The 72,089-nt window shown below is 42.7% G+C and overlaps 1 protein-coding gene and 3 pseudogenes across 1 annotated transcript; 2 read left to right on the top strand and 2 right to left on the bottom strand.

The window, feature by feature from the left end:
• Positions 1-10,556: 10,556 nt before the first annotated feature.
• Positions 10,557-11,284, bottom strand: LOC129399746 (non-histone chromosomal protein HMG-17-like; annotated as a pseudogene).
• A 9,945-nt stretch (positions 11,285-21,229) lies between these two features.
• On the top strand, positions 21,230-21,613 carry LOC101538083 (uncharacterized; annotated as a pseudogene).
• A 3,179-nt stretch (positions 21,614-24,792) lies between these two features.
• On the bottom strand, positions 24,793-29,591 carry LOC129399747 (single-stranded DNA-binding protein, mitochondrial-like; annotated as a pseudogene).
• Positions 29,592-46,731: 17,140 nt separating this feature from the next.
• On the top strand, positions 46,732-52,789 carry LOC101537543 (small ubiquitin-related modifier 1-like). The gene is given in 3 exon segments (XM_055121118.1): positions 46,732-46,737; positions 52,497-52,557; positions 52,560-52,789. Coding segments are annotated over 3 exon segments (297 nt in total).
• Positions 52,790-72,089: the final 19,300 nt, after the last annotated feature.

Below are 72,089 nucleotides of genomic sequence, written 5' to 3' on the forward strand. Positions count from 1 at the left end.
TGCAAAGCCAGTAGTAAGCGCTGAGCACTACTGGGTGTGACCCACTCACACCCAGTAGTGCAAAGCCAGTAGTAAGCGCTGAGCACTACTGGGTGTGACCCACTCACACCAAAATGTTTTCATAGGGTTGAATTGCTAATACAGGGAATAAAGCACTTGTCTTGCATGAAGCCAACCCTGGTTTGATCTCCAGCACCACATATGGCTCTCCTGAACACCTCGAGTAGTAACACCTGAACAGTGAACCAGTAGTAAGTCATGAACTTTTCCAAGTGTGGCCCCCATATGTCATTTTCAAATAATATGCAGATATCCGAAATATGTTTATGAGGATTATTCAAGATTCAGTAATTGAATCTGGCACAATAGTACAGTGGGTAGAACATTTGCCTTGCAAGTGGCCAACCCGGAATCAATCCCTGCATTTTGTATGGTCCCCTGAGTACCACCAGGAGTAATTCCTGAGTGCAAAGCCAAGAGTAATCCCTGAGCATCTCCAGTGTGACCCAAAAATAAAACAAAAAATGCTCTACCTTCTATTGACTTCCTATTATATTCTAGAAACTTTGCACAAGCCAATTCTTTTTTTTTGGGGGGTGGGGGAGGATTCATTTTCCTGAATCACAGAACCTCCTGTCGAGCATTTAAAAACAAGTACAGGTCCATCCTTTTATTCAGAAAAAACTTTAGGAATCCAAAACAGCTGTGCCCTTAACAGTCTCCCAAGACTTGTAAGAAGCTAACATGATTTCATATCAAAATCAATTTGTAACTTTTCATGGGAACATTAGTAAAAAGAGAAATGGAGGTTTGTACAGCATTTAATCAGTTCCAGATACTCGTTTAATACTTAACAAATCTTCCTTTACATTATTTTCACACTCTTATTATGAGATTAAAAATAGACCTTTCTTCTGGTATGTTTACAAAGAATGAGGAGTTTTAAAAGTTAAGGAGACAAAAAAATACATAAAAGGGAAAATGTTTAAAATTGGAGCAAATTAATCCTAAATATGCAGAAAATAAGCTTACAGACTGCACTACTGTAAGAATAAGAATCCAGGGGCTGGAGCAATAGCACAGCAGGTAGGGCGTTTGCCTTGCATGAGGCTGACCCAGGTTCGATTCCCAGCATTCCATATGGTCCTCTGAGCACTGCCAGGGGTAATTCCTGAGTGCAGAGCCAGGAGTAACCCCTGTGCATCATCGGGTGTGACCCAAAAAGCAAAAAAAAAGAATAAGAATCTAATTTAATTTGACATTTAAATTTCTATTTGTATATTTTTTCATTAACATGAGATTATCATATGACTCTTGTCTTTCATTTTGTTACTATAGAAAATCATATGGATATACAGATGTTGAACCATTTATAGATATTGAACTTGTATGTCTGTAGTAAATTCCATTCGAAGAGAATGTAGGATCCTTAAAACGCTGTTTAGTTCAGGTTTGCAAATTTGTTGAGGATTTCTAGTTATATGTTCATCAGGGATATTGATCTGCTTTTTGTTTTGCTTTGGTAGAGTTTGATTTTAGTATTATCCTGACTTCATAAATGAGTTTTAAATACTTGTTTTTGGAAGTATTTGAGAAGAATTGCTATTAATTGTTGGGAGAATTTTTTAGTGTAGCCACCTCACTTAAGGATTATTTGTTGAAATTTTTATTTATTGTACATTTTCCAGTAGTCTGTTACCCATTGTATTTGTGTGCTATCAATTGTAATATCTATTTTTAATTTTGAGTCCTTTTTTCCTGAAGTCTTTTGTATGAAGGAGGCCTACATCTGGCTGTGCTCAGGGCTTATTCCTGGCTCTGACTCAAGGATCACTCCTGATGAGAGTCCTGGTACCATCTGAGGTGCCAGAAATTTAACCAGGCAAGATACAGAACCAGCTATTCTATAGCTCCAACCTCTGATAAGCCTATTTTAAAGATTTTTTTTTTTGCTTTTCACACCCAGCGATGCATAGGGGTCACTCCTGGCTCTGCACACAGGAATTACCCCTGGCAGTGCTCAGGGGACCATATGGGATGCTGGGAATCGAACCCGGGTTGGCCCCAGGCAAGGCAAACACCCTACCCGCTGTGCTATCACTCCATCCCTATTTTAAAGACTTTTAAAGTCTTTTTTTGTTTGTTTATTTTTGGGTTTTGACTGGAGCAATAGCCAGTCACTTGCCCTTCTTTTGGGCTTTTTGGATCACACCCAGGGATGCACAGGGTTTACTCCTGACTTGCACTCAAGAATTACAATGGCAGTGCTCAGGGGACCATATGGGATGCTGGGGATCAAACCCTGTTCAGCCTTGTGCAAAGGAAACACCCTACCCACTGTACTATCGCTCCAGCCCCAAGGCACTTGCCTTGTATGCAGCCAACCTGGATTCGACCCTAGGTTTCCCATGTGAGCTACCAAGAGTGCTGCCTGGGCACAGAGGCAGGACTGAGCCACCAGGTATAGCCCAAGCGACCCATCTGCCCCTCAAAAGGCAAAGACATTGAATGATTCATTGAAAGTGCTGATCTGGTTCAGTTCTGGAAAAAGCAGTCATTTCTATGACAGATTGAAAGATACTTATATTTAAATTGTAAATTTGCGGTATGATCTTCACTTTGGAACAAAGTGACTCCTTACCGCAGGAGATTTACCTTACATTCACACACATGCAGTCAAATCAGTTCATGAAACTTATTCATTATGGCACAGTTCTAGAGAGCAGGTTGTGGGACATGCTTTCTGCCCACACTCAATAAAAAAAGCGTTGTTCAAGGAGTGTGGATTACTGCTCAATAGGCACAAGCCCTGCATACAGCAGGACCCCAAGATTTGAACCCAAGTTCAATCCAGGTGAAGTCAGTGAGTCCCAACGGGTGGCTTATGAGAGGCAGAGAGAAGAGAGAGAGAGAGAGAGAGAGAGAGAGAGAGAGAGAGAGAGAGAGAGAGACGGTCACTTTCTCCCAATTCACTTCTGCCACCCGGGACTGGCTGGGAAAACTAGGACTCAGTAGGGCGTGAGGATTTGCTCTTTACAGGAAAAGAGAGTCGGTCCTAGGCCTTACCCAGAGTTTATAGGCTCTTGTCTTCCTCGCAGGGAGGAATTTCAGGAGTAGAGGAGCAGTGAAGTAAAAACAGATTTTATTGGGAGGTTTTTTTGGAAGGGGAAGGAGGGAGAGAAAGTAACGCTCAAGGGAGAAGGCAGGCTTCTCCAAAAGTGGAGAAAGCCTCAGTACACATCTCAAGGGAGGAGATACAGGCGTGCACATGCGTGGGAGATGAGCTTGACCATGTGGGCACAACATATGTAATCCCTTCCTTTGTTCAAGGTGGCTTTTATGGGCTTTCTCCAAACTCCCCCCCCCCACACTTGTGGATTTCTAGCTAGGTAAGAGTTCGTTGCTAAGGGGGTTGCTAAGGGGGGTTGCCTTGATCTGGAGTTTCTCTGGCAGAGGTGCGGGTCATTCAGATGTCATAAATCTTCAGGTCCCTAATTGCAGGCTCTGTCTCTGCTGAAGTTTGTGTCGCTGTGGGGCCCAGCCTCCTCAGGGTCATCACAGAGAGCAGCCCAAGAATGACACCTCTGGCCCTGAGCAGGGAGCAGCCCTCCTCCCAGTTCCCCACACCAATGGCTGTGGCCCAAAAACAGAGAAAAATTAACAATTAAATCCAGCCCATTAAAAAGAACAGTGAGCCCTTTCGTTTTAGCTCATATTTAAAAATCATTAAATTATTCTCAAGTCCAAAAATAATTGTAAAGCAGACTTGAAAGCATTTGGCTTAAACGGTTGGAAATTCTAATCTCATACTGGCTTTCTTGTAATGACCTCTTTCGGGTACATTAAAGTATGTTAATATCTGATCTTCAGGAGACGGGAAAGTATGTGAAAGAAAAATAAGTGCTTTTTAAAATATCAAACCCCCAGGCCCTAAACACCAGGGTCAGAGGGTGACTCATGAGTACCCTCTTCTCCTTTTAACTGGTTACACCGAACGACCTCTCTGGCGTTGAAGTTTTAAATCTGCAAGTCTAGACATTACATCAAAGTTCAGATGTCCAATTCAGTGCAGCTGGACCCCAACCCCACAACTATACTGCTCAAAGCAGATGGGGGTTCAAGCTGCCTGATCTCCACATCCACTGTTTTTCTTCTTTTCTTTTCCTTGCTATTTCTATAAACCTCGGCAAAACTCCAAGGTACAGTGGAAAGTTCTGCATATCAGCCTCTCCCTGTTGGTCCCTAGCTAGTGCGGCCATATTGCTGCTGCTGCTTCTGCCCATCTCCAGCAGTTCCTAAGGCAGAGGGAAAGGGATGCAGGGAGAAACCACTGGGTCCAAAACACGGGGAGATAGGGAGATGGGGAAAGGCCTCGGAAAGAGAACCAAGGCTGGGGTGCGGGAGGTGGGGGTCACCGGACTGACTTCAATGACAACCCACCCTGCCCCCCTCCACCCCAGCCATTCCCAAAGTGGCACAGACGAGTGGCGAAACAATGCAGGAAAAAGGTGAGGGGCCCAGCTGGGCATCCCCGCAGGCTGGATGGGGTGACCTCGAGGAGAGATGTGCGCGAAAGAAAGCGAAGCGCACAGGGGCCTTGGGGAGAAAATTGACCAGCTGCAATGGCGACGCCTGATGCGAGCCGGTCCCCAGCACACCCCAGGCTCTTTGTTCGGGAGAAAATAGAAACTGCGACACTGGCCTCCTCCCTCGCGGGGCCCCGCCGAGAGCGCCTCTCCTCCCTGCCTCACGTGTCCCAGGCGCTGGCGCCCGCGACCTTGCAGCACGCTGAGCGCAATCTGAGCTCTGCTCCAAGGCCACGCGCCCCCGCACCGCCCGTGTGGAGGCGCCTCGCACGGAGGAGGGCTGGGTGGGGGGCACGGAGCAGGCCCTGCCAGCCAGACCGCAACTGCCGCCGCCTAATCACGGCTTCCAAGCGCCTGCATTCAGGTTCCCTTGGACGGGCTGAGCCGGCTGGGCCACGGGCCCCGCTTCCCCCAGCCTGAGCATGAGGCCCCACAAGGAATCTCGGCTCTGGGCCTCCTTCGTGCTGGGGGAAATCGGCCTGTCCCCGCGATCAGCAGACATTTTATTCACTTGGGGTGGGGGTAGGGTGGGCTTCAGCTCGAGACCCAGCCGGGCTGCCGCTCTAGCGCCCTCTACTCCCCGCCACGGCCCCAGTTAACTCCCTAATCCCCGGCGCCTTCGAACCACCTGCACAGAAGTGGGGCCTAGCCAAGGAGGCTCTCCAGAGTGGGCTGCAACCTGGAGGGGCGCCTGCGCAGCCGCAAGACAAAGCCAGGGATGGGGTGGGGGTGGGGGTAGGGGGGAGGCTGGCGGGAGCGGAGTGGAATGTAGGCCCCCTGGAGAGAATTCGGCGGCCACAGTGGCGCCTCCTCCCTCTCGCCCTTCTAGCTCCCTCCTCCACCGGATGCGGCGCCAGGAGACGCAGCTGCAGACGCATCTGGATCCGTTGCCCAGGTTACCGATGGCTAATTTTCCTGAGCCAACCACAGTGGACGCTAGCGACTCAGTCCGTGGGTGGCTGGGCTGTGCTGGGCGCTGAAGATGCTCGCATGGGGGAAGGGAAGCTCACTCTTAAGAGTTGGACGTGGGCGGTCAAATTCGTTGCTAAGCTCCATGCAGAATAAAGGGCAAAACCTCTCTCCCACTCCACAAAGCAATTACGCTTCAGTTTTCCAAACAAGACACTCCATCTCTGCACCAAGGCCACAGGATTGCACAACAGGGCGGGCCTTTCAAGGCAGATCAGGGCTCTCTTTTTCATTTCATTTCATTTGGTTGGGGCTACACCTGGCAGTGTTCAGGGGCTTTCTCCTGACTCTATGCTCAGGGATCGCTCCTGGTGGGCTCTGGGTACACTTTGTGGTGCTGCGATGCCGGGAGATTGAACCCAGGTGAGCCACAAGCAAGACAAGCACCTTAACCCCTGTACTCTTTTTTCACTTTACAGATGAGACCCAGGTCCTGTTACATGGCTCTTATGTGGCACAAGTTCTGTTCTTGGCCTAAGAAGCCTCAAGCATCATAAAAGAGACAAGAACTAAGCCTTCATTTTGCTCATCTTGCTGCTGCAAATGAGGATAGGTTCAGTCTTAATCACTCACTTTTGGGGTTAGTGAAACAAGCAGTAAAGATGTAAAACCCAGGCAGAAAAGACACTAGCTAGGGACTGGTGAGACAGTACAGCTGGTAAAGCACTTGCTTACATGCTGTCAATCTGAGTTGAATGCCCGGCACTGCATATATTGGCCATACGGTCCCCAGTGAACCCTGAGCACAGAGCCAGGAGTAAGTCCTGAGCACAACCAGTTGTGGCCCCAAACAACAACAACGAAACACTGGCTAAAAAGAAGACACAACTATAGTAATAAATTCAAGAAAACTGGCAGGACTGAAGACAGCAGGGCAAGAAGCCATTCTTACTCTGAATTGGATAGAAACAGTGATATAGGTTTGCTGAAAGTGGTAGAGAAATACTCTGAGTTTTTTTGCTTTTTGGGTCACACCTGGCATTGCACAGGAGTCACTCCTGGTTCATGCACTCAGTAATTACTCCTGGTGGTGCTCGGGGGACCATATCAGATGCTGGGAATCGAACTCGGGTTGGTCGCCTGCAAGGCAAACGCCCTACCCACTGTGCTATCGCTCCAGCCCCAGAGAACTACTCTCTTACAGTGGGAGTTATCCAGCCAGAATGGCGATTATAGCTCAGGAGTGGAAATTTCTATATTATCTATGGTTAAGTCAAGATCCTGCCAGAAAGATCTTGTGGCAATAACTCCAAAATCCATTTCTTATCTTGGTGAGCAACTCCTATATTTTAGAGGAGGCCAGACCACACTCAGGGGTGCTCAGGGCTTTCTTCTGGCTGTGAGATCACTCCTATCTCATAGATCACTCCTGTTGGTTGTTGAGAGCCTGTGGGTGCTCTACTAAGGATAAGCAAGCTCCTTAACCCCTGTACTATCTCTCCAATTGCCAACACTTATTCTTTAGAGTCCCATCCATAGGGGCCATATGGGGCCACAGTCTCCTCCTGGAAATGTGATTCCAATCAGCAAAATCATATATTTCAAATTTAGATTTTGGTTTTGGGCCACACTGGTACTCAGGGCTTACTCATGGCTCTGTGCTCAGGAATCACTCATTAGAAGGTCAAAGGGGACAACATGGGGTGCTGGGAATGAAACCCAAGTCATCTGTGTGCAAGGAGAGCACCTGATCTGCTGTTATCTCTCAGTCCCAGTTTAGATTTTTTTCTGGGGCTTTTTCATAGTTCAAGTATAAGTCATCATAATCCTGTTCTCTGTCAGTGGTTGACTATAGGCATGAACCCATTGGAGCCAATGAGAGTGGAAATTTCCTGGGAACTGGGGTAAAGTTTTCCTTTCATATTCTGACGTAGTTTCAAAACCTCCCCTCCTTCCTGTGCTCAAAGATGCAAAAGCCTGATGGAGTAAGCAGCTAGATACCAGCCATAAGGAAGCACTGAGTTAAGATAAAGCAGATATCAAGGAAGTCCTGGAAGGAGAAACGCAGATTTGGTGACACTTGTTTTTCTGTTTTGGAATCACATCAAGCTGTGCTCAGGGATTTACTCCTGCTCTGCACTCAGGGATCACTCCTGGTGGGCTTGGGGACCACATGGGGTAATAGAGATAGAATCTGGGTTGGCAGCATGCAAGTCAAGAGCCCTATTTGCTGTACTATCTCTCAACCCCTTTGGTGATACCTTTAAACCTCTGGATTAAACAGAGGTTTTTTTTTTTTTTTTGCTTTTTGGGTCACACCCAGCGATGCTCAGGGGTTACTCCTGGCTCTGCACTCAGGAATTACTCCTGGCGGTGCTTGGGGGACCATATGGGATGCTGGGGATCGAACCCGGGTCGGCCGCGCGCAAGGCAAAGCCCTACCCGCTGTGCTATCGCTCTGGCCCCTGGATTAAACAGCTTTTGAATCCAGGTCTATCAATGACTGGGTTAGCAGGATTGGGTTTTCTGCTCCTTGTAACCTAGTGTATCTATGGTCCAAAGGTTACTTTTGGGAGCAAAGACCCAAGCATCCAATGGACAGATGAATTAGGTAAGGGCTTATCCCAGTGTAAAGAGTTTACCTCACCTCAAGTGGTGGATCTAAAGGGAAATCCCGGGGAAGAAGGAGACATGTTACTTTATTGTGTATGACAGCATACAGTAAGATCTAGCTGTTGGTGCTTTGAGTAACAAGCCGTCTGCTCATTTTCTCAGCTGTGGCAGCTCCTAGGGTGGGCTGTTCCATAGAATTTTTGAACTTGGCTATGGCCCCAAATTCTTTTATTTCATGCTTTATTTTTTCATTTGACTGCAAAGTCTTTGAGAGCCGGGACTTTCAGACATCATTCTACAGGTCACAATGAGCAAAGTGAATAGACAATTAAAAAATGGGGATAAGACAGTCAGAGAGATAGTTCAGAAGATAATGTGCTTGCCCTGTATGCAGCCAACCCAGCTAGATACCCAGAATCACATATGATCCCCTAAGCACATGTGTAAAGCATGAATTCTTGGATCAGAGAGATATTACAGGGTTAAGGCACATATTATGTATGCAGCTGACTGTGATTTAATTCCCAGCAACACATATGGTCCCCTAAGCACTTCTAAGAATGATCCCTGTACACAGACCCAAGAGCACTGACAAGGCACTGGGCACTGACAGGTATCATTGTATCACTGTCATCCCACTGCTCATTGATTTGCTTGAGTGGGCACCAGTAACACTCCATTGTGAGACTTATTGTTACTATTTTTGGCATATAGAATACGCCACAGGTAGCTTGCCAGGCTCTGGTAATAATAATAATAGCAAAGAAATATTACTTTTCCTACCACAGAGACTGGCCCACATCCAAAAAACAAAGGCAACCAGTTTTGGCGCAGATGTGGGAGAAAGGGACTCTCCTTCACTGCTGGTGGGAATGCTGACTGGTTTGGCCCTTTTGAAAAACAATATGAATGATTCTCAAAAAATTAGAAATTGAGCTCACATTTGACCCAGAAATACCACTCCTGGGAATATATCCTGGAGAGGCAAAAAGGTGTAGTAGAACTGACATCAGCATTTGTATGTTCATTGCAGCACTGTTTACAATAGCCAAAATCTGGAAAAAACCAGAGTGCCCAAACACAGATGACTGGTTAAAGAAACTTTGGTACATCTACACAGTGGAATTCTATGCACCTGTTAGAAAAGATGAAGTCATGAACTTTGCACATAAGTGAATCAGCATGGAAAGTATCATGTTGAGTGAAATGAGTCAGAAAGAAATAAACAGACATAGAAAGATCACATGCATATGTGGAATATAAAGTAGCAGAATGGGACACTAACACCCAAGAATAGTAGAGATAAGAACCAAGAGGTCTGCCCCACAGCTTGGAAACTGGCCTCACATGCTGGCGGGAAAGGCAGCAGAGATAGAGAAGGGAACACCTAGTAGAGAATGTTGGGAGAACCCACTCGGGTTGAAAGCTGTGTACCAAAGGTAGACTATACACTGAACATGATGGCCACCAATACCTCAATTGCGAACTACAACATCCAACAGAGAGAAAACAAAAGAAAATGCCCTGCCACAGAGGCAGGGTGGGGTGGTGGGGGTTGGGGTGGTGGTGGTGGGAGGGATACTGGGAATATTGGTGGAGGAGAATGGGCACTGGTGGAGGGACGTAAACCAAATGCAAACATGAAAGTTCATAAGTTTGTAACTGTACCTCACGGTGATTCAAAAAGAAATACTACTATTCCTGAGTTTAAGCACACAGTGTTTATATAAGGGAAAAATATGTTTTCAGATACACACTTTAAAGTATTAAGGGGCACTGTTGATACAATCTACTCTCAAGTGGCTTAGAAAAATAATGTGTGGGTGTGTGCAGATAGAAAATAAAGATGATAAACGTAATATGGCAAAATGTTCTTCAACTAGTCCTTAAAATTTTCTGAAATTTTGAAAATGCAGAAAACAAACCTTTCAAAGTGGTCTGACAAGTATGCCCCCCCAAAAAAAGGTGTGGCCAGAGAGAGTGTGTGTAAGGGAGAGAGAAATAGAGAGAGAGTAAGGCACTTAACTTGCACACTCTCAACCAGGGTTCGATTCCAGGCACCTTCTCTGGTCCTCCAAACCCCACCAGGACTAATCCTTAAGTCAGGACCATAAGTAAGCCGTGAGCAGCACTGGATGTGATCTAAAAAAAACTCCAAAATTAAAATGAAATTCTGCACTTTTATAAAAGTTGATAAAAAAAGTATTTCAAGGTCAGAGCAATAATATAGCAAGTATGGTTCTTGCTCTACACACAGCTGAACTGGGTTCAATCCCTGGTATCACATATTATCTGCTCAATCCCTGTCAGGAGTGATCCCTGAGCACAGAGCCAAGAGTAAAACCTGAGCACTGTTGGGTCCTAAATTTTTAAAAACCATAAAAATAGTATTTCAAACTGAGTGACAAAAGACACACTTATTAAAAAAATGCACACATTTTACTTGGCCTATTGAGCACCTTCAGCTTTCTGTGCTGGGTCTGTTTTTAGCATCTCCATTTAAAAAAATTTATTAGTGTGTCACCGTGAGGTACAGTTACAAACTTATGAACTTTCATGCTTGCATTTCAGTCATACAGTGATCATTTACATCCCTCCACCAGTGCCCATTCTCCTTCACCAATGTTCCCAGTATCTCTCCCAACACTCCAGCTCCAACCTCCACCACCCCACCCTGCCTCTGCAGCAGGGCATTCCCTTTTGTTCACTTTGCTTTTGGGTGTTGGAGTTTGCAATAGAGGTTTTGAGTGCCCATCATGTTCATTCTATAGTCTACTTTCGGCACGCATCTTTCAACCCAAGTGGGTCATCCCAACTTCCTCTACTAAGTGTTCCCTTCTCAGCTGCCTTTTCCCCCAGCATGTGAGGCCAGTTTCCAAGCTGTGGGGCAGACCTCCTGGTTCTTATCTCTACTACTCTTGGGTGTTAGTCTCCCATTCTGTTACTTTATATTCCACAGATGGGCATCTCAATTTTTTGCAAGATTATTCCCATCATTGCCAGCCTAAGTTTCTTCCTTTTTCCCTTTCCAGAGGCCTTTTCATGGGTCTGGCTTTTCATGGCTCTGGCTTTGGACAAGAAAGGTTAATAGCTAACTTTGCAGATCTTCTATGTGGCTCATTCTTTGTCTGGGCTTTCTTTCCTTTAGCATTCCCTCCAGCCTTTTTCTTGGGCATGGTGGCTATAGTGGCCGAACAGAGATGCTGGACATGGGGGATTGGACTGAAGCTGCATACAGAACAATCAAGGGGTCATTCCCAACCTCTGATTCTTCATCGATTCGCCATACTCCCTCTTTTCGCTTGTTTGGGAGTCACATCTAGTGATGTGTGGAGGCTACTCCCTGCTTAGTTTGCTATTAGTGTTGCTGTGGGGAACTTGTGATTCCTAGGACAACACCTGAGGCTTCTGCATGCCCTTTGCATTATCTCCCAGGTCATAGAATAGTTTATTCAAGGCCATTGTCAATGTTTAATAGTATATGCTATATTCTGTTGTTGATTTAGAAGAGTAATTGGCATATCTCAAATACTATTTTTTTTTTTGCTTTTTGGGTCACACCCAGCAATGCTCAGGGACTACTCATGGCTTTGCACTCAGGAATTACTCTTGGTGGTGCTTGGGGACCATATGGGTTGCCAGGGATTGAACCCGGGTCAGCCACGTGCAAGGCAAATGCCCTACCCGCTGTACTATGGCTCTGGCCCCTCAAATACTAAATTTTTGTCAGAAATCTAGTTTGTGAATATTTTCTTTTACTCTGTAGGCTGCCATTTGTTTGTTTTTGAGCCATGTCTGCTGGTGTTCAAGACTTACTCCTGGCTCTGTGCTCAAGAATCACTTCTGGCAGTGCTCAGGGGACCATACTCAGTGATGGGGATCAAACACGGGGGGCCACATGTAAGATAAGTGCTGTACCTGCTATACTGTCTGGCTCCACAGCGTTGCCTTTTCACATACTTGATAGTGAATTTAGAGGCAGTAAAGTTTTTTATTTTATTGTACTCTAATTAGTCTCTTTATTCTTTGGTTGCTTGTGGTTTTGCTATCAAATTAAGAATTCATTACCCAGACCTTTTACAGTGCTGGTAAGAATGTAAAATGTTGCAGCCAATATGGAAAACATGCAACACCTCATAAAATTAAATATATGACCTAATAATTCCATTCCTGGGTATATACTAAAGAGAATTAAAAACATGTCGTTGACTGTAGCTGTGGGGCCTCAGCTTACAGCCCACTCTTCAGTGCAAGAAGATAAAATCTAGACACTAACATGCTCTATCTTTGCCCCAAGCACTGCCTGTGACCTCTGAGCTCAACACCCTCTGCCCACAGGATGCCTGAAATTCCAGAGCCTGAGACCACCATGCTGCCAGACAGTGGAGGAGGGGGTATCTTGGTTTGCCCAGTTTCAATAAAGTTGTTGATCAAGTACAAAAGACCATTTAGAAAAAAACTTGTGCCATCAGTGGTCATAACAGTGGTTATAACATTCATAATGACCCAAAATGAAAATATCCAAATGTTCAGCTGATAAGGACATAAAGCAAAATGAAGTGTGCCCATACAATTGTATACCATACATCCATAAAAGAGAATAAAGTACTAAAACATGAAAACAAATGAGCGAACCTTGAAAACATTGCATTGAGTGAAAGAAACCAAGCACAAAGGTCACCTTTTATATGGTCACATACATATGAAACATCATATAAGCAAATAGAGAAACTGCAAGTTGATTAGTGATTGATTACTGTAGTGGGGAAGGGTGTAAAAGCGTATGATAAAATGAAGTGTCCAGACTTTTTGATTAAATGACAGAAATGTTGTAAAATTGACTGGGATAATGGTCGTATATATTTAGTGATAGTAATAAAACATTTGAACTTTTAGCTTTTATTGGTTTTTTTTGGCTTTTTGGCTCACACCCGGCGATGCACAGGGGTTACTCCTGGCTCTGCACTCAGGAATTACCCCTGATAGTGCTCAGGGGACCATATGGGATGCTGGGAATAGAACCCGGGTCGGCCGCATGCAAGGCAAACGCCCTCCCCACTGTGCTATCGCTCCAGTCCCCAAGAACTTTTAGCTTTTAATGTATGAACTGTGAATTATATTTCAATAAAGCTGTTCAGGAAAAATAATAGCATTGCTATTAGCATTGGGAATTTGAGACTAAAATTAAGAAAATCTTGCATTTAAAATTGCATCAAGCAGGAAGGGCACTTGCCTTTCCCTTGGCCTACCTGGGTTCAATCCCTGACATCCCATATGGCCACTAAGCCTGCCAGAAGTGATCGCTGAGCACAAAGCCAGGAGTAATCTTTGAGCAATGCCAAGTGTGGCTCAAATACCAAAGAAAAAATGAAAAATGAAAATGAAAAATATTTAGGGATAGATCTAACTATAATAGTCTTGGGGATGGAGAGATACAGTGGGTAGGGTGTTTGCCTTGCATATGGCCACCCCGGGTTCAATCTCTGGTAGCCCATATGATCCCCCGAGCACCACCAGGAGTGATACCTGAGTGCAGAGCCAGGAGTAACCCCTGAGCTCTTCTGGATGTGCCCCTTCCTAAATCTAAGACTGTAATTTGAAGCGACTAGGGAGATAAGTCAAATGGCTGGAGCACATGCCTTGCATGCATGAGGCAGTGAATTTTATCTCTGGCACAATGTGCTCCATGCCCTCCACACACACCCCCAAGCAATACTGGGTATAGCCTGGTGGCATTTGAGTACCTCTGGGCCAGAGCTGTGACGCATCACTGGGTCCAAGTACTGAATAATCAGGCCTGTACAGTTGCATAGCCAGGCTAAGGGTCATTAGTAGTGGCCCTCAGATTTGTATACTGAAAAATTAAAAATACTGTTAAAAATTTAAAGACCTCATAGGTGATCTGAGATCGGGCACAAGACAAGGATGCCCACTCTCACCACTCCTCTTCAATATAGTACTGGAAGTACTTGCGATAGCTATTAGACAAGAAAAAGAGATTAAGGGCATCCAGATAGGAAGGGAAGAAATCAAACTCTCACTATTTGCAGACGACATGATACTATATCTAGAGAAGCCTAAAACCTCTACTAAGAAACTCTTAGAAGCAATAGACTTATACAGTAAAGTTGCAGGCTACAAAATCAATACCCAAAAATCCATGGCCTTCATATATGCAAACAATGAGGCAGAGGAAAGGGACATGAAAAAAGCAATCCCATTCACAATCGTGCCCCAGAAAATCAAGTACCTCGGAATCAGCTTAACCAAGGAAGTAAAAGACCTTTACAAAGAAAACTACAAAACGCTACTCCATGAAATCAAAGAGGACATGAGGAAATGGAAACATATACCCTGCTCGTGGATAGGGAGAATCAATGTTGTCAAAATGGCAATACTCCCTAAAGCATTATACAGATTCAATGCGATCCCTATAAGTATACCCATGACATTCTTCAAAGAAATGGATCAAGCAATCCTAAAATTCATATGGAATAACAAACGTCCAAGGATAGCTAAAACAATTCTTGGGAAAAAGATGATGGGAGGCATCACCCTCCCCAACCTCAATCTTTACTACAAAGCAGTAACAATTAAAACAGCATGGTACTGGAACAAAGGCAGAGCAGTAGACCAATGGAACAGGGTGGAATATCCCTACACACAACCCCAAATGTATGATCATCTAATCTTTGATAAGGGAGCAAGAGATGTGAAGTGGAGCAAGGAAAGCCTCTTTAACAAATGGTGCTGGCACAACTGGACAACCACATGCAAAAAAATGGGTTTAGACCTTGACCTGACACCATGCACAAAAGTCAGATCAAAATGGATTAAAGACCTCAACATTAGACCACAAACCATAAGGTACATTGAAGACAAGGTCGGCGAAACCCTCCACGATATTGAAGATAAAGGTATCTTCAAAGGTGACACGGAACTAAGCAATCTAGTAAAAACAGAGATAAACAAATGGGACTACATTAAACTAAAAAGCTTCTGCACCGCAAGAGATACAGTGACCAGAATCCAAAGACTATCCACAGAATGGGAAAGGATATTTACACAATACCCATCAGATAAGGGGTTGATATCAATGGTATATAAAGCACTGGTTGAACTCTACAAGAAGAAAACATCCAACCCCATCAAAAAATGGGGCGAAGAAATGAACAGAAACTTTACCAAGGAAGAAATACGAATGGCCAAAAGGCACATGAAAAAGTGCTCTGCATCACTAATCATCAGAGAGATGCAGATCAAAACAACCATGAGATACCACCTCACACCACAGAGACTGGCACACATCCAAAAGAACAAAAGCAACCGCTGTTGGAGAGGATGTGGGGAGAAAGGGACCCTTCTACACTGCTGGTGGGAATGCCGGCTAGTTCAGCCCTTTTGGAAAACAGTATGGACGATTCTCAGAAAACTAGAGGTTGAGCTCCCATTTGACCCAGCAATACCACTGCTGGGAATATATCCCAGAGAGTCAAAAAAGTACAATCGAAACAACATCTGCACATGTATGTTCATCGCAGCACTGTTTACAATAGCCAGAATCTGGAAAAAACCCGAATGCCCCAAAACGGATGACTGGTTGAGGAAACTTTGGTACATCTATACAATGGAATACTATGCAGCTGTTAGAAAAAAGGAAGTCAAGAATTTTGTAGTTAAGTGGATGGGCATGAAAAGTTTCATGCTGAGTGAAATGAGTCAGAAAGAGAGAGACAGACATAGAAAGACTGCACTCATCTATGGTATATAGAATATCAGAGTGGGAGACTAATACCCAAGAACTGTAGAAATAAGTACCAGGAGGTTGACCCCATGGCTTCGCGGCTGGCCTCACGTTCCGGGGAAAGGGCAACTCAGAGAAGCGATCACCAACTACATTGTAGTTGAAGGCCATGTGGGGGAAGGGAGTTGCGGGCCGAATGAGGGTTAGAGACTGAGCACAGCGGCCACTCAACACCTTTATTGCAAACCACAACAGCTAATTAGAGAGAGAGAACAGAAGGGAATGCCCTGCCACAGTGGCAGGGTGGGGTGGGGGGGAGATGGGAGTGGGGAGGGTGGGAGGGACGCCGGGTTTACGGGTGGTGGAGAATGGGCACTGGTGTAGGGATGGGTTCCCGAACTTTGTATGAGGGAAGTATAAGCACAAAAGTGTATAAATCTGTAACTGTACCCTCACGGTGATTCTCTAATTAAAAATAAATAAATTATTAAAAAAAATAAAAAAATAAAAAAATAAAAAAAATAAAAAATAAATAAAGACCTCATAGGTGAAAAGACTTTCCAAGTTCCAAGAACTATAAGTCCTAACATTAAGATACAATAGGTCTTAAATTGATTTACAAATTGAATGTAAGACCAGTAAAGAATAAAAAACCTGTTTTTTTTCAGAAATGGAAAAACTGATCATGAAATACTTATGGAAGGGCTGAAGTGATAGTATAGCAGGTAGGGCATTTGCCTTGCACGCAGGCAACCCGGGTTCGATTCCCAGCATCCCATATGGTCCCTCGAGCACCGCCAGTATTATCTTCTGAGTGCAGAGCCAGGAATAATCCCTGAGCATCACCAGGTGTGACCCTAAAAGCAAAAAAAAATGTTTATGGAACTGCAAAGGACCCTACATATCTAACATAAAACTTGAAAATGACTGGGCCAGAGAGACAGTACCTGGGTAAGGACCTCGCATGTGGTTGACCTTGGCCTCATGTTTGGCATAGCATATAGTCCCCTGAACACCGAGCCAGGAGTAAGCCCTGAGCACTGCCAGGTGTGGTTTAATTCCTCTTTCCTAATCCCACAAAGGAAGAACAATGTAGGAAGACTCACATTTCCCCATCTCATAACCTACTACAGGACCAGGGACATAGCACAGGGATTAAGCTCTTGCTTTGCATGCAACTGACCCTGGTTTGATCCCTAGCACTGTATGTGGCCACCTGAGCACTGTCAGGAGTAGTGTTTGAGCACAGGGACAGGAGTAAGCCCGGAGAACTGCTGGGTTTGACCTCAAGAGACTACTACTAATGTACAGTAGTTAAAATAATGTTGTCTTGGCTCGAGAGATAGAACAGTGGATAGGCTGCTTGCCTTGCAAGCAGCTGACTAGGGTTTGATTTCCAACACCCTTCATGATCCTGAGCCCCATCAAGTGATCCATGAGCACTGACTCAGGAGTAATCCCAGAGCACCACTGAGTGTGGCACAAACACAAAAACCAAATAAAATAATATGGTGTGGCCATATGGACAGAATATGTATATGTATTTATATCGATGCATAAGTATGCATATATATACCCATACACACATAGATGTAATATACAATGAGAGTTCAGAATTAATATTTGACAATTCAATAGAGAACTAGAATCTTCACATGAATTATCTTATACTATATACAAAAATTAACTCAGAATGGACCACAGACCTTATTTTAAGACCTAAAACTTGGAATGTTTTTAGAATAAAGCAGATATAGAAGTTTTGATTTTGAATTATTCAAGTTTCTCAAGTAAGACACTAAAAGCACAGTCCAAAAGAGGAAAAATAAAAGCCATACCATCAATATTAAAAATGATTGTTCCTCAAGATAAACTACTAATAAAGTGAAAAGATTACCCAGAAAAATGGATAAAATATTTACAAATCATATATTTAATAAGACCCTAGAATGCAGAATATAATAAAAACAACTTTCTAAATGCAATAAAAAAGTTTAAAATTGGGTAAGACATTTGAAGAGACATTCTCCCTAAATGGCTAATAAACACATGAATAGGTGTTAAATTCCATTTTAATGTAAATTAGAACTACAATGAGATGTCACTTCACACCAATTTCTTAAAATCAAATATATAATCATTGTCACAGTCTGTTCAGGTAACAAACAACTGACATTGATTTCTTACTTCTAAAGTTTGGGAAGTGCACGATTAAGTTGCCAGCTAATTTGTGTTCCTGGTAAGAGCTCTCTTTTTAATTTACAGACAGCTGCTCCCTGGCTGTATCACGTGGCAGAAAAGGAAAAAGATCTCTCTCCCATCCTTTGTTCAAGGACTCTAATCCCATCACTGAGGCTATACTTATGACCTCCTTTAAACCTAATTACTCCCTAAAGACTCCATATCCTGATACTGATGTAGGCAGGTAGATTAGGGGAAGCCCTCCCCCCCTCCCCACATACACATACATCATAGCAATGAAAATTCTGGAAAATAATAAAGCTGCAAGTCTGACTCACCATATAGAGACAGAAAACAAGACCTGAAATGACCTTCTCCAGCTAGCCCAGACCAGAGAAGGCTGGACTCGCCCTCCAAGAGAAGATCCAGCCAGAACAAAGGTCAAGAAAAGGAGTTTTCAAGAAGCGCCATTGGCTACTCCTAACTCTACCCCCTTAGCAACAACCCTAGCAATGGACTCTCTTGTTTTGCTTTATGGGTCACAACTGGCAATGCACAGGGATTCATCCTGGCTCTGCACTCAGGAATTAACCCTGACGGTGCTCAGTGGACCATATGGGATGTTGGGAATCCAACCCAGGTTGACCGCGTGCAAGGCTAACGCCCTACCCACTGTGCTATTGCTCCAGTCCCGGACGCTTATCTCGCTAAAAAGCCCCACACCACACGGTGGCGGCTTGGAAAAACCCAAGCTTATAAAAGGTGGCTTTTATAAGCCACCTTGAGCAAAGGAAGGGCGCCCATATGCTGCCCAAGCCCATGTGCTGCTTGGGCCCACATGGCCAAGCACATGTGGCGCCCGCATCTCCCTCTTGAGATGTGTACTTTCATGCTTTTATATTTAATGATGGGGTGTGTGTATGGGACTCTCTCTGCCTTTGGAGATGCCTGTGGTCTCTCTTGGATGTTATTCTCTCTCACACATTCCCTCCCTCCTCCCCCTTTCTGAAAGCCTCCAAATAAAATCTGTTTTACTTCACTGTTCTTCTACTCCTGAAATGCTTTGCTGTGAGGTGAGACAAGAACCCGATAAATGCTGGGTAAGGCCTAGGACTGACTTTCCTTTCCAGCAAAGAGCAAATCTTCGCTCCAACCTGAATCCGTGGTGGGGTTGTGGGGATATAGGATAAAGGGTGGTGGGGCTCAAACCAAGCGGACATCAGGTGCAGGTTGACAGCCACATCGTGGGGCTGTTGGGGCTCTGGCCTGTGCCACGCAGGGGCTCATTGCAGACTATATCAGTCCTAGACTTCCCAGATGGTCCTGGGGTGGCAGAGGCAGATCTGGAGAAAGAGACTGGCTCTCTCCTCCCCACTTCACATAAGCCTCACAGAAGCCGCCTATTTCATAATTGGTGGGTCAGGCAGGAGTTGGCAGTGAAGAACCCCACAAGGAAAGATTCTCCCTTGCAAATCTCTAGGGTATGGGGTAGGAATGCAATAATCTCTGTGTGAGTGTGTGTGTGCATGTCTATGACCTGGCACTCTTTTTTAATTTTGTTTTTTGGATCGCACCCAGCGATGCTCAGTGGTTACTCTTGGCTCCGCACTCAGGAATCACTCCTGGCGGTGCTCGGGGGACCATATGGGATGCTAGGATCGAACCACAAACCGGGTCGGCCACGTGCAAGGCAAACACCCTACTCGCTGTACTATCACTCAGGCCCCGACCTGGGGACTCTTAAAAGTACCTTAAAAGTTACAAAACCTGGGGCCGGAGCGATAGCACAGCGGGTAGGGCATTTTCCTTGCACGCGGCCGACCTGGTTTGATCCCTGGCATCCCATATGGTTCCCCCAAGCACCACCAGGAGTAATTCCTGAGTGCAAAGCCAGGAGTAACCCCTGAGCATCGCTGGGTGTGAGCCAAAAAGCAAAATAAAAAGTTACAAAGCCCTCATGGGCTGCCTGAGATTCCACAGAGGACATACAGCCAAAGGGGCACTGGCATAGATGCCGGCCACAAATCACAACGCTGAGTCACCACAGCTAAGTCCTCCACCAGCCAGGGAGCACCTGAATGGTCCTGTAAAGAGGCTCTAGCATCACGGTTCATTATGTGAGGAATGGGAGGAAAACCCACTAGTGAAAAGATTCTGGGATAGTAAAAGCAGGAGTTCAACAACCAAGCAGATAATCCTCTCCCCTTATCTCAGTCTAACAAGAGAAGTAGCCAGGAGGTCAATTGAAATGCTAATAAAGGAAGCAGTTTTAGCTCTAGGTGATTTGAGGCAAGGAAAATAAAAAGGAAAAAGCAGGTTTAAAAACATGGACTGGGTTTGAGCGATAGTGCAGCAGGTAGTTTGTTTGCCTTGCAAGCGGCCGGCCAACCCAGGTTCGATTCCCAGCATCCTATATGGTCCCCCCAGCACCACCAGTGGTAATTCCTGAGTGCAGAGCCAGGATTAATCCCTGTGCATCGCCGTGTGTGACCCAAAAAGGAAAAGGAAAAAAAAAGGAAGAACCCTGGGAAAGAGGCAACAAGCCAGAAAGTAGGGAATGAAAGACATGGCAGGCCAGCAAGGGAGTGGACATTATAGCGAGCTAAAAAAGCCACAACTTTTTTTCCAAGTAGCAAGGTTTCTTGAAACCCAGGACATGCTAGGTCACACGCAAGCCATGGTCATGGTGGTCACTTGGGAAGGCCGCAGGGACACCTAGGGTAGACTCAGAGGCCATTGATGGAGTTTCCAAAATTCAATGATTCTCTGATTAAAGGCCAACATTAGAGGGGTTAGAGTCCCTTACAGAGAGGTCAATGTGAGAGATCCTGGGAACAAGATTTCGCCAAAAAACCGTCCTGTTTTAGGTTTTTTCGGTTGCTGCTGGTACTTGAGAGATGTGTGCAACTCAGCTTTGCTACCCAAAGAGTCCCCTCTGGATTGCTTATTAAAACACTGGAAGAGTTTCTAATTAGATAGTCTAAAAAAAGGAGTGTCTTCCTTAATACCACATGGCCTGAGTATAAAATAGAACAGGGCACAGCTGCTCTGCATACACTCGGGTCTAGCCTCACACACAAGTGTATCTGCAGAAAACCCAGATATGCATGACCTGTGACTGAAAACTCCAGGTTAAACAGAACCAGGAATGGGTGACTTCCCCCCATGTTCCCCTGTTTCCGGCAACTTGGCAGCCATGCCTACAAGCCACCTCTTGCTGATGTCAGATAATCTCATCACGGATATGATCCAGAGAGTGCCAGCCATGGGCGGCGTGAAGAAGCCGCACCTCTACCAGCCTGGCAGCATGGCGCTGTGTGAGATCCACCGCTACCAGAAGTCCACCGGGCTGCTCATCGCAAGCTGCTGTTCCAGCAGCTGGTGCTTGAGATTGCACAGGACTTCAAGAACAACTTGTGCTCCCAGAGCTCAGCCGTCCGTGGCACTGCAGGAGGCGTGTGATGCCTACCTGGTGGGGCTCTTCGAGGATACCAACTTTTGCACTATCCATGCCAAGCACGCCACCATTATGCCTAAGCACATCCAGAGGGTGTGCCACACCCACGGAGAGAGGCCATAAAGATTATGATGCTAAAATCTCAGGGCTGGAACAAATGGAGACGCTACTAGTACCCGCTTGAGCAAATCGATGATTAATGGCATGACAGTGCTATCTAAGCACACAAGACTCAACCTTTAACAACATGTCAGTAATCTCTTATATAAAGGATTAATGCCTGCTGGGTGAAATATAACAATCTTCACAAACTTTCCTCTAAGTAAACTTTTTGAATAATTTTCAGCAGATTATTCATAACAAACAATATAAAATAAATTATTTTGGTTCTGCTTTGGGGTAGGGGTTGGGGTTCAGGATGGAAACATCTGAAATATGTTGGTGAGAAAGTGTACTGGTGGTGGGATTGGTGTTCAAATATTAAATGTAATCAAATATTGTGAACTACTTTATAAAAATAAAATTAAATTTAAAAAATTAACTAGAGCATGGGGAAAGATGGCCAGTGAATGGCAGCTTGCATTACCAGACCATTTTGCAGTTAGATTGGTTTTTGCTAAAAGCAAATGAAGTGGGATGAAATTTCTTACATTCAAGCCTTCATGGCATTGTGCCAGTGATGTCGGGGGCCCTCAGGGGTGGCTTATGTGAGGTGGGAAGGAGAAAGACGGTCACTTCCACCCAATCCGCCTCTGTCACCCGGGACCAAGGGTTACTGGGTTCTTGTCTCACCTCGCATAAAAGAATTTCAGGAGCAGACGAGCAGTGAAGTAAAATAGATTATATTTGGCGGTTTTATGAAGGGAAGGAAAGAGAGAAAAGGAGTGAGAGAGAAAGTAGAGAGTAATGCGCTCAAGAGAGATCGTGGGCTTTTTCAAGGTGGAGAGGGCCTGTACACACACCCCAGTATTAGATATGAAAGTATACATCTCAAGAGGGGAGATGCGGGCACCACATGTGCTCGGCTGCATGGGCACAAGCAGCACATGGGCAGGGCAGCATATGCGCCCTTCCTTCAAGGTGGCCTTTATAGGTTTTTTCCAACCTCCCCCCACTGTGGGGCTTCTCCCTAGGTAAAAGTCCTTTGCTAAGGGGGTTACCAAGAGGATGGGAGTAGTGATGGTCTTTGAAATTCCTTTCCTGGCCTTTTGTTTCTGTTAGAGCTTCTTTGGGAGTGGGAGTGCAGCCTTCTCTGGGCCTGTTGCTGGTGCCGGGTGAAAATCTTATCAGGCCTTAATTACTGTTCTCTTCAAGGTTGGCTTTTGCAACTTCAGGGCTATTACTTCCCAGGAAATTTACTGCGGTTGCCATGGGAAGGGACCTTCCTATTCTGCCTGCCTGCCTACTTCACCAGGACTGAGAGAAAAGAGAGAGTTGTTGCATCTGCTATGCGCACGTCTCAGAAGTAAAGGAACCAGAACCAGACTCTATAGATGATATTCTGATATTAACCCCCCACACCCCAAACTGCACACACTGGAGCCCTAAAGGCTCCAGCCCAGCTGGAAGATCTGCTTCCACTTCCATTTTCGACTCTACCTCCGCCTCCGTTTTTGACTGTGCCCGAGGAGCCTGCAGAAATTTCGGAGGTCTGGGCTGCTGCCGCTGCAGATGAGTCCCCTCCCCTGCTTGAAATCACTGCCAATGTGCAAGCCTCTTTGTTCAAGACTTCCTGCTTAGGCAGCCAGAGAGTGGTCTATCTCCCACTCAGAAGAGAAGAGTTCAGAAAAGGGGACTAGCAGGGAAGCACACTGTGATTAACCTGTGGTTAATTGCAGTCCCCTTAACAGACCTCGAATGGTATTATCAAACCAGAGAAGGAAGGGAAATGTGAGATCACAGGATTAACTGTTTAATATCAGGGAGGAAGTCATGTGTCACAAATGCTGTTAATTATGACAAGATGAAAGGCTTCTAAACTGAGTGAGAAGAGGGGAAAAAGTGAAATTCTCAATCTAAATCAGTGGGAAAAGGTTAAGGAGTTCCTGATCCCGGAAATTCTCTTAGCTCCAGAACCTGTACTGTGTAGAAAGGGTGGGGAGCTAGAGCCAAAAGCAGAAGAGACGTAAGAGCTTTGTGAGACAGTGCAGAGATAATTTCAAGGAGAAATTGGACTGTTTAACAAATAAAAGAGGTACAGAAGCTATCACAATTAAATCAGAGAAAGTTTTCTCATGTTGTCATAAACATTGGCAGTTCGTGTTCTCTTATGCTTCCTGCATCTGAAAGCATATGTTTGGTTTTTTCTGTGTGGAATTGTTAAAATATCTGGTATAGAAAGCTCATGATTTGAAAGAACTAAGATACAAGAACTACTGAAATTAAATAAAATCAAGTTTTCTCGTGTTTCCTAAAAATTGATGTATTTCAAATGTTTTCTTATGCTGGTATATCTAAATGCATATATGTTTTGCTTCTGCATTGGATTATTAGAATATCTGACCTAGAAAATCTCTTGAGTTGAAATAATCGTGGTACATAAAAATAGGTTCAATGAATAATGGTTTAGTTTAAAACATGAGTTTCTAGGATTAAAAAAATTGGTTGCAAAACTTTTATCCTACCAGTGTTTTATTTGATCTCTGAGACTTTGTTAAATTGAATTTCTCGTCTGAAGCCACAGCTTTGTGCCTTGGTAAAAGTCTTAAAGATATCAGACTTTCCTGCTGAAATTCCAAACCAGTCTCAATAGTTCTCACTGAAGGGGGAAAAAATGGAGTCATTCCAGAGGCTAAATACAGCCCCTTTGACTTTAGTGGCTTCTGAGCATGGATAATTAGGTGAAAATGTGAGGAATGACAACAATCAACTTTTTCAGATTATGTTGCTAACCTGTCCAGAACATGAATATGCATGCTATTATTAGGGTAATTTTGTTTCATGTAAACTTTATTAACCTAGTTTTGAACTTTCAGAGAACTTTATCACAACACTTAAGTGTTAGGAGGAGAAGGTCTAAAGCCCAAAGCAGAAGTATCAAGCTTTCTTTTTTCTTTTTTGGGTCACACCCAGCAATGCTCAGGGGTTGCTTCTGACTCTCCACTCAGGGATTACTCCTGGTAGTGCTTAGGTGACCATATGGCATGCTGGGAATCAAACCCGGGTTGGCCGCGTGCAGGCAAATGCCCTACCCGCTATGCTATTGCTCCAGCCCCATGTCCTTAGGAATTTTTGATACTACACATTATACATGATTTAGAAATAAAACTGTACCAGGTAATGTTCAATGATGAATCTTTCAACTATTCTTTTTCTTTTGTCTGGTCACTCAGAAATATAATGTTATCAGCTATAATAGTCATTGCTTATTGCCTCATGTTATTTTTCTCTGTGTTTTCACTGTAGTCTACTTTCCCTTCCACAAAAATTTGAGACCCTCCTTTTCACATATTGATATGCCACATCTCTGAGGCCTGGTCTGAATACTGATATTCTGTGCCATGTTTTCTTTTGACTGACATTGCCTATCTGGTAGACTTCATTCTTCCCCCTCCGCCTACCCCCATCGCCACATCTCATTTGTGACTAGAGACCGTGACTGGGTTTTTCCTTCCACCTGTCTCATTACAGGGTCCTACCCCAACTGTCCAAGTAACTGCACATGATTCAGAGATAATTCAAGAACCAAGCTGCTTGCTACCTCAGACAGGTGTCTCACGAACTGGTGAAGTATCTAAAATACAGTTCTTCAAAATATGATTTCTAATGTCTTTTCATAGATATCAAATCTTTAGTCTTTCTCAACCTGTAACAACAACAATATGTTAGTAATCTTATTCAGGGCTTAATAGTTCCAAGGTGAGATACCACAACTTTTACACACTTTCCTTTATGAAAACCTTTTTTGGATGATTTTAGTGAATTTTTCATAACAAGCAATACAAAATAAATTATTTAGGATCTGCCTTTGGGACAGACTTGAGTGGTGGCGGGAAAGTTCAAAATAATGGCTGTGGGACAGTGTAATGGTGGTAGGATTGATGTTGGAATAATGAATGTAATAAATTATTGTGAAAAACTTTTAAAAAATAAAAATTTTTATAAATCTTTAGCCTTTTCCTTCCTTCCCCAGCACTGAGGCTCTAGCACTGTCAGCTTCATGCCAGGAAATAGTGTTTTAACCTTTTATATCTGTTTTCCTAGAAACAGAAATTCTTTTTTTTTAAACAGAAATTCTAAAGATAAAAATTTTCAATATGTTTTCTGATTAATTTCTAATATAAAGTGAACTCTTGGGGCTGGAGTGATAGCACAGCGGGTAGGGCGTTTGCCTTGCACGCGGCTGACCCGGGTTCGAATCTCAGCATCCCATATGGTCCCCTGAGCACCGCCAGGAGTAATTCCTGAGTGCATGAGCCAGGAATAACCCCTGTGCATTGCCGGGTGTGACCCAAAAAGCAAAAAAAAAAAAAAAGTGAACTCTTGCCAAGAGTAATATGTGATAAGATCTTTAATTGTGAGCATCTTACAAACTTTTTAATATTTATGGAACTGATTTAATGTTTTTGAAAGAGCACTAGAGAGTACAATTTTTTTCCTGCTAAATGAGATAACGATCAGCAACTTGTGTCCAAACTTCTTGGGAGATCAAGCTGTATTAACTTTGGCAAAATAAGGAAGTTAAACTTGTAAGATGTGACTATTTTTTTCTTTTTTTTAAGAAAGGCAATTTCTTTATGTGAAGAATTCCAGTTTATTTTTTTATTTTTATTTTTTTTTGCTTTTTGGGTCACATCTGGCATTGCAAAGGGGTTTCTCCTGGCTCATGCACTCAGGAATCACTCCTGGCGACGCTCAGGGGACCATATGGGATGCTGGGAATTGAATCCGGGTCGGCATCGTGCAAAGCAAACGCCCTACCCGCTGTGCTATCACTCCAGCCCGATGTGACTATATTTTAAGTAAAAAAGATAATGGATGGAGATATAATCAGTGGAAAAACCTGAAATAGAATGAAGAAATGTTACAGGACAGAATGAACATAAAGAAATGTGTAGAAGGCTTGAGGATATAAAAAATATGTAGAAGGTGAGGTTGTGGTTTAAGGAAAGAAACTATGATCAAACTGTATTGTTATAAGAAATTCTTTAAATTGTATCTGCAGAATTCTTCTAGTACCTTTTTGATATGATCTATGGAAAAGATATTAGATGGGTGGTCCTGACTCTTGTTAAAATGCTCTTAGATAATTGGAAATCAAGGTTTTCAACATGGACTAAATGAATTGGATATGAGGCTAAACTGTATGCTCTATCTCTATAGATCTTAATGCTGGAATCCTGTTACAGTGCTCTTAGATAATTGGAAATACAGGTTTTCAACATGGGATTAAATGAATTAGACATGATGTTAAACTGTATATTCTATGTCTACAGATCTCAATATTTCTTTTGACTAGTACCCACAGCAAACAGGTGTATGGCATCTTAATATGAGTAAAGTGAAATAATTATTTTTCTTTTCTTTATACTTTCAGTATGTTTTTGATATTTCATGGCACTATGTTGCTTTGCAAAAATCCTGATAGGAAATATTTCCTCTCTGTAATAGAGTCTATCCCTCACACAGACAGGAAAGCCAGCTATGGGACCCCAAAGCCCTCTTTCAGGGAAACAGATTGCAGGAATTGGTCTAAATGACAGGAGCAAATATTTAACAGGTACTGCTACAAGAGCCCTACAAACCTTAGGGAGACCTCAGAGACAGGTCAGCTCAAGGAAAGGCTGGGAATTTTCTCTGCTATGAAAAGTGAGGAATCTGCAGGTCTGCAATGACTGACCAGCTTGGGCTCTGTTCTCAGTCAAGAAAATCCTGGAAACCAGGATTTCTCTCAGCCTTGAAGAAGGGGTGGGATGGCCTCCTTTCTGCCAGGACATTCCTATGGAAAGTGGCCCAAGGCCACCTCCAGCTCACCCTGCAGTTTCAAGGTCACCTCCAGCTCGTTGTGGCACCAGATCTTCACATCTTTACAACAATCAAGCCTGGGGTAACCCTGATGTGACAATTAAAATATAAATGCTGTTATTGGTGTTTTCTGCTCTGTCTTAGCCAATACCCAGTACTTCTCAGTAAATACTGGGGTACCCCAAGTAAAGGGTTCTCCAATCTTGCTGTGCTTATACAAAAGAACAAGTCTGGTTTATTAAGTCAGCTGGCAAATTTAAAGTGAAAGTGTAGAGAAAACCATGTTTCTGTAATTTGCCTTTTTGTAAAAATCAGATTCTCGTTCTACAAAGGTGATTGAAAAATATATTCTAATTAGCTTGATTTAAAAAGGTAACGACATAGGTAATCCAGATAAAACTTGTTTTATTAACTGTAAGTAAGCAACCTACTCTATAAAGGAACTCACAGCTGCATATGCTGTCACTAGTCTGACCAGGATAGTTCAAGTGAGAGTTTTACCAAGGAAAATGTCAGCTGAAAAGGCAGACATATGCTTGAGCCTGCTAATAGGTCAAGGAACTTCCAAGTGAACTTCTGAACTGGTTCTAAGTATTTATTCTTAGTTCTATGTGCATGTATAGTCATTTGGAGAGAACAAGGATTTTAATAGCTTTTAATTCTTGTTACTGAAAAAGTCAGAGAGGTGACTTGTTGTTTCTATGTCCATTAGAAAAATCTGGACACAGTAAGTCACTTTCTATCAACCAAACTCATAGGTGAAGAAATCATTCCTTTCATTTTTATAATCATAGGAATAGGCATGACTTCATGTTGCTTTGGTTTTTGTTGTATTAATTAAATTTTGTGTTTGCAAAAACAGCAGAAACAGTCCTTTGTGTTTCAACATATGAATTGGGTTGCGAAGGACATACACTGCTCCCTAATGATACCATATACTTAATCAATTCAATTTCTGGATCAATTAACATAATAATTAATGGTAAGTAAACCAGCAGATACTTGTATACCACATTGATAATAACCGTACTTATAGACACTACAAGATAGATGTTAACCCAGTGTTCATTGACTGGTAAATGGCTAAACAAAATGTTTCTATACATGTACACTGGAATATTTATTTAGCTTTACAAAAGGAATGAAATTTAAAAAAAAGGAATGAAATTTTAACACATGCTGTAAGTCTGACAGGGATAAAACCTGAAAGCATTATGCTAAGTGAAATAAAAAGCTGGACACAAAAACAGTACATATCATTTTTTTTGTAATTATAGTTAATTATATGTAATTAATTATATTGCCACTATACACAAATTTTTAAAGAGAAAGTAGAATAAACGGGGTCCAGACACTGGAAAATAAAGGAATGGAGAGTTATGACTTCAGAGTTATAGTTTTCTATTTGAGGTATTTAAAAAGTTCTAGGTCTGCAGAGGTACTACAACAAGTAGGACACTAGCCTTGCACATAGCTCACCTGATTCATTCCCAGGTACCCCAAATGGTTCCTTGAGTCCTCCCGGAGAGGTGCCTGAGCACAGAACAGGGAGTAAGTCCTGATCACTGCCAAATGTGCTCCATAAGGCAAAAAAAAAAACCTTTGCAAGTTGTTGGAGAAATAGTACAGAGCCGTAAGTCCTGAGTTATGGGCTTTGGAGGCCAGTTGTGGCCCAAACTTCCCCCTCCCCTGCAAATCTATACTTTGTGGTGATGATGAATGCATTCTAATGCCACTTAATCATAAAGTAAAAATTGTTAAAATGCAATTGGGGGGGGGGGGTAACTTGGCAATACTCAGAGACTATTCCTAGCTCCATGCTTGAGGTTGCTCCCAGTGGTATGCTGAGAACTATGTGGTACCAGGGGTTCAACACAAGCCCCTTGCATAAAAAAGTATGTGCTCAGTCATGAGCTATCTCTTTGGCCATGAAAATGCATTTTTTATGTCACATACATTTAATTTCACAGTCCAAAATATGTAATATACAAAAAAATAATTCATTATACTATGTAAGTGATCAAATTGTTGAATTTGAATTATTTCTCAATAAAGTTGTTTACATTATCTTCCCCAAAGCACTATCAAGGGAGATGGAGAGTGAGAGCATAGCAGGCAAGTCACTTGCCTTGTACATGGTCGACCCAATTTTAATCCTAGTTTCCACATATGGTCCTCCAAGCCTCAGGAGCAGAGCCAGGAATAAAGCCTGAGCACTACCAGGTATGGCACCAAAACCAAAGACCCATATTAAGAAAAAAATACTTAGTAATACATTTATACACATCTCACATTCCAGGAAAATGCAAGACATATACACTGAAAAATACAACCATCTTGAAAGAAACTGTAGCATTGTAGCACTGTCCTCCCATTGTTCACCGGTTTGCTCGAGCGGGCACCAGTAACGTCTCCATTGTGAGACTTGTTACTGTTTTTGGCATATTGAATACGCCATGGGTAGCTTGCCAGGCTTTGCTGTGTGGGCAGGATACTCTCTGTAGCTTGCCGAGAGGGATGGAGGAATCGAACCCGGGTCGGCTGTGTGCAAGACAAATGCCCTACCCGCTGTGCTATCCCTCCAGTCCCTTGAAAGAAACTAAAAACTGAAATAAGTAGATTTGGTGCATATAAAGCAAGTACCTTACCCACTGTACTATTGCTGGTTCAAAAAGGATTTTTGTTTCTCACCTCATATCACAAACATTACTTAATTCAAAATGAATCCTAGTCCTAACAATAAGACTTCAAACACTAAAATCATAAAATGAATATATAAATGTAAATTACATGTGATCTTCGATATGCCAATTAATTTAGAGGGTGGGGTCACACATGGCAGTCCTGGGGGATCATATCTGGTGCTAGGTTAGGATTTTAACCATTGTGTAGGTGCATGCAAGGCAAGTACCTTAACATTTCTGTTTTATCTCTTGGGCCCAAAGGCAGTGATTTCTTTTCTTTCTTCCTTTTTATAACTTTTAAAAATTGATTGAGGTTCTGTGATTTACAATTTACTGATGCCTTCTCATGCAGATAATTCCAACATTATACCCATCACTAGTGTACCCACATCTCTCCCCCAAGGACCCCAGTGCCTCTTTCTTTCAGATTTCTCCCCCACTAACTCAGTTGTGTGGGTCAGTTCTCCTGTTGGAGCTGTCTGTGGCCCTTTGTTGGTACCTTGCTGTATATCTTTTTTTTTGGCTTTTTAGGTCACATCCAGCGATGCTCAGGGTTGACTCCTGGCTCTGCACTCAGGAATCACTCCTGGCGGCGCTCGGGGGACCATACGGGATGCTGGGAATCGAACCCGGGTCGGCCGCGTGCAAGGCAAACACCCTACCCGCTATGCTATCACTCCAGCCCTGTATATCTTTGTTGTTGTTGTTGTTGTTCCTAAGCAGGAAACAAGATTACTCTATATCTATCCCATTCCTTCTCACTTCACTCAGCATATTCTCTTGTACCATCCATGTCAAGATAGTGATTTCTTTTTTGGGGGGGGATCACACCCAGCAATGCATAGGGGTTACTCCTGGCTCTGTACTCAGGAATCACCCCTGGCAGTGCTCAGGGGACCATATGGGATGCTGGGAATCAAACCCTGGTTGGCCGCGTGCAAGGCAATCGCCCTACCCGCTGTAATATTGCTCCAGCCCCCTAGGTAGTGATTTCTTAAAAATACCCATGCAAGGAAAAAAGATGACTGAACTTAAGTTAAAAATACTTCATTTAGGAGGCTGAAAATAACTCTACAGTGGGTGAGGTGCTTGCTTTGCATGCAGCTCACTTGCACTCAATCCCCATCACCATATGATCCTTTGAACCCTGAAGGAAGTGAGAGTGATCGCTGAGCCTGCTGCTAAGAGTAAGAACATTTCCAGGTGTGGCACACACACACACACACACACAAAACAACACTATAAAAAAATCCCACCTCAGAGACTAGAAACATGGTGGTAAGGCGCTTGTCTTACATAGAGCTGACCCTGGTTTAATTGCCTGCACCCCCCAGTGAACACTGAACACAGAGCTAGAATAAGAACTGAGCACTAAGTGTGGTTTACAAAACTTTGTAACACACACACTGTCTCTCTCTGCATCTCTCTATATATATACATATACATGATATATATACACATACATGATATATATATACACACATATATATGATATATATATTTCTGCTTAAATGACTGAATCTTGAAGTAGTTATGCTAAGTACTAAACTAATGTTTCATCTGTGGAGCATTAATAAGCAAATATACTGACCAACCCCCGCCCCAAAAAATCAATTCCTACTCTATGAGAACTATGATGGGTACTGGAGGGAAAGGGGACTCAAAGGGAGGAATGGATGAAGGGGGTTCTTACACATTTTAAAATTTGTAATTGGAAGATATTAAAAGCTGTTTCTGAGGCTGGAGAGATAGTATTGTGAGTAGTGTGCTTTCCTTGCACACGGTCAATCCAGGTTCTATCCCAGGGATCCTATTTGGTCTCCTGAGCACTGCTAGGAGTGACTTCTTCTTCTTTTTTTTTTTTTTGCTTTTTTTTTGGGTCACGCCTGGCGATGCACAGGGGTTACTCCTGGCTCTGCACTCAGGAATTACCCCTGGCCGTGCTCAGGGGACCATATGGGATGCTGGGATTTGAACCCGGGTCGGCCACATGCAAGGCAAACGCCCTACCCGCTGTGCTATCTCTCCAGCCCCGCTAGGAGTGACTTCTAAGTGTAGAGCCAGGAATAATCCCTGAGCACTGCTGGGTGTGACAGCAAAAAAAAAATTGAAAAAGAATATTTCTAATAGAAACCGTATTTCTGACTTTCAGATCTGCTATGGGATCCAAAAAGCTTAAAAGGGTTAAATCCCACTGTTCCAGGAGTCAGAGAATGTTGGAAAAATGGCAAGTTCACAACTTTTCTTATGTTTGTCAAACTGTTGAGATCACACAACCAAATAGCTCCAAATCTAAGGAGACATGGGTACTTTCAGAGAGATGGGAACTACTAATATTTGCTTACCTGGAAATGAAGCAGCAGAACAATAAAAATAATTCTGCAAGAATAGTTTGTGATTGTGAACATAAGCTGGTAAGAGTGCAGAGCCCAGTGAAGTCTCAGTTTTAAGGGGTTTTCACGTCCCCTTGCAGACTTTTCCACAAAACACAAATTGACCACACTAATGGAAGAGAATGTGGATCGAGTGTGATTTTCAAGTGCTGCTGATGAATGCAAACAGTTTTACCATTCGAAAATGTTTGATAATTTCTTTTAAAGCTAAGCATGCATATCACACAGTAATTTCACTCCCAGGCATTTACTCAAGAAAATTTATGTTCACAAAAAAACCCGCATGTGAATGTTTGTTGCAGCTGTACTCATAGTTGCCAAAAACTGGATACAACCAGATGTTCTTCAATGAGTGCATAGATAAACCATGTTGCATTCATACTCAGAAATACAAAAGGAACACATCATTAGAGCTCATACAACAATAAAATTCATCACAAGAATCATTTTGCTAAATTAAAGAAGTCAGATACAGGAGCTTATGTACTGTGTGATTCCAATTCCATGACATTCTAGAAAAGTTACCTTACCATAGGAATTAATACCAGGGATGTTACTTTCTATTTTTATTTTATTTATTTTCTTTTGCTCTTTGGGACACACCCAGCAATGCCCAGGGGCCACTCCTGGCTCTGCACTCAGTAATTACTCCTGGTGGTGTTCAGGGGACCGTATGGGATGCTGCGGGTCAAACCCAGGTCGGCAAGGCAAACGCCCTACATGCTATATCACTGCTCTGGGTCAGCGTTATTTTTCTAAACCATGACTATGGGTGGGAATGGGAGGATATGGGAGGGAACCTGAAACAGTGGTGGAGGAAAGTTGACACTGGTGGTGGGATCAGTGCTGCAGTATAGTATTATAAAACTCAACTATGAATAATTTTGTAAATCACGGTGCTTTAATAAAAAATAAAAATATTTTTAAAACTTCAAATAAATTTTCTTCTAGACACTGTAATTAACAGTATTGATAATGGGGCTGGAGCGATATAGTACAGCGGGTAGGGCATTTGCCTTTCATTCGGCCGACTCAGGTTCAATCCCAGCATCCCATATGGTCCCCCGAGCACCGCCAGGAGTAATTCCTGAGTGCAAAGTCAGGAGTAACCCATGTGCATCGCCAGGTGTGACTAAAAAAGCAAAAATCAAACAAACAAAACAAAAGAATATTGATAATGGCAGGGTTTCATGCAAAAGAACATTCAAACACCACAGCCCCCACCAGTGTCAACTTCCCTCCACCATGTCCCAGTGTCCCCATCCAATTCTCCATCCTTTATATAAGCTTCCTGTTAAAGACCAGTTCTCAGTTTCTACTGCCTATTAGTTACTTGTTGTTTCTCCCCTCCCCTTTATTTCTTCACCATCCTATTTAGCTTAATCTATTTTTAATTTGTTGTTTCTTAAGCCAGAGAGATAGTATAGAGGGCAAGGTACTTGCCTTGCATGCAGCCACCTCTGCCCTGTTTGATCTCCAGCACCACATGTGGTCCCCTGACACCTGAACACAGGGCCAGGAGTAATTCCTGAGCACTGCTGGGCATGGCTCCAATCTAATTAATTAATGGGACTATGAGCCAGACTGTTTTCATAGAGGGGGACGGGTGAGAACCTTCCCTGTCCCAAGGGACCCAGCCCTGGCATCCAAGCTCCACTACCCAACCCCGCCACGCTCTGGGCCGCTTTCTGGATGCTCCAGCGAGCCTCATGTATGAATAAAGTCCCACAGAACCCAGATAATGCAGAACTTTGTGACCTTGGACTCTGGACGCAATGGGATCCGGAAGAAGAGACCTTCTGCCTGCCATCCCCCAATCTCCAGTGACCCAGGGATCACACCCATAAGCCACACCCTGCCACACCCTGCCTCCTCATTGGCCACCCTCAAGATTTCAATGGCTGCTCCTCCCAGGCGGGAGTACAAAATGAGGCCCCCATAGCATGCCACCAGACTCCTCGCCAGACTGTTTTCACTGGGGCACTCCAGAAAGGGACGGGTGAGAACCCTCCCTGCCCCAAGGGACCCAGCCCTGGCAGCCAATCTCCACTACCCAACTGCTGCCATGCTCCAGGCCGCTTTCTGGACCGCGCTTCTGCTTTGTGGCCGCACAACATATTATAAGACACTTCCTACCCATTTTCCATAATTACCCTGCCATATTTGATGGAGTTCAGACATACCTCTCAGAGAGCCCGGCAAGCTACTGAGAGTATCCTGCCCGCACGGGCAGAGCCTAGCAAGCTTCCTGTGGCATATTCGATAGCCAAAAACAGTAACGATAGGTCTCATTCCCCTGACCCTGAAAGAGCCTCCAATCATTGGGCAAGACGAGTAAGGAGAGGCTGCTAAAATCTCAAGGCTGGGAGGAATAGAGATGTTACTGGTGCCCGCTCAAGTAAATCGACGAACGAGATGACAATGATACAGTGATACCGTGAAATAAAATTTTAATTTTCCTGAAATCCTATATAATGGATACATTCTACCAGAGCAACAGTTGATAAAAAAGGACTTTAGAAGCCCAGCAGAGTGGGACTGGCGCGCTAACACAGTAGATACGGGGCTCTCTTTGCATGTGGCCGGCTAGGGTTTGATCCCCAGCATTCCATATTGCTCCCAAAGCCCACCAGGAGTGATAATCCCTGAGAACAGAACCAGGACTAAGCCCTGAACACTATCAGGTGTGGCCTCAAAACAAGACAAAACTAGTTTTTTCCTCTAACTGCACTGAGAAAACCTGGGGCTGAACGTGCACTATAGCTGGGAGGAGGGGTACCATACTCAGTCCAGCCCAGATAGGGCGCAATAAGTTTTCAGCTGACATTAGAATCACTAGAGTTGGAAGTGGAGATGTGTCCTTCGAATAAAGCACACCACTCCAGGCTGGTGAAATATTGCATTCGCTAACTTGTCTATATATTCTACTGGCTTCTAAATCTTTAAAAAATATATAGCTATTTGGTCCAGGGCTATAGTTCAGTAGAAAAGTACTTACATTCTTGCCTTGTGTGGACTAGAGCAGGGGTTTGATCCCTGGACCTCATACCCACCTGAGCAGTCTCCCCTGCCCCAGTAGGTCATTCCCTAGCACCACTAAGTATGGCTCTGGTGATGATGAACTCTGCCAGTAGAACTCTTTATCTACAATGGACAAAAGAACAAAAGAATAGATGTTTTCTCTGATTTCTCTATTCAGTAACACGTATGGTATCAAGCATAAAAAATTTCTTAGGAAGATGGAGAGATAGTACAGTAGGTAGGGCACTTACTTTGCATGCAGCTCACCTGTGTTTGATACCCAGCAACTCATATGGTCCCCTGAGTACCACCAGGAGTATTTCCTGAAGGTGGAGCCAGGAGTAACGCCTGAGCATCACCAGGTGTGACCCAGAAACAAAAAAGAATCTTGTTTTTTCTTATTATTATTTTAGTTATTATAGTTCAGGCCACATATTTACAATAGTCCTAACATTTATGTGTTTTGTTTTGTTTTGTTTGCGGGTAGTGTGAGAGCTTGGGACACATTGAGTGTTGAGTCACTCCTGGAGATACTTGGGGAACTTTGTGTGGTGCTTGAAATCAAACCATGTTGTCCATATGCAAGGCCTTAAAGTCTGTGCTATCTTTATGAACCATATCTTTTTTTGCCACACCCAGCAATGCTCAGGGGTTACTCCTGGCTCTACCCTTAGGAATAACTCTTGGGAGTGCTCTGAGAAACTTATTGGATGCCAGGTATTGAACCCAGGTTTGCCACATGCAAGGCAAGAACCCTACTCGCTGTACTAGCTCTACTCTGACCCATGTCTATAATTTCACCTTACCACCACTAAATTGCTCAAAATCCTCCACAAATACCCTTATGTTATTTTCAATTCAGCCAATCACTTCCTTCCATCCACTCTCTCCTCACTTGGTATTCTTAATTCTGTAACCCAAGGCCAACGGTTTGTTGTCATTTGATCCTGTCTGTTCCCTTGTTTTATTTTTCTGCATATCACATATGAGGGAAAACATTTGTAATTCTCCTTCTAGCTTATTTAACTTAACATGGTACCTCCACTTGTGTCCAACTTGCAGTGAATGGCAAGATTCATCCTATAGTTGTATAGTATTCCACTATGCATGTATATGCCCACATTTTTAAAAATCATGACCATTTATCCACTCATTTGTCATTAGGTACTATAAATAGCTGAGGTTGGGTTAGAGTTAGTGGGTTGCATCACATTCTCTGTATGCAGGAGATTCAAGTATGTCCACGGGGTATGGCCCCAAAACCAACGTAACAAAACAAAACAAAGAACAACTGTAGTTCGGTTGCACATATTCCTGACTATACTGTCACTGTCACTGTCATCCTGTTGCTCATCGATTTGCTCGAGTGGGCACCAGTAACATCTCCATCTTGAGACTTGTTGTTACTGTTTTTGGCATATCGAATACGCCACGGATAGCTTGCCAGGCTCTCCGAGAGGGGCAGAGGAATTGAACCCGGGTCTGCCACATGCGAGGCAAACGCCCTACCGCTATGCTATCACTCCAACCCTGACTATACTAAAAACAAAGCTTACAGTATAAATATGTGAGAGGTGTGCACTTCGTTGATAATTCAATAAAGTTATTTTAAAAGAACCATTAAGATTTCTATACACTTGCATTGAACAACTTGAAATCAAAATTAAGAAAGCAATTGCATCTTCCCCACCTTCTGACATGTGCCTAGTTAATATATTAGCAAAACTTGAACCAATTGGGTCTGGAGAGGAGAGAGAGATACACGCAGATGCAGATAGATGTAGTTTTAATTGTAGTTTTTTTTCTTTTTGGGCCACACCTGGCAATGCACAGGGTTACTCCTGGCTCTGCATTCAGGAATCACCCCTGGCAGTGCTCAGGGGACCGTATGGGATGCTGGGAATCGAATCCGGTCGGCTGAGTGCAAGGCAAACGCCCTACCTGCTGTGCTATCACTCCAGTCCCCAGATGCAGATAGAGACAGAGAGACTGATACATGGATGAGATTTGTTTTATTTTGTCTTGGGATCACACTCTAGGTCCAGGGATTACTCCTGGTTCTATTTCTTACCTGCTATACTCTTTCAAAAGTTTCATGCTCTACTGACTGAGCTAGCTGGGTGTTTGTTTTCTCTTAATATTTAATAAAGTCTAGTCAATTTACACATTTATGGCCTGACCCATTAACTAATGTGCATGGCCCATTTGTTAGAGACACCCACCTCAAAAGTGGGACTTGCAAACCATGAATTAAAAGGTAATAGAGGTCTTGCCTTGTACGCTGTTGACCAGGGTTCGATCCCCACACCCCATATGGTCCCTTGAGCCTGCTAGGAGTTAATTCCTGAGCATTTCCTCGTGTGGCCCAAAATCCAAAAAGAAAAATAGGTGGTAGGGGCTCCAGAGGTAGTACGTTGGGTAAGGTGCTTGTCTTGCATGCAACCAATGCAGGTTCAGTTACTCAACATCTACCCCACCAGGACTTATGCCTCAATGTAGAGCAAGGATTAAGCTCTGAGCGTAGCCAGTTGTGACTCCCCCAAACAAACAAACAAAAATAATAACAAATAGGGGCTGGAGGAGGAATAGCACAGCAGGTAGGGCGTTTGCCTTGCACCAGGCCGACCCGGGTTCGATTCCCAGCATCCCATATAGTCCCCTGAGCACCACCAGGGGTAATTCCTGAGTGCAGAGCCAGGAATGACCCCTGTGCATCGCCAGGTGTGACCCAAAAAGCAAAAACAAAAAAACAAATAGGGGCTGGAGCAATAGCATAGCGGGTAGGGCGTTTGCCTTGTACGCAGCCGACCCAGGTTCGATCCCCGGCATCTGATATGGTCCTCCAAGCACTGCCAGGAGTAATTCCTGAGTGCAAAGCCAGGAGTAACTCCTGAGCATAGCTGGGTGTGACCCAAATAGCAAAAAGAATCTAAAAAAATAATAACAAATAAAAATAAGAGGTGGTAAGGCTGGGGAGGCATCTTAACAGGCTGGAGTGCAGGTGGTTCATGAAGAAGCCCTGGGTTCTCTTGAGCACCGCCACGGAGTGACCCTCAAGTTCTCCCTTGTCACAGAAGGTTGTAGCAAAAATTAAAATTAAAAATTAAAATCTGTCAACAAGTATGTCATAAAACTGTAGAGGAAAAATAGGTATACTTAGCACCCAATATGCATATATTCTCCTTTCTAAACTCTAATCCCCCTGACAGTCATTAGACATTTCTTCAGCAGCCAAGAGAATAAAACTCAGCTGGAAGAGCCTGAGCGATAGTACAGTGGGTAGGGCATTTGCCTTGCACGTGGCTGACCCGGGTTCAATCCCCGGCAATCCATATGGTCCCCTGAGCACTGCCAGGAGTAATTCCTGAGTGCTGAGCCAGGAGTAATCCCTACATATCGCCAGGTGAGACTCAAAAAGCAAAAAAATAAACAAAGAAAAGAATCAAAAAAACCCAGTGGAGATCCAGAGAAATATTTCAAAGAGTTGAACACTTGAACACATGCTTTGTGTGTGTGGGAGGCCCAGATTTACTCCCCCCCAATCACTGCACGGTCCCCTGAACAGGACTAGGAGCAATCTCTGAGCATAGAGCCGGGAGTAACCCCTGAGCATTGTCAAATTTTCTCCCCCTGCCCCCAAATAAACCCTGTTTTGGTTTTTGTGTCACACCTATCAATGCTGAGGGGTTACTCCTAGCTATGCATTTAGGAATTATTTATGGCAGTGCTTGGGGAACCATATGGAGTGCCAGGAATCAAATTCAGATCAGCCATGTTCTAACCTTTATACTATCACTCCAGCCCTCCCCCAGAAAACTTTACAGGGATACTATAGGTGAAAAAATGTATTTTTTTGGTTTAAGGACCATACTCAACAGTGCTCAGGGATTACTCTCGACTTTGTGCTCAGTGATGACTCCTGGCGATGCTTGGAGACCACATGTGGTCTCTTTGATCAACCCAAGTCAGCTGCATGTAAAGAAAGCACCTGAAGCCCTGTACTATATCCCAAACCCCGAGTAAACATTTTTTGTTGTTAAATTTCGTTGAGGTGGTTTAATTCTTGCCTACCTATACAAGAAGTATTTGTCTGGGAATCCTCTCCCCTACAACTAAAAACTAGTACAAAATCACTCTCTCCCAGCTATCCAAAATTCCCCATTCCGACTGGCAATATTCGCTAGCCAACACATGAGTGATATCATGAGTGAAGACATCTATATTCAGTCCCTAGCATATACATTTGGAGAACATGAAGTGTTCTTTAATTTGAGGGGTCGAGGCTTGGGTGCTCAGGGCTTTACTCCTGGTTCTGTGCTCAGGCATATCTCCTGGTTGTGCCTGTGAGATCATCAAGCATTCAAGGCAAGCAACTTAATTTTTGTACTATTTCTCTTGGTCCCTAGGAAAATGAGTTTTTAAAATGTAGAGCCGATGGGGCTGGAGCAATAGCACAACAGGTAGTGAGTTTGCCTTGCACTCGGCTGACCCGGGTTCGATTCCCAGCATCCCATATGGTCCCCTGAGCACCGCCAGGAGTAATTCCTGAGTGCGTGAGCTAGGAGTAACCCCTGTTCATCACCAGGTGTGACCCCAAAAAATGTAGAGCTGAAAGAGATCAGCTAGTAACTTTAAGACATTGGTTTTCAACTAAGGATGATTTTAGTTTTCACTGTTCCTCACCTCTCAGGCACCACTGCTGTGACATGTGATATCTTGAGGTGTTTTTTGGTGTCTAGTTAGTAAAGGTCAGGGACGTTGGAAAATATCCTCTCGTGAGCAAGAACCTCCCCCAAAACAAATAATTCCCAGTCTAAAATGTCAGTTGTCAAGGTTGAGAAACCATGTGTCAGTTCTATTTTGACTAATATTTTAAAAAGCTATTTGTGCTTTTCAGAGAGCTTTACAATATCTTATAGTTTTTCTGGCTTTTGTTTTTCTTGTGCATTTCTCCTTCTTGCTTGTGTCGGCCAATTCTATTTCTTTCCTTCTTTAAAAAACGGTAACAACACTGCATAATAACATTATATAATTTCAGGTGCACATAATTGAAAAGCAGTTTTGTGAAAGCTCCCACATTCTAATCAGCACATTTATTTGTTCCCTTTGGAAGAAGATGCTTTCTATTGTGTTTGGTAATCATACAATCTGTCTCTCCCAATGTTTGAAAACTCTATTTCTAAACCTCTGGAACTTATACAGTAACATTTTTTGTTTTAGGGGCCACAGCTGCTGTGTTCAGGATTTAATCCTGGTTCTGCACCCAGGTGTCACTCCTGGTGGGGTACTGGGACCCTATGAGGTGCTAGGGATAGACCTGGGTCAGTCACATGCGAGGCAAGCACTCTGCTTGCTATCACTCTGCCCCACAGTAAGTTTTTTTTTGTAGGGGCATGGGTGATTGAGTCACAGCTGATGGTGCTCAGGGGCTAGTCTCGTCTCTGAGCTCAGAGTTCACTCCTGCTGGTACTCCTAGAGCTCCATGCACTTCTGAGGGTCTAACCCAGGCCTTCCACATGCAATGCATAAACTCAGCCTCTTGGGCTATTTCTTCAACCCAAATAACTTTTCTTTGTAAAGAAAAGTAATCATTCTCCCGAGGGAAACTAGCACATATTTTCATGTTTTCTTTATTTACTACCTAGTTTTCCTTATTTTCAGAATAACTCTATTCCATATTTTGAGAAGAGTGTAAGTCAGGTTATATGGAGTAAAGGTGATGTTGTTCAAGATTCATTAAATACAAGTAGTTGCAATTCATACATATATTTTTAGAAAATTTTATCCTAGGGAACAGTAATAAGGGGAATCCATTTATTTTTCAAATTACAGGGACATCAGGCATGAAAAAGCTCATGCAAAACTCAGTGTGTTTAAGACTATGTAGACTTTACATGTGCTGCTACCATGTTCTTTATATTTTAACATGGTGATATAGAAAACTGGTGTATGTGCATATGTGGGGAATTATGTTAATTTTTATTTGTGTTCATTTTGTTAGGAAGAGAAGCATGGGTAGATTTGTCACATAAAGAAAAACATAATATAAAAAAACAATGTCTTATTTATCTTGAAATTCAAGTGTTTGGCAGGTCACCCCAATAATCTTCAAGAAACATTACTGGTTCTGTGCACAAGGTCCACACCCAGTGTTGTTGGGGACCATCTGTGGTGCTGGAGCTTGAATCAGGGTTGGTCACATTTAACAAAGAAAGTGCCTTAATTTCTGTACTATCTCTCCAGTATTCTTTAAAAAATATTGTAAAGTAATGTGTTTACAATGGTGTTGAAATTTATGGTCTTGGTTTATAGTTTTGCCTCACCACCACCAAAGTGCCCAAGACAGCCCCCCATGTCCCTCTGTCACCTCCCATCCACCTACACACCCCCTCCCAATCTGGTGTTCTCAGTTTGTGCTCCAGTACCCTGAGTTGATTATCAGTTGGTGTTATCTATTCCCTTGTGTTTTTTCTTCTATCTACCACAGATGAGAGAGATAATCCCATGCTTGTCTTTTTCCCTCTGGCTAATTTCACTAAGCAGTTCCAGCCATGAGTTTAATTCTTAATCCTCTATAATGATTCTGTGAATGATTCTGTGAATAACTCTTTTCTCTTTTCCTTTCCTACCTTAGTCAATTAGAATTTATATGTATTGCTTGGAAACAAGAACCCTGATTAAGTCAAAGAATTTACCTGAGGTTAGCTGGCTGTTTCTGTCTGATATGCCATCTAAGTCACCACTCCACTCTGGATAATCTTTGCTTCGAAGGGTGGGAGTCAGTTTTGGGACCACATATGGTGGCAATGCTCAAAGGTTACTCCCAGCTCTGCACTCAAGAATCACTGCCAGGAATGACTTCTGGCAGTGCTCAGGGCACTGTAAGAGATGCCAGGGATCCAACATGTGTCAGTTGCTTGCAAGGCAAGCAAGCGCACTACCTGCTGTACTACTGCTCCAGTTCCCAAAAGACACTTTACAATGGTTCAGTCTTGTCATTGATGTTGTTTTTGGTTTGGGGGCCACACCCAGTCAGAACTTACTCCTGGATGTAGAGGTGTGTTATATCTATAAATCTATACCACAGTGACGGTAACACTGTAAGCCTGCGATCCAAACTACAGCAACCAAATTTAAAATTATGCCTGTCAAGTTTGCAGACTGGGGAGTGGGAGGGAAACTGGGGACATTTGTGGAGGGAAGTTGACACTGGTGATGTGGTTGGTGTTAAAATGTTGTATGCCTGTGCCAGAGCGATAGTACAGTGAGTTGGGCATTTTTTTTGCACACAGCTGTCCCAAGGTCGATCCCTGGGACCACATTGATCCCTCAAGCCTGCCAACTGCAATCCCTGAGTATAGATACAAGAGTTAGCCTGACAACCACCAGGCTTGCTCTTTCTCACAAAAGAAATACTTTATGCCTGAAACTCAACTATGAATAACTTTGCAAATCACAGTGTCTTAATAAAACATTGTTTGGGGCTGGAGCAATAATATAGCCAGTAAGATATCTGCCTTGCATGTGGCCGACCAGAGTTTGATACTGGCATCTTGTATGGTCTCCCAAGCACTGCCAGGTGTAATTTCTGAGTGCAGAAACAAGAGTAACTCCAGAGCACATTTGGATGTGACCCCCACCCCAAATTTAGTTGTAAAAAAGCACTACTTAAAGAATACAATTTAAAGACTTTTAATAAATCTGTCAACTTGTGTAAGCATTAGCACAATCCAGTTTAGAATACTTTGCCATTTTAGTAAGATCCCTTGGGTCCACTTACAGTTAATCCCCATATCCTTAGATGTGGGCAACCACTAACCTAATTGGGTGTAGATTTATAGATTATTTTTCTTACCACTTCAAAAGAATAGGATTATACAAACCTCAACTATTTACGGTATAGTTAGTTCCCAAAAGATCTATGTCTTAGAGCAGAAATCAATGAAACTGAAAACCTAAAAACAATAAGGAAAATCAAGGAAACAAAGAGTTGTATCTTTGAAAAGATCAATAGAATTGACAAACATTCAACGGCTGACAATGTAAGAAAACACAATTACTCTTAAGAATAAAATAGGAAATATCATTATAGATCCTGCAGACTCAAACAGATAATACTAGAATATTACACACAATTCTACATATATATTTACATGGGGGTTAGGCAACACCCAGCGGTACTCAGAGGTTACTTCTGGCTCTGTGCTCAGGGGTCCCTCTAGGGCGAGCTTGGTGGACTATAAGCAATGCTAGGGATTGCAAGATCCCATATACAAGAAAAGCATCTTAATACCTGTATTATTTCTTTGGCTCATATTTAAATTTTTATAGGAATCATACCTGGCCATGCTGGGGATCAAACCCAAGGGCTTGGTGGACTTGAGCAACAGTACAGCAGGTAGGACGTTTGCCTTGCTCACTGCCAGTGCGGGTTCAATCCCCAGCAACCCATATAGTCCCCTTAGCTTCTCAAAGAGTAATTCCTTTTTTCCTTTTTTTTCGTTTTGTTTTGTTTTGTTTTGTTTTGCTTTTTGGGTCACACCCAGTGATGCACAGGGGTTACTCCTGGCTCATGCACTCAGGAATTACTCCTGGCAGTGCTTGGGGGACCATATGGGATGCTGGCCACGTGGAAGGAAAATGCCCTACCTGCTGTGCTATCGCTCCAGCCCATCCTCCAAAAAAATATAATGGAATCTAACACCTTTCAATTAATTTTATGAGTCAGTATTACCCCAGTATCAAAACAAAAAATAGTACAAAAATAACAAACACAAAAATGCTAGAAAATTTAATTAAATAATGTATAAAGACACTTATACCCCCATAGTCATGTGAGACTTATTTGATATTCTGGTATGATAGTCTCATTTGATATTCAAAAGTAATTCATAGAACTGACCCTATCAGCTGACAAAAGAATTCTACAATCATATCAACTAACACTGAAACACATTTGGCAAAAATCTAATCTTCATTCATGACAAAAAATAAATCTCTCAGTAAACTAGGAATTGGAGGAAACTTCCTCAATATCTGCAAAAAACCTATATATAGTTCACACCATACTAAAGTGACAGAACATTATATTTAACCATGAAAGATGACTAAGCTGCTTAGCCTTAGAAGAAGAGACAGATACTACTTTTCTCTAGGAAGAGCAACTGGCCCGTGTGGGAGAAGAGTTACATGCATACATGGCAACAACAGTAGAGACAGTGTCCTAACACCACAAAGAAAACAAAGATATATCCAGTTTTCCTAAAGGGCTGTAGCAGAAAAGCAAGTGAAAAAAATCCACCAATTTAACATACTCTATGGGGGGCTGGAGAGATGGTATCTGGGTTTAGGTGCTGTCCTTGCACTTTGTCAACCCAGGTTCAACCCCCAGCATTGCATGTGGTCCCCTGAACCCCATCAGGATTGATCCAGGATTGATTGTACTAACCCACCTCCACTCTAGCTTCTGGAAGATGGCCCAGCCTCAGGGGAGAAAGCCTTTTAGAACCTTTGTCTGCCTGCAGGAATGGCAAGAAATCTAGAAAGCCTCCACCCCTAGGTTTACTCCCCTTCCCACCTGGAATTAAATTCTTGTGGAGTTCATGCCCAATTCAATCTGCTTAATCAATGGCTGAATAAATAGCAGTACTCTTACATTTTCAAATAAAAGAAAGGAAATAATAAAAATCAGAGCAGAATTTTTTTTAGAAAGAGCTCGATATTTCTCACATAAAAAAATCAAAGGATGGGGCTGGAGTGACAGCACAGTGTTTGCCTTGCACGCGGCCAATCCGGGTTCGATTCCCAGCATCCCATACGGTCCCCTAAGCACCACCAGGGGTAATTCCTGAATGCAGAGCCTGAAGTGACCTCTGTGCATCACCGGGTGTGACCCAAAAAGAAAAAAATCAAAGGAAAAAGAATTTTGGTTAATACGGTAATTAGCCCTTTTGTCATGTTCATACTATTCTTCCACCATCTGGACCTTTGTGTTTGTTTTTGTGGTAGGTTGGGTGGAGGCCACAACTGGCAGTGCTCAGGGGCCCCTAAAGCAGTGCAAGGGGTGGAATGTGGGTTGACTGTGTGCAAGGCAAACATCCTAAGCACTGTACTATCACTCTGATCCTATCCAGGCTTTCTTAATACAGTGCATTTAGAGAAGGCTAGGAAATTTCTCAGTGAGAAGGAAGATTATATCCTTCCAGGTTATTTAAAAGCCCCTATATTGTTGAATGTTCTTTATAAAAATGATTTTATTATTTGCTTATTTGGGGGTGAGGGGAGGTTGGGTCACATCTGGCTGTGCTCAGTGCTTACTCCTGGCTCTGAACTCAAGGGTCAATCCTGGTGGGGTTCTGAGGACCACATGTGATGCCAGGGATTGAAGCTATGTTGACTATGTGCATCTCTCTAGCCCCCATAAAGAAGATTTTAAACTGGTGGATTTTTCACTTGCTTTTCTGCTACAGCCCATTAGGAACACTGAATATATCTGTATTTTCTTTGTGGTGTTAGGACACTTCCTCTACTGTTGTTGCCGTATCCCCTTATCTTTTTCCTTTTGTATCCCTACAACTTATCCCTTCCTCTTACAAATATTTTTTAAAGTTATGAGGCCACTCTCATAATGTGATATATGTGATATACACATATATCAGTATGAGGAAAATACTCTGTTATACCATGTTTTCTCACGTTAGCTCCTGAAACTGACCCTTAGATCCCTTTGACCCTTAAATCCCTTCCTCCCCCAGTGTTCTGAATATTATCTGGGTAATTAGCAGGATATTTAGAAAAAACAAAGCGATATCTAAACAACTACAACCAGGGTTATCATGACAATGGTTTGAGAGTCTGGGAACTTAATGGGCCGAGTTACCCCTCTGGCTGTTAGGTCATCTCGTTATTTTCCCTTCTTTCTGATAAATTAAATGCAATAAAACTATTACTACCATTTTCCTTTTCACCAGTATGTCATAAAAATAAACTCAGTACAAGAGGGGTGAAAATAGTTAAGGTTTTATTTTGTGAAGGAAGGAACTGGCCAGTGAAAGGTACTCTGTTTCTGTTTACTTTGTTTTGATCTCTTCATTCGGGTCTCCTTTCCCTTTTCCCCTTCCCTCCCTTTCCCTTTCTCCCTTTGCAGGCCACTTCTAGTGAAGTGCTCAAGAGTCACACCATGGCGGTACTTAGGGCACCATGTGGTGCTGGGGATCAACTCCAGGGCTTCCAGCATACATGCATGTGCTCCAGATTTTGAGTTTCTCCCTGGCTCTCTGACAAGAAGATTCAGTAAGAAAGGAAGCTGTTTGACCTTCAATTTAGAAGTCAATCCTTTCTATTTAGTTCAATAGAGCTTTTATTGTTTTTGCTTTTCTTTTGTTTTGTTTTGTTTTTTGCTTTTTGGGTCACACCCGGCGATGCACAGGGGTTACTCCTGGCTCATGCACTCAGGAATTACCCCTGGTGCTCGGGGGACAATATGAAATGCTGGGAATCGAACCGGGGTCGGCCGCCTGCAAGGCAAACACCCTACCCATTGTGCTATCGCTCCAGCCCCTCAATAGAGCTTTTATTAAACACTAATAGTTGTAGCATTATAAGCTGTAGGCTATGTGACTCTCATAGGAGTTACAATATAATGAACGCCACCTAATTCCCAAATACAATGTCTTTCTTGAATGCTGGTAAAGAGTCCTAATCCTGATTCTTAATTCCCAGATTGAGGGCCATTTACGATTTATTCACTCTATTCATGTACAAAGAATCTCTATTCACGTGCAAAGGCAGCAGAACATTCTGAATACAGGCACAAAATGGTGTTATCACTGGGGATTCCCCTTGAGTCTAAATTGTGATAGAGGGGCCCAAGGAATAGTTCAGTGGGTAGGGTGCTTGCCTTCCTGATCCGGGTTCTAGCCCCAGGACCCCATATGGTCCCCTGTGTCCTGCTAGGAGTGACCCCTGAGCACAGACCCAGAAGCGATCTCTGAGCAGGTGTTCACCCCCTAAAAAAAAAACCAAATTGTGCTGGAGTTCAGAGATGTCTGATCTCAGTGACGGAGGAGTCTGTCAGAAAAAACAAATTGCCAAGAAAGAAGCCAAACATGATTCTCGCCCTTTGTTTGAGATGAAACAAAGGGCGAGGAATGAGAAGGGAGAAGCCCTTTGAATGCAGTCTGTCTCCGTGCTCATACCTGGGTATAGTAGAAAAGGGAGTGGGGAAGGATTGGGAGGAGAAGGTCTAAAGCCCAAAGCAGAAGTATCGAGCTTTCTTTTCTCTTTTTGCGTCACACCCAGCGATGCACAGGGGTTACTCCTGGCTCATGCACTCAGGAATCACCCATGGCGACACTCAAGGGACCATCTTGGGTGCTGGGAATCGAACCTGGGTTGGCCGAGTGCAAGGCAAACGCCCTACCCGCTATGCCATTGCTCCAGCCCCTCACTTTTCAAGTTTTTTTAGAAAGGATCAGGGCATTAACACAAGTGCAAGCTACAGAAAACCAGACTAGAAGTGACTTTATTTTTGGGAGGGTGGGGCCATACCTGGGAGTGCTCAAGAATACTACTAGTTCTATGCTCCAGGTACACTCCTGGTGGTGCTCAGGGCTGATATCTGGCTTTGTGTTCAGAGATCGCTACTAGTGGGGCTAAAACAACAATGTGGGGTACCAGGGCAAATATCTTCCCCACTGTATTATCACTCCAGGCCCCTAGAAGTGAGCTTTTTTGTTTGTTTGTTTGTTTGTTGTTTGTTGGTTTTTTTGCTTTTTGGGTCACCCCCGGCGATGCACAGGGGTTACTCCTGGGTCATGCACTCAGGAATCACCCCTGGTGGCGCTCAGGGGACCATATGGGATGCTGGGAATCGAACCCGGGTTGGCTGCTTGCAAGGCAAATGCCCTACCCGCTGTGCTATTGCTCCAGCCCCTAGAAATGAGTTTTTGAAAATTAAAAATCTGGCCTAGGTAGATAATTCAAATTGTAAGTTACATGCCTAGCATGAATGAGGACTTGAGTTAGATGCCCAACACAAAATTATCTCCCCCCACAAAAAAAAACCCTGCATATCTGAGTGGAAGAACACACTGCTAGGTAAAATGCTGTCAGAGCTGTCCTGGAACATTGCTGAGGTGGTCCCTGTAAATAAAATTTACAATAAAATTTAAAAAATTTAAATAACGGGCTCTCTAGTCAAGGTCTCCATATATGGTCGTCAAGCCATGTCAAGAGTGATCCTAGAGCACTGAGCCAAGAGTAAGTTCTGAGTACCACCAGATGTGACCCCAAAACATAAACAAAAAGCAGGGCTGGACTACAACCAGAGCATATATATATAAGCATCATAAATATGAGTGTGACCCTCATCCCCCCACTGCAAACACTGGTCAAGTGTAGGAGCACCACAACCACATATGTAAACACCACAGCTAAGCATGTGTGTGGCCCTCAATCATTGCAACAACAGTGAACAAGAAAGGGAAGAAGAGAGGAAGCACACAAACATGTGTCATCTTTCATCCCAATTTACACCTCTCAGCCTCACTGCTGCTGCCTTATCCCTTCTGAGAACCACTAACTGGCCTGAGAGTACGAAATATTTATTATTGTTTTATTTAGTGCATGTTTGTTTTCTCTAAATCACCACATGGGAATGAATCATATGGTGTGTATTTTTCTCCCTCAAGCTTATTTCACTTAGCATAATACCCTCCCAACATCAATTTTTACCAGGAAGGATGGCTATGGCTTCGACGCCAACAAGTTACTTCACTTTTCTTTTCTTACTCTTACTTTTCTTACTCTTTAAAATGTTTATGAGGCTGGAGAGATAGGTCAGCAGCATGTAGGAGGTCTTCGATCAATCTCCAGTGCTACATTGGTCCCCAAGCACCACTAAGAGTAACCTTCAGAACACAGAGCCAGGAGTAGCCCCTGAGCACCCCTTGACATGGTAAACCACACACGCACACATATAAAATATGAATACTCCCTTCTATTGTAAATTGTTTCTACATCTATCCTTCACCACCTGAACTTTTCTACACCCAGATCCTATATTATTTCAGTAGAGTGGGTAATGCCTCCTCTAAAACTTTGGCCCCATCTGTCCACATGATAGATCCTTGACCTTGCTCTTTCCGTCATCACTCACAGTAGCCCATAAACCACACCTGCAGTTTGTTCCAATTAGTGAAAATCAAAGAAGATCCAAAGTCCTCTTCTTTGTTCCCTGAGAACCCAGATTAAAAGAATTAAGTATACTTTCAAAGCCCATGTAGTGGGGTGGAGGTGGGAGTAGGGGTAGAGATATTAGGACCAAAAAGTGTGCTTTTTTTTATCAGAATTCTACGTTCAAGGATTCTCTGTCCTACTGTGGATGTAGGAATATCATGCTTTATTCTCAGCCAATTAGCTGGGCTCTGCTTCCACACTCCTCCACCAACAATCAGCTACAGTCTTAACTCAAATTTTCTATGACTCATCCTAAAAAAAAATCTAAGAAAGAGTTGACTTAAACCTGTAATTTGTTTGTCTTTCCTACACTCTTGTTAATGTGCGTATTCATCAAAAAAATAGCTAACTCTTCTAGAAATGGTGTGCTGGGAGATATGATAGCTTGTAAGAGAAGCAGATTCATCACTGGAATGTAAGTTTCATGAATCTTTCTCTTACAAAGTTTAGTTTGAACTTTAGGACTCTCTCACATAGATTATACTGAAAATAAAATTTGACAACTATAAATGATCTACTCTTAAAAAACCCCTGTGCATTTAAAACAGTAAAACCTGTTTTAATCCTTCACAACTACTATTATTTTGATGTTTATGCAATTCATAACATAGTATACTTTTCCAGTGGGATCAATATAGTGTTGGGTAATGTACTTGTGATACAAATTCTTTTGTTGTTTTTGTTATTTTGGGGCCATGACTTGAGGTGCCCAGGGCTTAGTCCTGGCTCTGTGCTCAGGGATTACTCCTTTTGGGGCTCAATGAATCATATGTGGTGCTGGGTATCGAGCCCCTGTTGGCTGCTTTCAAATCAAGCGCCTTACCCGCAGCTGTACTATCTCTCTTGCTCCTCATTTTCTTTTTATATTATTATGTTTCAAACTTCACCCATTTACCACTCTCTCTTTTTTTTGGTTTTTGGGCCACACATGGCAATGCCCAGGCGTTACTCTTGGCTCTGCACTCAAGAATCACTCTGCACCCAGGAGTCCTGCTCAGGGGACTATATGGATTCTGGGGGCCAAATCCAGGTTGGACACGTGCAAAGCAGCCACCTTACCTGTTGTGCTATCTCCCAAACTCCACATTCTCATTTTTTCTTAATGAATAAAAACCAACAATACAGTGCTATAACAGGGCTGGAGGAATAGCACAGTGGGTAGGGTGTTTGCCTTGCACGTGGCCGACTCGGGTTCGATTCCCAGCATTCCATATGGTCCCCCGAGCACTAGGAGTAATTCCTGAGAGTATGAGCCAGAAAAAAAACCCTGTGCATCGCCAGGTGTGACCCGCTCCCCCCCAAAAAAAGCAAAAAAAAGTGCTATAAGATTTGGAAAAGCAATATATTATATACCATATATGTTATATATTACATATCTATCATCTAGTATCTCTAGTATCTAATATCTAGGTATTATTATGGACCCTTAAAGTCTAATTTATGCTACCAGTGACTAAAGTGGGAATAAATCAATTCAGCCTGAGAAGGCAGGTGGAACAGAAGTAAAATGACAGTGTTTAAATGAAGCATGTACTCCAATTATTCTAAATTAATTCCCCTCACCTTGGTTTTGCAAAGAAGTGTTAAGGGTATTAATCTTCTTCCAGTGTGGTACATCACTCCACATGAGTCATTTCATTAATCTTTTTGTTTTCTCCTATAACAGCAAGGTAAATAGTACCTGTAGTGGGACAGGGGAGATAGTTTAATGGGCTGGAGTGCATGATTTGCCTGTTGGAGCCCCAGGTTCAACCCCCAGCCCTCCATGGGTCCCTCAGTGCTGATGAGAGTGACACAGACAACCTCTATCACAGAGCTGGATACAGCTCCCCACATCATCAGGTGTGGGTCCAAAACTAATTAAATAAATTTCCTGTTGTGAGCCTGTACTTACAGGAGAAAAAAGAACTATATCCTTTCTAAAATGTAATTACAATTATAAAGAGTAAAGTATTGAGCACTGCATGTGCTCATTATACGCTAAGGTCTTGGAAGAACATTAGATATAAACACTTGAGAAATCTTTCTTGCATAGATGAGTAAGACAATAAATGGATAAGACATCTATTGTATTCTAGAGTTCCAGGCTATAGAAGATCTGAAATGCATCCTTGACATCAAGAGACTGATCACTGATTCAAATCAAATATGCTTTCATAATAAGTTATTTAGTGATTGAAGATAGTTAATGCCAAATGAATGTTACAACCTATCATCTGGAAACTGGAATTTTCCAGTTCTCTGCTTCGAATTAAATTCCTCCCTGAAATGTATCTTCTCGAGAGTGAGAAGTATTTGAATATATTTAGCTAGAGACTAATACAATTTTGTAAAGATAAATGGAAATATAATTTCAAGGACAAAAAGAAAGATGGAAACATTTTTATCATCCTGTCATGAGGAAAAGTTTTATTATTCCACAACATTGCACATCTCTCCCTATATACTCAACCACAAGCCCCCACCAATTCTGTACATCCTGTCAGTGTACATTAGTTTCAATTTCTAGGATTTTATATAGATGAGATTGTGCTATATACACTTTCCTGCTTCTTTCACCTAGTATGGTGATTTTAAGTTGCATATTGTTCTACATAGGCTCTGCTGTGGGAAAGGGAGACGGATTTGTAAACCCCAGAGCGGGGTCCTACCTATCTGAACCACTGCTATGTGGAGTCCTCGGATAAAGCCACTAAATCATGTTAGGAGGCAAAGCCTTCAACTGAGGACATGGGGGAGTAAGAAGGAAAGAGAATAGATAAAGTGCAGCTATTGGACAGGATAGCAGTGAGATTCACTTTAAAGTGAAAATGACTACAAGTCTCAAGAAAGTTAAAGAATCTTCAAGTCAAAGACAGGGAGTTCCAGTGAATTCACTCAGGTTTCTCTTTGAAGGTCAGAAAATTGCTGATAATCACATTCCAAAAGAACTGGGAATGGAGGAAGAAGATGTCATTGAAGTTTATCAGGAACAAACAGGGAGTCATTCAAAGGTTTAGATACTCTTTTTAATTTTATTTTCCCTAAGTTTTTTTCACTTTTTAAAAAAAGTAGTTCAGAAAAGAATTGAGAACAGACACTGCGTCTCTTTAAAACAACTGGTAATTTGAATTCTTGTGCCCATGATTCATTATTGTTTGTTTTCATTGGGCTGACTTTTGGTGATCAAATCTCAGCCCCTTCATAATGTCTTCTCCTTTAGGAACTGAGTGTTGAAAGTAAGTAAAGGGATATAGCTGATAATCTTTCAATATCTATATTGAAAGGCCCCAAAGGAAAGAGAGAGACAGAGAGACCGAGAGAGACCAAGACAGAGAGACTGAGATAGACCGAGACAGAAAGACTAGACAGAGAGAAGAAAAGTGCTTGCCATAGAGGCAGGCAGGGGTGGGGGTGACGGGAGTGAGAGTGGGGACATTGGTGGTGGGATATGTACCCTGGTGAAGGGACGGGTGTTGGAACATTATATGACTGAAATGCAATCATGAACAAATTTGTAACTATGTAAAAAAAGAAAATGACTTGTGTGTACAGAGCAGCCATATTTTCCAGGGACTATGCATTTTCGGCTTGTGATGAGTAAGATGGATCAACGCCAGTGTCCATAATGTCTTTCCAGTTGGTCCTGAAGTTCTAGGATGTGACTGCTTCACTCCTGGGCTATGACTTCCAGTGGGAGATAGAAGTTTCTCAGAACTGAACTGGTGGGAAAATGGTCTTTCCTTATACTAAAGCTACTTTTAAAACCTGAGGGTCTGGACCAAAAAAAGAGGAACGCTAGGTTCAGAACCATAGTACAGTGGGTAGGGCTTTTGCCTTGCACGCAGCTGGTTGGTTCGATCCCCAGCACCCCATATGGTCTCCTAAACACTGCCAGGAGTAATTTCTGAGTGCAGAGTCAGGAAACCCCTCAGCACTTCTGGGTGTGGCTCCAAAACAAATAAAAAACAAACAAAAAAAAAGAGGAACATCAGATTGGAAATGAAATGACAGCTACGATGACAGTAATGACTAATTCCAAACATGGCTTCACTGAAGAGAAAGAATTTTGAGATTAATAGAAAAGTTTCTCAGAAGCTCCCAGAAAAGTTCTCTAATCAGCAGTTAAAGTTATTCACTCAGAAGGGAATACAAGAGAACACTGCTCTTTTTATAATTTTGTTTGTATTTTCTGGCTTGGGATATAGTTTTAAGTGGACATTGTCTGTACCAGCTTCATTAAAATAAACAAAACATTTGTAAACACTGTCAAAAATATTGTTCCACATATTAACAACTTATTCGTAGGCCAGAAAGATAGCTCAAAAGGCTGGAGCACATACAAAGCATGGGGAAATTCCAGGTACAAATTTCAGCACCACATGGTCCCCGAGTATTACTGGGAGTAGCCCCTAAGTACCACCAACTATTCCCCCTCCCCCAAAGAATATTTATAGGAGAAGATTAGCGCAAAGAGCTAGTGTGCATGCTTTGCATACTAAAAGCATAACTTGATCCCTGGCACTACATGTTCCCTTGAGCATCATTAGGAGAGCCCTCCAAGAACTGAGCAGACAGTAATGTCTGAGCACCACTGGATATGGTTCCAAAACAAACAAGATATTTCTTTTTATTGTTGCATCTCTTTACATAAACACGAAACTGTTTCATTCTATTCCACAGTTTGTTTACTCATTCTTCTGTTGAAAGATATTTTAGGGCTGGAGCAATAGTACAGCTGGTATTCGCCTTGCATGGGGGCTGACCCAGGTTCCATCCTCCAGCATCCCATATAGTCCCCAGAGGACCTCCAGGAGTTAATTTCTGAGTGCAGAGCCAAGAGAATCCCACCCACAGCACTGCCACGTATGGCCCCCAAACCAAAACCCAAACAAAAGAAAGACATTTTTGTTGTTTCAGTTATAGCAGTTTTTGCTATTTCAAAGAAAGCAGCAATGAATATTGTTGGCTGTTTTCCTTTTTTTCCTTTTGGGTTTTGGATTACACTCAATGTCCCTTGGTTTCCATGCTCAGAAGACCATTGAGGAGCCAGGGATCAAACCCATGACTCCTACATGCAAAGTACATGCTCCAGCCCTGGAGAGGATGCAAGTCTTAATATGGACATATGTTTTCACTTCCTTTTATTGAAGGGTGTGGTTAGGACCACACTCAGCTGTGCTTGAGGGCTCACTCCTGGCTCTCTGCTCCTGGAAGGGCTGGGGGACCATCTGCAATGCCAGGGAGATTGAACCCAGGCTGGCAGTACGCAAGGCATGTGCTAAACCCTGTACTATTTCTCCAGCCATGTTTTTTTTAATTTTATTGAATCACTGTGAGATAGTTACAAGCTTTTGTGTTTGGGTTACAATCACACAATGATCAAATTGTGTGATCCCTCCACCAGTACACATTCCCCATCACCAATCTCCCTAGTGCATCCCCCCTTTCCCACCCTCCCCCTGCCTCCATGTCTCCAGCCATGTTTTTTTTCATTTCACTTTCTCTTTACCTTGAATACATTCCATATTTCAACACAAAACTCACTATTGTTGTTGGAGTTTCCCCCCAAAAAATACAACCCTGCTGAAAAGGAAGCATTTGGTAATTAGTTTTCCCTTGTCCAGCCATGTTTTGACTTCTCACTAAGATAGTAGTCTTTGTTAACTATAGTGATTTTATACAATAGTTAATATTTGGAAGCAACACAAATGCTCAAAGACAGATGAGTGGATAAAGATGTGGTCGGGCCAAAGCAGTATTACAGTGGGTAGGTTGTCTGCCTTGCATATAGCCAAACCTGGCACCCAATGTGGTCCCCTGAGCCCTGTAGTCTCTGAACACAGAACCAGGTGTAAGCCTGTAGCACTACTAGGTATGGCACCCCAAAAACAAAAAGATGTTACAAACACACACAATGGAATACTATTAAGCTATAAAGAAAAATGAGGTTTGGGGTGCTGGAGAGACAGTACAATGGGCAGGGGACTTGCCTTGCATGTGTTCAACCCGGGTTTGATCCCCAGCACTCCATATGGTCTTTTGAGCACCACTAGGAGTAATTTCTGAGTGCGGAGCCAAGAGTAACCCCTGAACATCATCAAAACAAACAAACAAAGATGAAATCTGGACATTTGCAGCAGCAGGGATGGAACTAGAAGGGATTCCCCTAAGACATATAATTAAAAGAAAAATGTCAAATACCAGATAACTTCATTCATATGTAAAGTATAAAGAATCAGGGACTGGAGAGATAGTACACACTGGGGTTAAGCACTTGTTTTGTATGTGGGTGACTGTGATTTGATCCCCAACACCACATATGACATAAATATACAAAACCAAAAGAAAAGAAAACACTTGGACTCTGATCACAGGACTGAGGTTACCAGAAAAAGACCCTCCTTCTTTTTTCTTCTTTTTGAGTCACACTGGCAATGCTCAGGGGTTATTCCTGGCTCTGCACTCAGGAATTACTCCTGGTGGTGCTGAAGGTACCATATGGGATGCTGGGAATTGAACCCGGGTCAGAAGCATGCAAGGCAAACGACCTACCCGCTGTGCTATCGCTCCAGCCCAATAAAGGACCTTCCTTTTGAAATTGAAAGGGTGGAGGGAATCCAGTGAACTGTGGTAAAGGGACATCAGTACTTTGGTGATGGTGTAACATAAAACAATTTAAGTAGAGTGAAACTATACCTGTAAAACATACATAGTCTGTGAGCCAGTGTTGCCTCAACAAATAACTCTTTAATGTGTCATGATCCACAATTATTTGGAAATGTAAAAGGAGTTCTCTTATCAAAAGTTTGAGGACTGAAAAAAAAAGTTTGAGGACTATCTACTCTACTTGTTCTGATACCACAGGTTTGAGTACTATCTACTATCTATCTATCTATTCTCCTATTGATGGACAACTGTTTTCCTCAATTTTGTTATTATGAATAAAATATTATGAATATTCCTGCATATATCTCATGGCGGGTCACATATTTGTTGCTATTAGCTGTCTAGATGTGGAATTGCCATTTCCTGGTATTTCTTTCTATTTTTGTTTTTGGCTTTTTGGTTTTTGGGTCACACCTGGTGATGATCAGGGGCTATTCCTGGTTCTGCACTCAGGAATCACTCCTAGCGGTGCTCAGAAGACCATATGGAGTGCTGGGGATCAAACCCGGGTTGAACACATGCAAGGCAAGTCCCCTGCCCATTGTACTATCTCTCCAGCACCCCAAACCTCATTTTTCTTAAACAGATGGTGTTGAATACCAAATTGTCGTTGAATCCAGAGTTGATTGACTATGTTTCAAAGAGTGATATGTAATTGTTTTGTTTTGTTTTGATCCACACCTGGCAGTGCTCAAGGCTTACTCCTAACTCTGTGTTCAGGGAGCATTCCTCGTGGTACATAGGAGACCATATGCAGTGCCAAGAATTGAACCAGAGTTGACTGCATGAAAAACAAGGTCCTTAATCCCTGTATTATCTCTCCAGTCCCTGTAATTTGTTTATACACATTGGTATCACTTCTATATTTATCTTCAGTTAATTCCTTTTTTATTTGATCCATTATGCCAGGTGAATTTTCTCTCTCTTTCTCCCTCTCTCATACACACACATACACCAAATTTTTATCTCTAACTCAGAATTATCCCTTGAATTCTAAACTTCCACATATGACAACCTAATGAATATCTTTATGCTCCATATACGTCATTTGCCGTTCCATAGAGCACACAATTCAAATATACTTAAAATGGAACTTGAAACAATATGTCATTGTATTCTCAAATTTTTTACTAGGGGCTGAAAAGGTAGTTCAGTGGGTAAGTTCTTTCTCCAGCATGCCATATGATCCCCTGAGCACTGCCAGAAGTAATTCCTGAGTGCAGAGCCAGGAGTAACCTATTATTCCAGGTGAATAAACACAGACACACACATTTGGTGAGAATTGAGTGTGTCCCTAAAACTTTTTACAAAATTCTTTGCTAGAGAGCTACTTCATTCTAGTTTCTGCCTTCACACCTAATTCCTTCAGTCAGGCAATCACCATGGCCGCACCTTCAGTTTTTCTGTCTAAATATTAGTTGAGTCCGTTTTCTAGCTCCTTCCCTTCCCTCATATTGTTGCTGTTCAGATCAATTCTTTAAATTTTTGGTGCTGGTGGTAGGGACATCCTAAGTGGTGCTCAGAAAGTCCGGAGACCCCCACTGGAATTTCTCAGTTAACTGGGCAGGTGTTTCAATGTAAGGGCCTGAGATGCTGCTTGGGTCCAGCAGTGCTGGAGACCTTCAAGGCCACACTAGGTAATTCTTGGGGACCATGGGGGAAGGTATACTATATCCAAGTCCTAGTTTTTTCTAAACTATCATAGAAGCATCTTAATTGGTATTCTTGCATCCAGCATTAACACCTTCAATTCTCTTCCACTGAATCTACAAAAATCAAAATCAAGAGCTAGAGAGATAGTACATGGGCTAAGGTGCTTGTCCTGCACATAACTGACCCAGATTTGATCACCAACACTGCCCATGGTCTCCCGAGCACTGCGAGGAATGATCCTTGAGTACAGTCAGGAGTAAGCCCTGAGTACTGCTGAGTGTGGTCCAAAAACCAAAAAGGAAGATGTGAAATAAATTAAACTTGATCACAGATCTGTGGCCGGAGCAAAAGTACTGTGAGTAGGGCGTTTGCCTTGTATGAGGCCATCCCAGCTTTGACCCCCAGCATTCCATATGGTCCCCTGAATGATACCTGAGTGCAGAGTCAGAGTAATCCCTAAGTATAATCCCAGAGTTAGAGTAATCCAGGAATGATTTAGTCACCCCCCAAAAATTAATCACACATCTTCTCTTCATTCTTACACCAAAATCTTCAATGGTTCTCTATATCCATACAGTTAAAGTCCAACTGCATGGGGCCAGAGAAATAGTACAGGGTAAGGTGCTTGCCTCACATGTGGCTGGTGTTCAATCTCTGACACTGCATGTGGGTCCCTGAACACTTCAAGGAGTGGCCCATAAGCACTGCTGGGTGTGCACCCCCACCCACAAATCCACCTCGAGCAAGGTATTCACTGCCATCTGTTGTATGGCACCCCCACCTACCTTTCAATTTAATTAGTTTACACTATCCCTTATCTACAAGTAATAATAATGCGTTGCTTCTCGTTATTTTTCAATTACTTTGATGCCGTATATCAATTCAGCTTCTCCAAGAAGCAAATATCAAAATAGAATTAGACATGCAATATATTTATTGGGAGGACTACCTGAAAAGGATAAAGGCAGAGGGAGCAGGAATGTGTGGGAAGAGATTTAAAAAGACATGAAGCAGATCTGATTTTTGTGAAAGGGAGGAAAGGAGGGACCTCATACTGTAATGCAGTTCTAAGAAGGCTTTGTTCAGGATAATAGGGAGAAACCAAGCAAAAGTTTCCTATTAAAGAAATTCCACAACATGCCAGAATGTCCCAGTACTAATATTCTGTCTTTCTCAGTCACTGTCTGAAAGTTCCCTGGAGGGAAGCATAACTTCGTGGGAACATTGCATCAGATTAAAAACTCCTGTAGCTGGAGACTGTTGATCATCAATCATCTCCATAGCAAGTTATTTTTTCGGGGAGTGGCACACCAAGCAATGCTCAGGGGTTATTCCTGATTTTGCACTCAGGAATTACTCCTGGTGGTGCTTCGAGGGCCTTATGGAATGCCAGGGATCAAACTCAGTTTAGTCGCATGCAAGGCAAACATGCCCTACATGCTGTATTACCACTCCAGTCCCACTGCAAGTGTTTTGGCAATAGAAAAATATTAGTGTGGTATCACATCAGTGCCACGAGTTCCTATCCCTGCAATATTGGTCCAGGATATTTTATCCATGACTCTCATTTTCCACTCGATGTTTGGTTGGTTAATTCCTAACAGTACCCAAAGAGATAGTACAGAGGTCAGGGCACTTGCCATGCTTGAGGCCAACCCAGGTTCAATCCCCAGCATCCCATGTGGTTCCTTGAGCACTGCCAGGAGTGAACTGTGAGTGCAGAGGCAGGAGTAATCCTGGAGCACAAAAATAATCCCCCGAATTCCCTCTCCTCTCACCAGTTCCCTTACCGAAATATAAACATATCTTATTATTTTGTATATAAAACTCCTCTAAGAATGCTGTAAGTTCGCAAATCACTCACTCCATCAAGTCTTCCTTGACATACCTAGGCTGAAGCAGGAGATCACTTTGCACATACCTCTATCAAAGAACTTACATATTTATGAACCTTATGAACCTGCTTCCACCACTTAAATTTAATCAATCTGAAAGCTGGAACTGGGCCCAATTTATATCACTATGTCCAACACCTGACATTGTTCTCAATAAGCATTTTCTGTATTAATTAATGAGTAAATCAATGAATGTTCAAAATCAGTATCTCATATTCTTTGGTTTTCTTTTGGTTTTTGGCCATGCCTGGTGGTGTTCAGAGCTGTCCCTGGCTCTGCATTCAGGGATCAATCCTGGTGGGCTTATGGGATGACAGAGACAGAATCCAGTTTGGCTGCATGCAAGGCAAGTGCCATACCCATTGAACTATCGCTCAGGCCTAATATACCTGGTGGTTAGTGAGAGCTACTCTCAGCTGGGTGTTTGTGGAACCATCCAGTGTCAGCAATCTAACCTAGGGCTTCACACATGCAAGGCAAGTGCTTACTGCTGAGCTATATCTCCAGTCCAATTTGCATCTCATATTCCTGTTTTTTTTTCTTTTGGGTCACACCCGGCGATGCACAGGAGTTACTCCTGGCTCTGCACTCAGGAATTACTACTGGCGGTGCTCAGGGGACCATATGGGATGCTGGGAATCGAACCCAGGTTGGCCACGTGCAAGGCAAATGCCGTACCCGCTGTGCTATTGCTCCAGCCCCTCAAATTCCTGTTCTTAACCTAAAATGCCTCCTCTTTGCTTTATCTCTCCTTCAAAATCCACTAAACTCAGATTATGACCAGATTAAAGTCACCTGGTCACACCTATTTTTACCTGCTGTATCTGCTTTATATTTACTTGTATCTGCCTGAATTCTCACTGCACTTAACAATCTGAGAAACACTAAGTTTGCACTTGATCATGCATATTATTACACTGTTCTCTGATCATTTCTTCAGTGTTAATTATAGCTTGTCCATTAGATGTTAGTGATGCAAGAGTGGATCTACAGTTGCATACTTCTTTGTTTTCCCACTGTACTGGATAATGTAATGAAAAGTACTGATTACAAAAATTTAAACTGTACCGAGAGATTATCATGCAAACCATAATGTCCCAAAGTGGGGGAGGAGAGAGAGAGTAAAGGAGGTAAGGTATATGCCTTACATACACCTTTCCCAGGTTCAACCTTGAGCATTCCAGGGTCCCCTGAGCATCATTGGGTGTAACCTTGGAGACCCCCCAAGAACTGTGGGAGTGGCTTGAGTAATCCTTAGTACTGCAGGAGCTGAGCAATACCTCATTTTCTGGCCCTAACATTGAATCCCTTGCTCGGATGGCTGCGAATTGCCAAGTTAGGGCCTCCCCACCACCAAAAACAAACAAAAGAAATAATAGAAACCATGTATAGGCCAATTGATTTATGGAGAGAATTCCTGGTAGATGAGAAATGGGCCCAGATCAAGGAATTTCCATGGAATAGTTAGCAACTCACCCCTTTGAAGAGATGAGGAAATCAAGCTGGAAAAGTTTCACTTAAATACTTAGTATAAAACTTAAAATCCTTGGAACCCCAAGCACTGACAGGAGTAATTCCTGAATGCTGAGTCCAGACCCAGGAGTAACCCCTGAATGTGATCCCAACATAGGTGTGATCCAAAAAGCCAAGAAAAAAAAAATCCCTGAAAACTTAAGATTCTGTTGTGTGTTTGATGCATTCCCAGGACTTTTTTGGGGGGGAGATGGGGGTTGGGGGCTAGGTTTGGGCCACATCTGACTGTGCTCAGGGCTTAACCCTGGCTCTGTCCTCAGGGATCACTCCAAATGGGGATCCATATGTGGGATAGAATCAGAGTTGGCTGGACAGAGTAAATACCTTAGCCCTGTACTATCTCTCCAGACCTCGATTTCTTTTCATTCTTATTTTGGTAATTTTTAGCTTATCAGAAGGACCTGAAATCTTTCCCATGACCCCAAATGCCCGAACAATGAACTCCTATGCCCATACCTGGCCTTGGCACCTGAGAGTAGCAGTTGAGATGTTGTTCCCACTGTCAAATGACCATGAACGCTGTGCAGTGAGCTGTGTGCCAGATGTTGAGTTTGCAGAACTTTGAGGGCCCCTGGCATGAGCAGCTCACTAATCACTCTCTTCTTTCGCTGCTTAGTCTCCCTCAGGATGGGATCTACATGGGCTGGGACTTCTCTGTACTAGATACATGGAGGTGAGGATATCTGGGATGTGAGACTCATATACATGCAATTGCCCTGGATTTCTTTTTTAAATAACTGTTTCATAGTTCAGTTAAAATGGTTACAACAGTATCAAAGTTCATGGTTCCTATGTACAAAGGTAACTGAATCTTCCCTTTGCAGTGACTTTCTAAGAACTTTGGTTAGAAAATATTTGAGGCTAGTCTCTTGGCAAGAGCATTTCAAGAAAATCGTATTTATAGCCTCTGAAACAGAGAGGTCAAACTTGAATATTTTCTTTGCAAATAATAAAAAAGAATGCTGAAATAGTAAATAATTGTAAATGTTTATTTCCTGATGCTTAATAACCTATTATAATATCTGGTGTATTGCACATGTTCACTGTCACTGTCACTGTCACTGTCATCGCTCATCGATTTGCTTGAGTGGGCACCAGCAACATCTCCATTGTGAGACTTATTACTATTGTTGGCATATCAAATATGCCATGGATAGATTGCCAGCTCTGCCGTGGAGGCGAGATACTCTCGGTAGCTTGCCAGGCTCTCTGAGAGGGGCGGAGGAATCGAACCTGGGTCGGCTATGTGCAAGGCAAACATCCTACCCGCTGTGCTATTGCTCCAGCCTATTGCACATGTTAGAATAACAAAAGCAATTTCTCAGTAGCCTTGAATTAAGTGATCACTTTAAGTGTGGACTGCCATTTAGAAAACATAGCAGGAGAATTAAGTGATTTTTCCATGCAAATAGAAAATTATTAGGAATATAGATGATTGCTTTATTTATTTATTTTTGCTTTTTTGGTCACACCCAGCGATGCTCAGGGGTTACTCCTGGCTTTGCACTCAGGAATTACTCCTGGCGGTGCTTGGGGGACCATATGGGATGCCGGGGATCGAACCCGGGTCGGCCGCGTGCAAGGCAAACGCCCTACCCGCTGTGCTATCGCTCCGGCCCCTAGATGATTGCTTTAAATTCAAAGCAAAAGAGGGCCAGAGAGGGTTGGGATGGAAAGAGAGAAAGAAAAAGACAGAAAGAGACACAGAGAGAGAGAGAACTTAAAGTGTATGCTTTGTGTTCAGGGTGCATGGTTAGATCCCTGGCACCATATGATTCCCCTAAGCACCACTGAGAACAACCCAGAGCACAGAGGTAGGAGTAGATTCTGAGCACCGCTGGGTGTGTCCACCCCTAACCACATTCCCCCAAAGGAAAACATCAAAGCTAAAGAAATCAATGTAGGAGAGAAATTGATCAAAGAATCTCATTGCATATTAGTTTCATCAATGTAAAATTTTCATTACCCATCACTTAGCATTCCGGAAGCACATAAATTACAAGAAAAATAATAGAATAAGCTTTTGAGTCTGGTCTTATTTATACTTGTGTCCAGAGTAGTATCTTACTGGCACTCCATTCTGGAGTCACATCATCCTAAATTGAGATGCATCACTTCTTTCCTTTATGGCACTCTCCAACTCGGAGTTGCCCACAGTACTCTAGCCATGCCACTTCTTCCCTTTCCTTTATGGTGCACCATGGAGTAGGCCACATTCCAGCTTACTGTGAATAATGCCTCTTTCTTTATTCGTCAGCACTCTCTCTCCTCATACTTACTAAACAAAATGATTTTCCTTCACTGAAAAGCAAAAAGTTTCTTACCAAGACCACCAAATAATACATTAAAGCCAGTGGCTGATGAACTCACTCATATGTGGTATAAAAAGAAACAAAACCAGAGTCAGACAGTGTCCAATGCAAATAAACCCTTGGACTTTGGCAGCAGAACCAAGGTTACCACATGCGGGTGGGGTGGAGGAAAGGGCTTGGGAAGTGGAAGAATGTGAGCCAGACTAGAAGTGACATAAGGACAGCAGTGAAGGCTCAGGCACTCAGACACTGGCTTCTCCAGAGTAGAAAAGTCTGAACACTTTTCTACTTGGATTCACCAGGATTTCTCTCCTAGTGTCCTTTGTTGGGACTTTCTTTTCTCCCCCATTTTAAATGGATTAGCTCAAAACTCTATATCCAGTCCTTTAATCTTTTTTTCTGCCTATTCCCTTCCTCTCTCTTCCACCAATAATGGATATTCAGCCTGTTTTACTCCTAACTTCTAAGCTAACTGCCTTCTCGGTGTCCCTACCTCCTTAATAAACATCTCAAATTAAATATGCTAAACTAAAAAATGTGATTTTCACCAGCTTTTCCTATTTCCCAAACATGGACCTCCTTAACTATAAATTGTACCTCCATTACTTATCCAGTTGCTTGATAAAAGTTTTATTTTCTCTCTTTAATTCACACCCTGCTTCCACACTACTGGTAGATTTTTTTTTATCAAATGCACCTCAAAATTATATCCACCAGGGCCAGGGATGTATCCCAGTGGTAGAGTACTTGCCTTGATACATGAGCCCATGGGTTCTATGCCTGGCAGCACAACAAAACAAAACAAATTATATTCAGAATTTCATTAATTCTTATTACTTGAATGTATACCACCATAATAGTTTCCGGTCATTTACTGCAAGAACATCCTAACTGGTTGTTTGAATTACTAGATGCAGGTGAGCCAAGATGGGTAAGCAGATACACAGAGGAATTTAAGGACTTTTTATGAGTGCAAGTTTTGGAGCATGTGGGATCTGCATTAGGAGAACCGTGGTGAGGTGAGCCATGGGACTAGGTTGAGACTCAGGATACTAAAAGACTTTGAATTATGAGTTCGTGACTGGAGCGGAGTCTATCTGATGTTTCTTTTGCAAACACACACCACTGGTATTATGAAAAAACAAATATAGCATAGAAAAAATTCTTCTTCCTACAATGTTTCTCCAGTACCCTCTTCAATTCACTTTAACATTGTATTCATCGTAAGGGAGAAATTTTTATTTTAAAATCCTTCTGTTTGTTTTTGGGCCACAGATGAAATTGCTGTAGACATACTCCTTGATCTGTACTCAGGGATCACCCTAGCAGTGCTCAGGAGATCATATGCAATTTCAGGGACTGAATTGGGATTAGTTACTTATAGGTCTAGCACCTCAGCCCCTCTATTATTCTCTGGGAGAAATATTTAGAGCACTCTTCACTTCATGATAAGTTTAGAATTGAGAAGCAATACATTGGGGCTGGAGCGATAATACAGCAGGTAGGGCATTTCCCTTGCACATGACCAGCCTGGGTTCTATTCCAGGCATCCCATATGGTCCCCCAAGCACTGCCAAGAGTAATTTCTGTGTGAAGAGCCAGGAGCAATACCTGAGCATCACTAGATGTGGCCCCCAAGCCAAAATAATCATACTAACAAAAAAACCTATATATTGGGCTGGAGTGCCAGTACAGCGGGTAGGGCGTTTGCCTAGCACGCGGCTGACCCGGGTTCAATTCCCAGCATCCCATATGGTCCCCTGAGCACTGCCAGGAGTAATTCTTGAGTGCAAAGCCAGGAATAAACCCTTTGCGTTGCTGGGTGTAACCCCCCAAAAAAACTATATATTAATAATTGGCACATATTTCACAATCATTACATAAGTCTTATGTTAATTTCTCAAACCACTATAGCATAGGACTTATCATAATTCTAAAATTATGCATGAAATATTTTTGGAGATGAAATTCAATATTATAATTTACAATTCCCATGCCTTTCCCCCCGTATTTAGTTTAAGCTTCTTCCTTGACCAACATTAATACAGTGACAAATATATAGTTCAATAAAATACATGTCAGCAATGTGACTGGGCCACTTCATCTACATTTAGTGAATGCTGGGGCAGAGGATTGAGCCACAGGAGCAATTTAGGATGGCTTTGTTATAGATTGATGTCACATGAATGTTTTAAACGTTCTTTAAACTTATTCTAGAGATGAGAATTGCTATACTGGGCCAGAGAGATAGCTCAACAAGCTGGAGTGTATCCTTTGCATGCACGAAGCTCTGGTTAGATCTGCACGTTTCCTCAAGCACCAGCAAGAGGTGACCCCGTGCATAAAGCTGAGAGTAGAACAGGCACTATGAAAATTTGTATGGAACCATAAAATTCTCTTGATAGCCCAAGCAATCCTGACAGACTAAGATGGGAGTAATTACACTACCTGACTTTAAGGTATCATATAAAGGTCTAGTAATCAAGGGGCTGGAATGATAGCTGACCCGGATTCGATTCCCAGCATCCTATATGGTCCCCTGAACACCGCCAGGAGTAACTCCTGAGTGCATGAGCCAGGAGTAACCCCTGCAAATAATAAGATAAAAAGATAATAAGATAAAAGCAGACTCTCAGACCAATAGAAATAAAATTGAGATCCCAGAAGTTAACCCTCAGATATACATATAGTTAACTTTTGACAAAGGATCCAGGAGCAAAGAGTGGAAAAGAAAAGTCACTAGCAGTAAGTAAAATATTGGCATTGAACTACGACTTCACACCATACATAAAAGTTAATTCAAAACCAATAAAAGACCTTAATGTCAGATCTGAATCCATAAAATATATCAAGGGAAACACAGGCTCAACTCTATAATATTGACTTCAGGGACATCTTAATGATTTATCCCCATTGGCAAAGACATAAAACCAGATAGACTACATAAAACTAAAAAGCCTGGGCTGGAGTGATAGGTCAGTGGGTAAGGTGCTTGCCTTGCCCACGGCCAACCCTGGTTCGATCCCAGCATCCCATATTTTCTCCCGAGCACAGTCAGGAATGATCACTGAATGTAGAGCCAGGAGTTAATTCTGAGCACATCCAGGTGTGTACCACAAACAAACAAACAAAACAAAAACTAAAAAGATTTTGTGCTGCAAAGTAAACTGACCAAAATCAAGAGATCTAAGTGAATGGAAGACAATAACCACACATTATACATCTGCCAAAGGACTAATATCCAAGATATGCAAAGCTCTCACAAGACAACAAAAGGACCAAACAACACCATTGAAAAATGGGAGAAATGGGCTGGAGCGATAGCACAGCAGATAGGGCATTTGCCTTGCATGCGGCCAACCTGGGTTTGATTCCCAGTATCCCATATGGTCCCCTGAGCAGAGTCAGGAGTAATCCCTGAGTGCATGAACCAGGAGTAACCCCTGTGTATTGCTGGGTGTGACCCAATAAAGCAAAATAATAATGATAATAATAATAATAATAATAATATACTGTCACTGTCGTCCCGTTGCTCATCAATTTGCTCGAGCGGCACCAGTAACGTCTCTCATTGTAAGACTTATTGTTACTGCTTTTGGCATATAGATTACACCACGGGTAGCTTGCCAGGCTCTGCCATGCGGGTGCTTGCCGGGCTCTCCAAGAGGGGCAGAGGAATCAAACACCGGTTGGCTGCGTGCAAGATGAACGCCCTAACGCTGTGCTATAGCTCCAGCCCAATAATAACATAATAAAATATTTTTTAAAAATGTAGAAATAAATAAATAAATGGGGAGAAGAGCTGAACTGATATTTCTCCCAAAAGGACATACTGACGGCCAACAGGCACATGAAAAAGTGTTCATCACTGGGACTGGGAGATAGTACAGCATTTAGGGCATGACTAGCATGCCCCTAACCCAGGTTCTATTCTTGCAACCACATGGTACTTTAAGCACTGCTAGCATTTCCTGAGTAATCATTGGAACCACGAAGACTGAGAACAATCACATCCTCTGTCCTTTATGTTGGATCACTGACCCAGTTGACTATGTAGTATACCAAGAGTCAATGCAAGGAAATAGCAGTCCTCTTGCACAAGGAAATAGACAATGTTCGATAAAAACAAAGCCTTCGCCTCTGATAACAGAATTGAGGTAACCTAGAGTCAGTGGAGGAAAGTGAGGAGGAAGGGGAAGATAAGGTGGAGCATAGGGACATTGGTGGAGGGATGGTATTTTGATTGTGGGTGTGGTGCAGTAACAGTTATGCCTAAAATATAAATATCAACATTATTATGAAACATGTGACTTTAATACTAATTAAAACCTTAAAATAGTTAGGACAACCCCCCAAAAAAAATTCATGTTGTTTTTACTAGAAATAGAACTAATATCCTCCAATGGGCCTGGAACAATAGTACAGCAGATCAGGCGCTTGTGTTGCACGCAGCCGACTCAGGTTTTATCCTCTCCACCCCATATGGTCCTCTGAATGGCACCAGAAGTGATCCATGAGCACACAGTTAGGATTATGCTCTGAGCATTGCCAGGTGTTGCAAAATAACAAAAACAGAAAAAAGAATATCCCTTAAAACATGCAACATTCTTATATATTTGTCTATTGAGTCTGGAATTATTTTATTTCCATTTGAATATAACTCTGTAGGAGTTCTCTTAATTGAAAACATGACTTGACTCAGCTGAGCATTTAGTTCATGTGGTAGAATGTATGCATTTCATGTGTGAGGCCCTCAGCTAGATTCCCAGTACTGCATGTTCCCCTAAGCAAGGCTAGGTGTGGCCCTAGGAACAACTGAGGACTATCAGTCTGTACACTACTTTCTGGAGTGGCCCCAGTCCTCTAGCACAGTTAAGAATGTCTTTGTCCCCACTAAAAAGAAACATAAAATGACTCAGAACAAATTGTGAAACTAGTTTTCTTATCTGACTTTATTTTCTACTATTTGCAACAACCCAGCAACTTGTTGTCAAGGGACCATTTAAAAATGTATTTTTATGGAAGAAACTGATTTTTGTATTTTAACTGAAATAATTAAAGAAATTATGGGAATAACAGTGCAAATGTTTGTAGGCTTTAGGGATATAATATTACCATACCACACTCATCACCAAAGTGCCAATATTACCTTACACCAGTTCTCAAGAACTCATTCTCTCTCAACATTTTGTATGTGCTTCTTTCACTAAATCAGTGCCCAAAAGATGGCTTGAGTGGGGTGATGTTTAGTTTTCCTACAATCACCATCAGGGCAGAGTCTCTTGCCGGCATGCCTGGCTGTCTTCCCCGGGGCCCCTCGGAGAGGATGGGCTCCAGCTTCCCTCCCTACCCCGAGCAGAGCTCCCGGCGGCCGAAGACCACCGGAACCTAGCTCCAGCCATGCTGGAGGCTCCTCTCTACACGTTCGGACAGGCCTCATGCATGAAGGTACCGGCAGAGGAACCCAGGTGTGTGTAATCCCATCAACAGCCAACATCCAGAGAGAGACTTAAAAGCAAGCTCTCAGAAGTGCGAGGCTGCAAGCACTCGAGCGATATCTTTAGCCTACTTCTCCCTCTGGGAGAAACTGGCATTCTTCTGAGATTTTCCTGCCCCCATGGGACAGCCTTTCAAGCTCCCCATGGTGTATTCATATGCAAAATCCAATAACAAGCTGGATCTCATTCCCCTGACCCTGAAGAGCCCCCAGTGCAACATCATTAGGAGGGCCAAGTTGAAATAGACTTCTAAGATCTCAGGGAAAGGACAAAATGAGATGTTACTGAGCTCGCCCAAGAAATCGGTGATTAACGGGATATTGTGATTGTGATTGTGACAGTCACCGTCAGAAGACTGGAGCGAAAGCACAGCGGGTAGGGCGTTTGCCTTGCATGTGGCCGACCTGGGTTTGATTTCCCTGTCCCTCTTGGAGAGCCCGGCAAGCTACCAAGAGTATCCCATCTGGCGAGCTACCTGTGGCATATTGGATATGCCAAAAACAGTAACAACAAGTCTCGTCACTGGTACCCACTTGAGCAAATCGATGAACAACGTGACAACAGTGCTACAGTGCTACAATCACCATCATTGTTAGTCCCTATGCTTACTCTCTATTGATTGATAATACATTGATAATACTCTTCTTTATTTTTTTGCTTTTAGGCCACACAAGGGAATGCTCAGGGGTTACTCCTGTCTCTGGACTAGGAATTACTCCTGGAGGAGCTCAGGGTGTAGGGAATTGAATCCAGGTTAGCTGCTTGAAAGATAAGCACCTTGTCTGCTCTACTATCTCTAAGGTCCCTGAAGTCTACTTTTTCTCCAATTTTATATGTAGTAAATCTCTAAAACATACTTGTTATTAATGGTGTCAATTGATCATCTCCTATATAGAAAGGGAGCATTAGCATTTAGTTCACTTTGGGGGTTCTTCTTAGTGAAGAACATGTGTAATTTGAGTTTAAAATGTGTTCGCTGAAGACAAACTACACAAAAAGTACAGAAATATTCATTACATTTTAATTTAGTTTAATTTTTCCACACCTGGCAGTGATGGAAGCTTATTCCTGGCTCTGAACTCTGGGATCACTCCTGGCAGGGCTCATGAGACCATATGTGGTGCCAGGAACTGAACCCAGGTCTGGTGTGTGCAAGTCAAGTTCCTTACATGCTGTACTCTCTAACTCCATCTATTAGATTTTAACTTAAAACATTTAGGTATAAACTTATGATATTAAGGCAGTTGGAGCTTCAAAATGTCACTGAAGTCAGTAAGTAAAGAACTGACATTTAAGCATAGCCCCATTTGCCTCATTTATCCATTCCCATAATAAGAATATCATTAGTAGATATTACAAGTTCCGGTCATTTTCTAAGCCCAGGTCAAATATTTGCTGCAGATACAAATGTGAATAATTATTCTGTGGAAAAACTATTATTGGCAGTTAAGGGGCAGAGAGCTCACTCAATGGTTTGAGCACAAGCTATTGCATGCAGGAGAGTTTGAAGCTTGGGTTCAATCTATGACATCACATGGTCCTTCCAGGACAGCTGGGAGTGATTCTCAGCATAAAACTGAGAGAGATCAGGGGTTGGAATGATAGTATAGAGGGTAGGTAGTTTACCTTTCATGCGGCAGATATGGGTTTGATCCCCAGCATCCCATAGGGCCCCCGGAGCACTGCCAGGAGCAATTCCTGAGTGCAGATCCAGAATAACCACTGAGCATCACTGGGTGTGACCCAAAGAAGAACTGAGTATAGCCCCTGAGAACTGCCAATCCCAAAACAAACAAATAAAACATCTCAAACTAATAATTTTGATAATAGATGTGCATATGCTGCTCAAGCCCGTGTGCTGCTTGCGCCCGAGTGGCCGAGTATATGCGGTGCCTGAGTACATGTATTGCCCACATCTCTCCTCTTGAGATGTGTACTTTTATGCTTTCCTATCTATCTAATTCTGGGATGTGTGTAGGGGCTCTCTCTGCCCTTGGAGAAACCCGTGTTCTCTCTTGAGTGCGTTACTCTGTCTCTCTTACTCTCCACTTTCTCCCACTTTCTCTTCCTCCTTCCCTTCAAAAACCCTCCAAATAAAATCTGTTTTACTTCAAAAAATCTGCTAATAGAAACTTGAAAATTATGATAATAAATGGATGCTTATATAAACTGGAATTGTAGATCAGGCACTTACCTTACATATGGCTGAGCTGGGTTCGAATCTTAACACCCTATATGGTTCCCTGAGCCACACCAGGAGTGATCTCTAAGTGTAGAGCCAGGAATAAGTCCTGAGTGCTACCGGATGTGGCCCAAAATTTTTTTTAAAAAAGAATGGTTATAAGATTAATTGGAAAAGTCAAAATGCAAATGTGTTTGTGCAATCCAAACTTAACTATGTAAAAATGGAAAAAGTTGGAAGGAATAAAATTAAAGAATGGTTGCCTCTAGATGGTAGCATTATGCATTTTTTGTCTTTCTTTAAAATTTCTTGTACAGCAAAACTTTTCTGTAAAGAACTTGTTTTCTTTTTAATATGAACAATACATTAAATAACAGTGGAAGGGTCCAGAGAGATTTTACAGGGTATAAAGCACTTGCCTTGCATGATGTTAACTTTGTTTGATGCCTGACACTACATATGATCCCCGGAGCACAGCCAGGAATGTTCCCTGAGCACAAAGCCAGGAGTAAGCCCTGAGCACAGCTGGGTATGGCCTCTCCAAAAAACAAACAAAAAGTATTCATGAAACCCTATCA

Source organism: Sorex araneus, chromosome X, assembly GCF_027595985.1.
Source record: "Sorex araneus isolate mSorAra2 chromosome X, mSorAra2.pri, whole genome shotgun sequence".
Classification (NCBI taxonomy): Eukaryota; Metazoa; Chordata; class Mammalia; order Eulipotyphla; family Soricidae; genus Sorex; species Sorex araneus.